The sequence below is a fragment of the Convolutriloba macropyga genome, chromosome 1, assembly GCF_964194025.1.
Source record: "Convolutriloba macropyga chromosome 1, txConMacr16.3, whole genome shotgun sequence".
Lineage (NCBI taxonomy): Eukaryota > Metazoa > Xenacoelomorpha > Acoela > Convolutidae > Convolutriloba > Convolutriloba macropyga.
The window spans coordinates 56,983,448-57,055,536 of NC_134468.1; the positions used below are offsets into that span (position 1 = coordinate 56,983,448).

The 72,089-nt window shown below is 34.8% G+C and overlaps 2 protein-coding genes across 4 annotated transcripts; one reads left to right on the forward strand and one right to left on the reverse strand.

Moving 5' to 3' along the window:
- Positions 1-369: 369 nt before the first annotated feature.
- LOC142349911 (coiled-coil domain-containing protein 130 homolog) lies at positions 370-1,696 on the forward strand. The gene has a single exon (XM_075401761.1). The coding sequence runs from the start codon at positions 555-557 to the stop codon at positions 1,650-1,652; it is 1,098 nt and encodes a 365-aa protein (XP_075257876.1). The 5' UTR covers positions 370-554; the 3' UTR covers positions 1,653-1,696.
- Positions 1,697-29,953: 28,257 nt separating this feature from the next.
- Positions 29,954-54,274, reverse strand: LOC142349920 (sulfotransferase 1A2-like). 3 transcript variants are annotated; one of them, XM_075401790.1, is made up of 2 exons: positions 53,739-54,274; positions 29,954-30,519 (listed from the first exon to the last, which is right to left on the reverse strand). In XM_075401790.1, exons 1-2 carry the CDS (start codon positions 54,224-54,226, stop codon positions 30,201-30,203), a joined length of 807 nt encoding a protein of 268 aa, XP_075257905.1. In that variant the 5' UTR covers positions 54,227-54,274; the 3' UTR covers positions 29,954-30,200. The 3 variants fall into 3 exon arrangements, with proteins under 3 accessions (XP_075257905.1, XP_075257897.1, XP_075257889.1); XM_075401782.1 differs by lacking the exon at positions 53,739-54,274 and adding an exon at positions 40,381-41,124; XM_075401774.1 differs by lacking the exon at positions 53,739-54,274 and adding an exon at positions 31,020-31,918.
- Positions 54,275-72,089: the final 17,815 nt, after the last annotated feature.

A 72,089-nucleotide genomic window follows, 5' to 3' on the forward strand; every position in this document is an offset into this window, starting at 1 on the left:
GTCAGGAACGAACTGTTAAAGGTCAAAGGAACGAACTCAAATGTGCAGTAAAGGTCCCTAATAAGGGGCTTCTGCGGAATGAATTTTAACAAGCTTTATTAATTTATCGCTGCATGTTTTTTACGTAGCTTTTTTGAGCGGCGTCGATTTTTTTTTCAATTTAGATCTGTATCTGTTTCTATCTCTATTATACGGCACGCAAATCTATTCTTTCGCAGCTATTCCGGCAATCTGCTGGCTATGTTTATGTTCTTCTGCCAATGAAAATGGTTTCACCGTGGTGGCTGAATAATTGAATTGAGTGGATGTATCTTATTATGGCTACTTAAAAAGACTTTAAAAATTATTCTAGGCTGTTCTGATTTATGACACTTTTTTTTTAAATCGGTATTTAACTAACGAGTATCTTTTATCCTGTTTCAACGTTACAAACAAATTTTCGAAGTTACAAACATGTTACATTTTATTCATAACGAAACTCGAGTTTTAGATTTTTGCTCTGAGCTGAGTTTTAGATAGTTTATGAATAAAGCCTGACAACCAATTAATTAACAATGGGAGAAAGGAAAGGCCAGCAGAAGTATTACCCTCCCGATTGGAGACCCGAACATGGGTCACTGGACAACTACTACGGAACCCACCCCTTACGGGATAGAGCCAGGAAACTGGACAGGGGAATCCTTATAATCAGGTTTGAAATGCCCTTTAACATTTGGTGCGATGGGTGTAACAACCACATTGGCATGGGTGTCCGCTACAATGCTGAGAAGACCAAAGTCGGCATGTATTATTCCACTCCTATTTACAAGTTCAGCATGAAGTGTGTTTACTGTCCGAGCATTATTCAAATACAAACGGATCCGAAGAATTGTGATTATACAGTGATGGATGGCGCTCGCAGGCAAAACAATCGCTGGAAAGCAGAAGATGCCGAGCAGATTGAAGCTGTAGAGTATAATGAAAAGCAGCGTTTGAGAAACGATGCAATGTTCAACCTTGATTACGGCCATAAAGACAAAACGAAAGCCGCTAAAGAGATTCCGACATTAGCGGAGATTTATCATATACAAAATGACAATTGGAGAGATTGCTACACTGCAAATTCATTATTGCGGAAGAAGTTTCGGGACGAAAAGAAGCAGATTGTAGCTGAGGAGAAGGCCGACGATAAAATCGTCGACAAACTGAACCTGAACTTTGACCTTGTACCCGAAACAGAGTCGGATCGTTTAGAAGCCAAGGAAACTGTACGAGTTCAAACCTTATCTAGAAATGGGAAGACTATAACCAGTAGCCGACGTTTAGGAGTTAAACTGTCTGCACAGTCATTAAAACTGAGAAACATCAAGAAATCGATGAATCTGTCAATATCCAAGAAAACCAAGTCAAAGCTCACTTCTGCATTTAAAAGCGCTTCCTTGTCTAGCTTAGTAACAAAAAAGTCGAACTTAACCAAAAGTAAGGTGGCAGATAATCATTCGAATTCCACTGTGGAGAACTTAAACCGCACCTTGCCAACTTCCGATCAGAGCTCAAGTGAGGCTAGCGACAATGGCGTGAAATTTCTTCAAAGAGACAAGCAAAGCCATTCGTGTTCTTCACTGATGTCTCTAGCTGGAAACTACTCAGACTCTGGTTCCGAGCCGGATTAGTTGATTTAGTTTTGATAGTTTCTATAGATTTTTGTTCTCTTTAATTGTTTTCAACTCAGGATATTCTAAGATACTGGGGAACGTGAAAGGTAATCTAAACTTGATTGGCAACGAGTATTGATCGCTTAGTAATTCTGGCCAGTGAAAACTTTTCTTTATTTATGAGATAAACTGGAAATCTAATATGTTTCGTATAAAGGAAAGGTGAATGAATAATATGCATTGCAAGTTGGACAAGAGGTACGGCCTTGAAAATTATTGTCTTACGTTTGAATTTTTGTAAAATTTTATGGGACGAGAAACGAGGTAGAGCAGCCCTTATAGGCGACTTGATAGTGTTTTCCGTTAAAATTATTTCCGATTTTGGTCATTTCCGAAGGCATAAGGCTCAGATTTTTACTGGCCGTGTCACAGCAGGGGATAAGAGACAACTAATCTCCTGAAGGTTTTACAACGTTTCCCGCCTTTTTGGAATTTGGCGCCGACTCGTTACCAGAAAAGATTTCGAAATTACATTTTGAGAAAAATAAGGAGGCTCGCTAATGTGCGATAGCACATCATGTTCCGACCACGCTGTGTCTCAATTGTCTACCAATTAAAGAAAAGATAGACTGCCTGTAAAAATTATTTAAAAGTTTGTTATTTAAATTTTGATAGTTTATTTTAAATTTCTTAAAAAATGACAGACATGAAATCAACTCTAATGCACTTTCTCAAGAAGAAGAAAACTAAGTTTTATCAAGCGAAAAACTAATTTTACAAAAACCCAAAAACAACACACCCGAATATAACTCGTTTCTTAAAATTATGGTGTAAAACAAAAGCAACCTCTCAGGAGATTTAAAAAACAAACCCCACGGCACAAGCAGACAGGATTGAGAATTAAGCAGATAGAACATCTTGTTAATGAGATGAATTGTCAGCAATAAAAATAATTGATAACTCATTTTTGTAAAGAAACAAATTTTAAATGTTGTCAATGTTAATTCAGTCATCAGCCAGAAATTGATGGGGACTTTTAGATTCAGATGTGCTCACTTTTTTACCTAAGAAACTTAAATAAATGAGGAGATTAAAGGGCAAGACAGCAAAAATAACAACAAAAACCCTTAGAACTCAAAAGTCACTTATATATTTTGAAAACTGTCAGCCATTAAAACTATTTGCCATTGGCGTTGGTCATTCATATGGTTTTTATGATTCCATGACTGCAGTCATTGAGATCTTTCATTACTCTGAATGTAAGAAATCTACGGAAGAGGACATTTAAAGCCAAAACTCAATTTTACTATTTGTTTTTAACTAAAAACAGAGTTTAGAATTATCAATACATTTAACTATTAAAGAGAAACATTATATAGTTTTATTAAATCTCAATAGAAAAATCAAAGAGAACTCTCAGTTTTGGGACTTATTACCAATATTATATAAGAATAAGAAAAAATGGACAAAATTTGCGAATTTGAATGGAATTATTAGACGAATTCAGACAACAGTAGCCATGCACCAGGAAGACAAACACCGAATTTGCTGGACTTAGTAGTTCATGTTTTATAATAAAACTTTGACCATTTCTTAAAAAGAAAACACGTGTATACAAAAAAGCGGTTAATAACAGCGAGATTAGTTTTCATTTCAATAGAATGAGAACAGGAACTTATGGAAGCACAGACATTACATCAAATCGAATTCAATTTCGCATTTTGTAAAAAAAACAATTTTATCAAGTTAAATAAAAACTGCGTTCGCCAAACAACAAATATGAGATCCAAAAATCAACAACTATCCAGTATTCAAACTGAAGTTCAAACAGTGAAATATCTCAAGTAACAACTTCATCATTTTTCAGCATTCTCTCATTATTTCTAATTATTCTCTGCGAGCTCAGTGTAGATGTATTTGTGATTGCACAGGTATAAAATTTTTCCTCTGGATCAAATAATAAATGCAAATGAGAATGCAAATTCAAATAGAGATCACACAAGCTGTTTATTGATAAGCTAAGTCACGAGATAATTCATGTTTGACTTTGTTATCAACTTCGTTATCAAATCAATTATACCCACATATGCGAAAATAATAAAAAATACGGACTAAAACTCCATTTTCTATATCAGAGAATTTGATGGGTACGCAAGTAAACTGGAAAATTTTATAGGTAAACTACAAAATTTAGCCGAAAAACCAAATGAATGAGAACCAAATATAGACGAAAAGCTTCAAATTTTGACGAAATAAAATGGCTTAACTTTAAATTTTATATTGTTTTAGCTATAAATTGAAAAGTAAATTTAGATTCAAGTAAGACTCATATGTGAGTCATGAAGACAAAAGTAAATGAGATTGAAGTGCGAGAAAACTGTCAGAATGCAAAACTCACCCTTTTTCGAAAACATTTAGTGCCAGACAATTCGGAAAGCTATAAAACCCAGCCAATCAAATTTGCTGAGATCACTAGAGACGAACCTAGTGATAAAAAAGCGACCTTCTTGAGATGTAACCTTATTGAAGGATCGCAAGAATGTCGAGTGCAAAGTAATCGTATTTGCAGATGACTTGATTGCGTTCTTTCTTAAACGGCACGTAATTAACGCTGATCGAGTAGTTGATCAAAATCATCGAGAAACAAATTAATTTTTTTAGTTAAGCGAACCCGTGGCGAGATCAAATGGTTATCTTGCGTGAGGATGTTGCAGGATTCTTTCATAAAATGGTTATGTAGCAGAGCGAATGCCCAGCTTGTTGCACGATTTTGAAAGATGATGGCTCTTGTGCAATTTTGTTTTGGTGTTCACCGGGAATTTTTGAGTCTTCTAGTGTTTCGTTTTCATGTTTTTTAAATCATTAAATTAAATAATTTGAAATAATCAAACTTTTACAGTTGATAATTTCAGTTTGCGTGCATATTTAACTTAGCTTAAATATTTTGGGAAGGATTTATTCTGGACTATAAAGAAATAGTTCCAAGGATTTTAAATAGTTTATGACTTCTGCGTGACTTCCGATACTCTGATTTATGAGGTCAACTACTCTCTAATTTGGGTGTGCTTAGTATCAGAAAATGAAATTATTAGAACATATTGCAGTTTCGATGCTCTATTTCATCAATCTGTTTTGCAAACAATTATTACTCGTTTATTAATAAATTGTCAGTCTGCTCAATATTTTGTGATGTCATTACTTCTTATGGTTATATTTTTCGGCAGACTAACCGCAACACCGCAAATTATTTAATTTTGCAAATTTTTGTAGCACATGTTCCGACCCCTCTTGAGGGGGGAGGAACTATATACTCAAATGGTTTTTTTTGTTCAGTCAATTTTCGCCGATCGATATATTCATCGTAGAGAGTTGAGACTGGTATCATCAGAAATCTCGTCCAGAGTAGAATATGGAATTAAAAAGATTTTTTAAGTCTTCGTTTTCTACAGGGAGTTATCGAGGTTTAAACTTCTGAGAAAAGCAGAGTGAATTGACGTTGTTTTTATTCACATTTTCCGAAAGTTTTGCCTAAATTTTCGTCAATTTTGCTAAAATTTGTTAAAATTTTTCAGAATAGTGTCGTTGATTTTATTTTTAAAGACAAAAAAGCATTGTTGATTATTCTGATTTAATATTTTTGGTCAAAAAGTCCGGATAAATATTTCAAAATTCAGCTTTTTTCATCAAAAACAGCACGGAATAAGCTACTTTAGTCCACTTTAATTAAATTTGCCGGCAGTACACCCCCAAACAACACTAATACAATCTTTGTAGACTCGGAAGGGGCTATTCCTACTTCAACTTTCGCTGAGAGTGCTCTGTAATTGAAACGTTGCCGTTTTTTGCTAACTTTACTCGTTGATTATCAAAATGCAGAGCTTATTTTTGAGTTTTCAACTAACAAATTATCTATATCTACAAAATTCGAAAAGTCAATCGTTCCTAACGGACAATAAGTTTTCGCAGGGCTAGTTTTGGGCCCATCTTGGACTGTTACAATCCAAAAAGAATTAGGATTGTAATGAGTCTGTCTTTTTTTTTAAAAAAATACTTTTTTTTTTAAAAATAAAGAACAGATCGTATCAAATCAAAACTCAGGAGTGATAGGTCTAATTGGCTTCATAAGCAGCTTCAAGCGAATTCATTTAGTTTTTTACTTGATCGTTTCGGCTTTTAAAAATAATTGATTTTTAAATAAATAATGGCTTAATAAACTTTTCCTCTTTTTTTCTTAATTTGGTCAACTTGAAGCTCAGTGTCAGCAAAGAAATAATGCTTCTTCTTTCTACTGATTTAAAATTTAGTCTCGATTGCGGTTTGAAGCCTGAAGTTTTTGTTTTCTGGCTTTGATCCTACTAGATTTCAGATTTTTTTGTTAGAATTTTGCCAGTGTTTCACGTTTTCTAGTCACATTATTATTATCACATTATTGACAGTTCTCATATCACATTAGGAGCGTTCAAAATAAAGCACAATTGAACATTTAAAAATCCTGAAAGATATAGATTGTCGGTTTAACAGCCTCGACAGAATATGAGAATAACGATATCAGAATAACGGCTCGACAGAATAACGGCCCGATATCAGAATATCGCCTCATTTATTCTTCCATGAAATTTCCTCTATAGTGATAGGTTTCACTGGCTTTTCGTGGAAGAATAGATGAGCCGATATTCTGATATTAGTAGATAGCTGATGGCTTTCATGATTTTGAAATCAATCGTTTTCCAAAACTAAAAAAAACTTTTTAACTTCGCAATTTTGTTCTTTTTATTTTTCTTTTTGTTACCTAATCTCGTTAATTACAGGTCAAATTTGACATTATGGGTGTCAAGGGAAGGTGTCAAAAGGGATTGATATCCCAAAATCTATTTTTTTAAAGAATGCGTTATGACCTCACTGACTTCGACACCGGTTTTTCACAAAAAAGTAAATTAATTTGATTGTTGTCATATTTGACTTTCTTTTTGTAGACGCAAGACATTTTCTGGATAATTGCAGGTCTCAAAGGCTTCCTTTGGATGAATAAATGACCCTATTTAAATATTTCATTTTGTAATTAGTGTCTTTCATGACTTTAGATATAATATTGTTTCAAAAAAAATCAAATTTATTACATACTTTTGCCCTTTTCTCTTTTTTGTCTACTTGTTACCTGGTCTCACTAATAAATTGCCACTTACTACATTATCGGTGTTTGAAGAAGTCGCAAGCGAATATATTTTGAGGGCCAAAATATGGCTTGACGTTTTTGACAGCATTTTCTGGCAAGTTTCAATTGAATTTTTGTTTGTTGTTTTTGTTGTTGTTCTTTTTAGCCGCTTAAGAAAATGAATAAGGACAGGTCCTAATGCCCTTCTATAGAAGCATTGGTAGTCGTAAAGCTCTGGGTTATTTTACTTGATTTCTAATGGTTTTCATTACTTTAGGTTAATTGTTTTGAAAAAATAAGCGAATTTACTTTACTGTTTTTGTTCTTTGTCTAATTGTTACCAAACTTTTTTATGGACTGGTCCATATCTTTTCGGGTGATTTATAAGTTATTTTGTTTATTTTTAGGTTTATCTGACGGTATGTTGACTTTGTTATTAAATTTTGTTTTTTAAAACGGACAAAGTTTTCGATGTAATTAATGTTTGTTGTTGTTTTTGTTGTTGTTGTTGTTGTTGTTGTTGTTGTTGTTGTTGTTGTTGTTGTTGTTGTTGTTGTTGTTATTGTTGTTGTTGTTTGATTTTGCTGTTCGTCTTGACTCGTTTTCTTAATATCGGCATATCACAGCAATCTAATGCTTCAGTTTTGACTCCACTGAGTTATTTGCTTTGGAGGCTATCTTATGCTTCATACACAATTTTTTGAAAAATACTTGGGCTTTTTTGGGATTCCCAAAAAATAATTGCCAAAATTGTGGATGGGCGGGGTCGGAACCTTATGTGCCATCGTTTGAGTTTTGTTTGTTAAAGAAATGCTCCTGGTGTGAAACTTGAGAAAAGTTTTTATAGTTACTCTGATAAATGTCGTGTTTGTAGAAAAGCTGTGGAAGAAATCAGCAAAGAGACGAAAAGAGCCAAGACGAGATACGAGTCAATGGGAGCAATGGCATGGTGAGGTTCTATTTAAATTAATCCTTGATCAATCCTTTAACAGAATCGTCTTCAGAATTATTTTGTATCATTTTAATTTTGGAAGTCACGGATTAGAGGTTTTAAATTTATCTTAAGACTCGGTTTTCTAATCAATTTTTTTTCGCGAAACACACATTGTGTTGATTGGATGCAATTGTGGGAAATGTGAAAGCTAAGCTGGAGCTCTATGTTATTACGCAGAGTTGTAAGGATAAAAATTTAAGTAACTTTTGTTAAAGTTGTGATTCATGTGTGTTAAATAATTAATTAATAAACTAATCAAGATCGACAAGTTTCATCTTCCAGGCAGAAGTGCCCCGTTCGACCGGTCAACAAAAGATTTTTGAGGAACCTTCTACCCTCAACGCCTGTGTCCTCATCCGTGAACTCTTCCCTCAAAAGCCCAACTGCCATGCCAGAGAACAGTAGACCCGAAGACACGTCTCTAAAGATCTCGGAAGGCTCCTCTAAAGGCAGGGTTACAAAAAAAGTTAAGAGAACGTGACAGTTTTCTCAGCTCGTCGGCGAATTTCAATGTGCTCTTAGATAATCCAAAAAATCTAAAACTTCAATGTACATCTGCAATCATGATATGCAAGAGATCTAATTATCAAGATTGGAAATGAGCGCGTTATAGTGTGTTTATACGTATTGGTGTTTGTAGTTTGTTGTTTGGTTTGTATTGTGAATTCATTTACTTTTTGGAAACAGTTTAATTGAACAGAAGAAATAGTCAAGAAAACTTGACAATTTTGCCGCTCTGGGAAATGAGAATTTTTGACATATTCCGACACAAAACCTCAAGTTTATCTTGAAATACCTTGAACCATGAATTGCGATGGTTAATGGGTTGTCCACTAGATGCTTTAGAACCAGTCACAGCACTATAACGTTCTGATGTGTTTCCTCAATCGGCTGCTCCTCGTGCTATAAATAACATTTACGATCACAGTACTATTGCTATTTTTAGTTGGGGGAAGATTTGAATTTACAATTAACTTGGTTAACATAACTATGGTCATCAACAGTTACTGCTTAATGATGCACATATCGCCAATTTAGCTGACTTTTCAAACCATACAACGGGCCTTTCTTGCAATTTGCGAATGGATTGTGGCAATTTATTGCGTAGAATTGGTGAATTAAGAATTGGTGATTAACGAAGCTATTTTTTTTAATGGAACCAATGTTAGGGGGACTATGCAGGTAAAACTACTGTGAACACCAACTGTAAGCTCTCGAACATGGGCATCTCTTAAAACGCGTTCTCACGTTCTTGTTCCTCAAGGCTTCATTTCTCTAGCCAAGTATACGTTGAACAAGTAGAGCTTCTTGTCAAGCTATTTCAAGCTTATCTTGTGCACAATTTACCCTAGGTTGTTCTCTCTCGACCTTCTAATAACAGAATTCTTGCGTCTGTGATTGTCTTTGGTACGTAGTGATTTGCCGGGCCAAAAATTTAATTCTGAAATTAGTATGGCATGGTGAACTCCCGAAGTAAGTCACTGCTTAGGATGCATCAATAACGAAAGGAAAATCAGGCTTAGCTACTATTTCATTCCAACCGTCCAAATTTTTTGGGGGCAAGGAAATGTTTGCTAGCCTGCCCTTTTCCTTGGTCAATTCTTTTTAATAGCCGCACAGCGATAGCTGAGGCTATTATTGGCCTTCTCTTGGTTTTTTTTACGACTCGAAGAGGAGTATTGGTTTTCTTAAGGTTTTTTTTTTTTTTTACCGGAAGTACTATTCGTTCAGACGATGTTTTGACCTAAAAGCGAAAGCGAGTAAAATTGCAGTGTGAACTAATTTTTTCTGAGCGAGAGAAGTTTTTTGATCATGCGCTGAGTTTAGTGAATGACTTTTTGACATTGAAAAGTAGTTTTTGACTGAATGGCCCATATAGATAACCGCTTTTAGCCGTTCTTTCGTCTAAGTGGCCTAGTTTTTTTGCTTGTAATTTGGTTTTTTGTATAAATAATTTTTAATCGATGCTATGTTGAAATGTAAACCCCGGAAATTGATAGCACAGTATTTTGCATAGCCTGAAATTGCGTTTCAAATGCGAAATTGGCACATATTTCTTGATTTTTTAGTTAATTTTTGGCTTTTTTTTCTTTTAATTTCTTCATTTTTGGATCTTTTTGCTGTTTTTTTGACAAAAATCAGTTAATATGGCAACTTCCTTTTGATAATTCATATACTCAATGCCTCTTTCTACCTCGATGTAATTTTGTTTCATAAAATTGTACATTTGCTAATCCGATTTTCGTAGTTTTTTGCCAATTTTTTTTTCAGTTTTTTGTTTGTATTTTGCTTTTAATTACTAGAAATAGTATTTTGGGAAACATGAGGGACTTTAATTTCGTTTCAATAAAATGCAATCATTTTGGTGTTAAGTTTTTGAAAAAACAGATAAATTTTTTTTCATAAATGCCTTATTAAATATTTTTTGACCACTTTTTTGCAAAAAGTTTCATTGTTTCGCATGTCTGAATTCTGCTTTTTCTTGTTTTATTCTCATGAGCAAGTTGGAGTTTTGTCTCGAATGACTCGTTGTCTTTTCTATGTCTTGAATGCTGATCAATGAAATGTACTCGTTTTTCTTGATTTTTTTAAATTTGATTTTTAACTTTCAAAAATCAAAATTGGTCTTTTTGTTACGGTGTTCCTAACATTGTGTCCATATTCTTCACATTCACGTTTGTATCATTCTAGTTTTGTCCTGGCACCTGTTTTTGTATTCGTTATATTGATTTTTTCAGTTGTTAAAAAATTGAATGAATTCAGCTTTTTCTTAGATCTTGGTTCCTTCGGTTTGCGATTGGTTCCTTCGGTTTGCAATCTTGGTTCCTTCGGTTTGCAATTATCTGAGGGCAATTGAAGGCCCTGTTAGCTTTGTCAGGCTATCAGTTTTTTGACCATCCTAAAAATTTCAGACTTTTTTAACGTTACCAAACGTTTTCAATAATAAAATTTTGTTGCATTTTCTTTCTCTTGGTGACAGTGGTTTAAATTTCACCGATTTTTAGATCAGACCCGGGGAGGTAATGAGTTAATGGTTTAACACAAAAGGTAATGCTTTCAGCTTTTTCTGAAGTTTTGGTGATTCGAGTCGCTTCCGGAATTCTTCCGGCTATGTTTTTTTATTTCGTCGTCATGATTTTTGTTACGACCATATGACGTCACAGCCACTTTTTGTTCATTCGTTCATGCAATTTCAACTGAATTGCATGTGTGACGTCATTTTTCGCTCTTAGTGGAGCGAGTTTTTTTGTTCATGCGCGTGATTAAATTTTTGGTCACACTTGACTTACCTCACTCTCAAAAATGACTTCCTCAATTTGAAATTGACTTTTATTTACTTTAATTCAAAGAGATAAGGTCAAATGGGTGTGTGTCACTCTAAATGAAGGTTATTTGAGATCAGCTAATAGAGGCAGCCAGAACTTATACAGATTTTTAATCAAAGTATAACAGATCAGCCTTCAATGAAAAGACAAAATTTTTTTTGGTCTGTCTTTTTTACTGTTTTTAGACTGCCGATCTACGAATCTACTGCGGCTATTTTCTGGCAATCTGCCAGCTATGTTTTCTTTTTGGATTTCCTTTTTCTGAAAGAAACCATGGTTAAGATTTATTTTAATTATATTTTGAATAAATTATATTTATTTTAAATTAATTTTAGCACTTTTCTAGTTGTCTGATATTTTTCAAATGTTTTAATTTTAATAAAATGATGATGCCGTTAGCTGGGTACATAAAAGAGGAACTTACTCAATCCATTTCCGTTTGTATGATTTTCTTTAAGAAAGCTGGTCTTGGAGGGGGTCTGCAAAGGTTTCGACCGCTTCGCGCGCCCACTAAAAATTGAGTTGACCAGATCCAAGGGTATAATCTCGTTTCATTTTCTAATCCCCAAACTTAAGAGATTAAATATAGTCTTTATTTCAAGGTGCGATTCTTCTACTTTTTCAGTTTAATGCTCAAGTTGTTTCGGCATTTTTAAGGAAAAGATTATAGCAACGTCATCAACCTGCTGGACATAACTATCACCAAAATAAGAAAGTATCAAAAATTGCGTTTGAATATGTTCAGTTTTTGAATTGAACAAGTCACATTCCTTAGATATTTCGGATAAATTTTGCATGAATAATTCATCTTTTTATCAACCGTTAAAAGTCTTAGACGTGAAAACGTTTGATAAAAGGGTTTTCTCAAATGTGTTTTTGCAAGATCGGCTCTTACGCTGCCAGCTTCATCTATACAAAGCAAAAGAGAAATGGCGCTTCTTTTAGGATAAATAGCTTCCATTTAAATTTGTTTCTCTTACTATTAACAAGAGACCTTTGGTTATCTACAGCTAACCATGCAGCAGTTGGAACTTGAGCAGTGTGTCGGCAAAGCTCTAGCGAGTGAACTGAGATGAACAATTTCTCAAGTTTTCTGACTGGTGGAATAATGAGTACAAATGCGCCTTGTTTAAATTATCAGAAAGATTTGATTTCTTGGTTTCTGAGTGGTTCCTGCAGGCATACACTTCAGAGGAAATCAGCGTAAATCTTTTAATTAATGAAAACGTTCGAAAAACTATCAAAAACCTAACTTAGCCTAAGATATTTTTGAAACAACAGATATTTCACAAAAAAAGTCGCAGCCGCAAGTGAGCAAAACCCGCTGGCTCAGCGAAAGTTTTCACACATAAATTTCTCCCTCTGTTACGAAATAAGGCAGGAAGAAAGAAACCACTCTCGTTTCTCCGCGCTTCGAATGTGGTCACCGGCACCACTTCAAACTTCACTCTTCCCCCGAAGTTCAGGTTTTGTCCTCTTTCTCAGCGCGACATATCGCCCGAAAGAAACAATCCACGCAGTAGCTGATTCGGCATTCATTCTGTAGATACAAAGTTTGTCTGTCTGCTGATGGTCGGTACGATAACACGGGTCAAAGAATTCAATAAATTGAATTTTAAATTAAAAATGCAACTGAAAATACGCAAAATTTAGCAAGTATTTACAGTAGTTATCTATGATAAAAAATATACAGAAAAAATTTAGATTAGGTAAATTTATTTTACCTGGTTGGCATGTGAATAGGTCTTAGTTCCGAGTACCGGAGTTGATTTTCAATTTTCATCAACATTTCATGAGAATCATGTATGGCTGAGATAAAATCGAGTTCATTAGTTGAAGGTCGGTGGTTGTTAGAATCAGGTTTCTGTTGGGATAATTAACTTCTGACATATGAATGATAGGTGAATAAGATAATGATAGCGCCAAGACTGAATTAGAATAGAGTTTAGTTTTGTGGCCATTACTTATTGACAAAGTTCTTCAGGTCAGTTCTTCTTTCGTTCTTTGAAACTTTATTTAATAAAGTTCCTAAGTTTCTAGAGGTTTGTTTGAAACCATCACATCCTCCATTTTTAAGCAAATTTGTAGTTATAGGTTCTCTAAATCTGTCGGGTTGTTTTCTGTTGTTGATGTCCTGTCTGACCATCTGTTCCAGCTTCTATGTGACCGTGTCTTGAAGAGGCAGAGGTATTTTTCTGGCTTTGCAGGACATTGGCTGTGAGCCTGGTATCAGCTTCGCATGAGCTTTGTAACCCTTCGCAGCAGGTAGATGTTCGGTTGTGATGTTGTTCACACCATACTTAAGTAGAAGGTCTCTACCACGTAGTCCAAACTCTTTATCGGGCTGCACAGTTTCTAGTTGTTTTTGTGTGCCTGCTTCCGCTGCACTCAACGTAACTAGTAAGTGATCCAAGAAGCGTTAAATGATGACCATCATAGGCTTCGAGATATCTTATTTTACCAACTAACTGAGGTTTACCAAGCTCTGTCCATTTTTTTTGATATAACTGCTATCTGCACCTCTCTGCACTGGCTACTTGCATTTTTACTTTGCAGTTATTTATTGAGATATATTCCCATGTCATAGAGATGCTAAAGACTTGTTCATAGATTAAAGTATTCCCATCTCCGATGCTGGAGATGCTTGCTCTAAGGAAATTTTTTCTTCGAAAGAGTTATTCTTTTTCTTGGACCTACGTGAATTCTGTTGGGGTTTGCTTCTACACATTTTTGAGAAGTGTCCCACCTTTTCACAGGTGTTGCATTTCTTACTTAGCGCTGGAGAGTGTCTACTAGAATGTGCTTACATCCACACTTAGTGCACATTTTGTTGCTCTTAGTAGCCCTAAATTTTTCATTTGGTTTTCGAAAGGTCTTTTTGAAGTTCAACCCAACTTTTTTCACAGTAAATGGCTTATTACCTGATGAAGATCTGGCAATAGCCATTGCTTAACTTCTGAACTGTAAGATCTCGGTCATTTCAGTAACCGACATTGCTGGTTTTGCTTTAATACCGTCTCGTAGTCTAATTTTTGCCTCAGGGTCCCTCGAACCTGAGATAAACTTTTTTTTACCAACTGCTCTTTGGGGCTGGCATATGTTTTGACTTTTTCGAAGTGCTTCTTCACTAGGACGTGCCAGGAAATCGTAATCTGACTCCCCTACACCCATGTATTATGGACAGAATATTTGCCGTTTCTGCCGTTACTACTCTCTTTAGGAGAAACTCAACTCTGAATCACCGATCTGATGTATTTATAAGGCGTATCAATTTCCTAGGACTCATTAGGCTCCTAAGTTCAATATTTGCATCTCGCCCGCACATACTAAGAGAGAAATTATCTGTAGGTCCTGTATAGTACCATCGGTGTTGATCTTGTCCTCTTTCTTCTCAGCGCGGCATTTCACCACAGACATAATCCACTCAGTAGCTGATTATGCATTCTGTAGATTCAAATTTTGCCTGCCTGAGAGTGGTCTGGACACCATTGTCGTGACTGACGACACGGGTCAAAGAATTCAATAAATTGTATTTAGTTTAAAAATGGAACTGAAAATATACAAAATTCAGCTCGTATTTATAGTAGTTATCTATGTGAAAATATACAGAAAAAATTTAGATTCTAGCTAAACATATTTACTTGATTGATACGTGAATGGATCTTATTTCCCAATCCCGGAGGTGATTTTCTATTTTCATCAACATTTTTGAGAATCATGTATGGCCTAGATATAATCGAGCTCATTAGTTGAAGGTCGGTGGTTGTTAGAATCAGGTTTCTGTTGGGATAATTTACTTCTGACATATGAATGATAGGTGAATAAGATAATGATAGCGCCAAGACTGAATTAGAATAGAGTTAAGTTTTGTGGCCATTACTTATTGACAAAGTTCTTCAGGTCAGTTCTTTCGTCCCTTGAAACTTTAATAAAACTTCTAAGTTTCTCGATGATTGGTTGAAACCATCGCATCCTCCATTTTTTAAGCAAATTTGTTGGTTTAGGTTCTCCAAATCTGTCGTTGTTTTCTGTTTCTTGTTGATGTCCTGTCTGACCATCTGTTCCAGCTTCTCTGTGACCCTGTCTTAAAGAGGCGGAGGTATTTTTCTGGCTTTGCAGGACATTGGCTGTGAACCTGGTATCAGCTTCGCATGAGCTTTGTAACCCTTCACAGCAGGTAGATGTTCGGTTGTAATGTTGTTCACACCATACTTAGGTAGAAAGTCTCTACCAAGTAGTCTCTACCTTCTAGTTGTTTTTGTGTGTGCCTGCTTCCGTTCCACTTATCATAACCAGTAAGTGATCCCAGAAGAGTTAAATGATGACCATCATAGGCTTCGAGATGTCTTATTTTACAATCGAACTGAGGTTTACCAATCTCACTCCTTATATTTGATGATATCACTGCTATCTGCACCTCTCTGCACTGTCTACCTGCATTTTTATTTTGCAGCATGTCACCATGCTAAAGACTTTTTCTTAGAATGGAACATTCTCATCTCGGATGCTGGAAATGCTTGCTCTGAAGAAGTTTTTTCTTCGAAAGAGTTATTCTGTTTTTTGTACTTGCCTGAATTCTGCTGGGGTTTGCGTCTACACATTTTTGAGAAGTTTCCCACATTTTTACTGATGTTGTATTTTTTACTTAGCGCTGGAGATTGTGTACTAGAATGTGGCTTGCATCCACACTTAGTGCAAATATTGTTGCTCTTATTAGCCGTAAATTTTTCACTGGTTTTCGAAATGTCTTTTTGAATTTCAGCCCAATTTCTTTCACAGTAAAAGATTTATCACCTGATGAAGATCTCGCAAAAGCCATTGCTTAAATTCTGAGCTGTAAGATCTCGGTCATTTCAGTAACCGACATTGCTGGTTTTTCTTTAATACCGTCTAGTAGTCTAAGTTTTGCCTCAGGGTCCCTCGAACCTTAGTTAAACTATATTTTTATCAACTCCTCTTCGGGGTGTCCGCTGTTTTGAGTTTTTTTTAAGTCACAATAGCGTGCTTCTTCTCTAGGACATGCCAGGAAATCGTAATCTGTCTCCCCTACACCATGTATTATGCACAGAATATTAGCCCTTTCTGCCGTTACTACTCTCTCTTTAGGAGAAACATAACTCTGAATCACCGATCTGATGTCTTTATTAGGAGTGTATCAACTTCCTAGGACTCATTAGGCTCCTAACTTTAATATTTGCATCTTGCTCGTACGTTCTAAGAAAGAGATTACCTGTAGGTCCTGTATAGTACCATCGGTGTTGAGCTTGTCCTGTTTCTTCTCGGCGCGCATTTCGCCACAGACATAATCTACTCAGTAGCTGATTATGCATTCTGTAGATTCAAATTCTGCCTGTCTGAGGGTGGTCTGGACGCCAATGTCGTGGTTGACAACTCGGGTCAAGGAGTTCAATAAATTGTATTTCAATTTAAAATTGGAACTGAAAATATACAAAATTCAGCTTGTATTTATAGTTATCTATGTGAAAATATGCAAAGAAAATTTAGATTAGCTAAACATATTTTACTTGATTGATACGTGAATGGATCTTATTTCCCAATCCCGGAGGTGATTTTTTACTTTCATCAACAATTTATGAGAATCATGTATGGCCTATGATTGATACGTGAATGGATCTTATTTCCCAATCCCGGAGGTGATTTTTTACTTTCATCAACAATTTATGAGAATCATATATGGCCTAGATACAATCGAGTTCATTAGTTGGAGGTCGGTGGTTGTTAGAATCAGGTTTCTGTTGGGATAGTTTACTTCTGACATATGAATGATAGGTGAGTAAGATGAGGATAGCGCCAAGACTGAATTAGAATAGAGTTTAGTTTTTTGGCCATTACTTATTGACAAATGTCGTCGGGTAAATTCTTTCGTTCTTTGAAACTTTATGTTCACTACTAAGTTAATATGTTTGTTTGAAACCATCACATAAAATGTAGCGGGCAGAATTTCGGAACAGACTCGAAGATACCTTTGCCAAAAAGCAGTTTGTCAAATTTCTAGTTTTTGATCACAGTGAGCATCAAAGAAGAGAGAAGACTATCTTAATTGATTAAAAAACTAAATTTAACTAAGAATTAATTTAAAAACATCAAATTGCAATAAATTTTTCAATTGGTACAAGTACAAATACAAAAGGAAAACAATATTTCAATTACTCGAGACAATATATTTGCCGACACGATTTTGGACTAGCCGAAAAAAGCACAGAGTATCTCTAATTTTGAAAAAAAAACAACAACTGGGAAATTTAAAAATTTAAAAATTGTTAGCCATTTTTTGTCAAATTTCAGGGAAATAAATTGCTTGGTACCAATAAACTTGACTTTGATTTGTAATAGAAACTGCCCATGAGCATTAAAACTGTATTCATTGACAAGTGGAAAGCAAAACAATACAATAATAGGCCAGAAATAGCTAAATTAGCCTTAATATTGGAGAATGTTGAAAAACAATCAAATTAGCATAATACTCCTTTTAATTGCCAAAAACCGTCGACACGCTATCGAAGCAACCTTAAAACTATGAGTTTAGTCTGAAATCACCTCATGGACAACATAGAAATTTTTTAAAAAAACGAAAAAAAAAACGTTTGAAAAAGCAAGTGAACAAAAAATTTTGCTCGATTAGCAAAATTTTTTTCACACCTACAATTTTCGCTATGTTTCAAAAGGAGGCATGAGCAAAAAACCGCCCTCTTTTTTCTCCGCTCTTCAATTTTGTTTATTGAAACTAGTTTTTCAGACTGTATTCTTCCCCCGAAGTTCAGGTTTTCTTTTCGCTTATTTCGAAGAAAAAGCTTATCTGATGTATTTATAAGGAGTATCAATTTCCTAGGACTCATTAGGCTCCTAAGTTCAATATTTGCATCTCGCGCGCACATACTAAGAGAGAAATTACCTGTAGGTCCTGTATAGTACCATCGGTGTTGATCTTGTCCTCTTTCTTCTCAGCGCGGCATTTCACCACAGACATAATCCACTCAGTAGCTGATTATGCATTCTGTAGATTCAAATTTTGTCTGCCTGAGAGTGGTCTGGACACCATTGTCGTGGCTGACGACACGGGTCAAAGAATTCAATAAATTGTATTTAGTTTAAAAATGGAACTGAAAATATACAAAATTCAGCTCGTATTTATAGTAGTTATCTATGTGAAAATATACAGAAAAAATTTAGATTCTAGCTAAACATATTTACTTGATTGATACGTGAATGGATCTTATTTCCCAATCCCGGAGGTGATTTTCTATTTTCATCAACATTTTTGAGAATCATCTATGGCCTAGATATAATCGAGCTCATTAGTTGAAGGTCGGTGGTTGTTAGAATCAGGTTTCTGTTGGGATAATTTACTTCTGACATATGAATGATAGGTGAATAAGATAATGATAGCGCCAAGACTGAATTAGAATAGAGTTAAGTTTTTGTGGCCATTACTTAATGACAAAGTTCTTCAGGTCAGTTCTTTCGTCCCTTGAAACTTTAATAAAACTTCTAAGTTTCTCGATGTTTGGTTGAAACCATCGCATCCTCCATTTTTTATGCAAATTTGTTGGTTTAGGTTCTCCAAATCTGTCGAGTTGTTTTCTGTTTCTTGTTGATGTCCTGTCTGACCATCTGTTCCAGCTTCTCTGTGACCCTGTCTTAAAGAGGCGGAGGTATTCTGGCTTTGCAGGACATTGGCTGTGAGCCTGGTATCAGCTTCGCATGAGCTTTGTAACCCTTCACAGCAGGTAGATGTTCGGTTGTAATGTTGTTCACACCATACTTAGGTAGAAAGTCTCTACCAAGTAGTCTCTACCTTCTAGTTGTTTTTGTGTGTGCCTGCTTCCTGTGTTTGCGTCTACACATTTTTGAGAAGTTTCCCACATTTTTACTGATGTTGTATTTTTTACTTAGCGCTGGAGATTGTGTACTAGAATGTGGCTTGCACCCACACTTAGTGCAAATATTGTTGCTCTTATTAGCCGTAAATTTTTCACTGGTTTTCGAAATGTCTTTTTGAATTTCAACCCAATTTCTTTCACAGTAAAAGATTTATCACCTGATGAAGATCTCGCAAAAGCCATTGCTTAAATTCTGAGCTGTAAGATCTCGGTCATTTCAGTAACCGACATTGCTGGTTTTTCTTTAATACCGTCTAGTAGTCTAAGTTTTGCCTCAGGGTCCCTCGAACCTTAGTTAAACTATATTTTTATCAACTCCTCTTCGGGGTGTCCGCTGTTTTGTTTTTTTAAGTCACAATAGCGTGCTTCTTCTCTAGGACATGCCAAGAAATTGTAATCTGTCTCCCCTACACCATGTATTATGCACAGAATATTAGCCCTTTCTGCCGTTACTACTCTCTCTTTAGGAGAAACATAACTCTGAATCACCCATCTGATGTCTTTATAAGGAGTGTATCAACTTCCTAGGACTCATTAGGCTCCTAACTTTAATATTTTTATCTTGCTCGCACGTTCTAAGAAAGAGATTACCTGTAGGTCCTGTATAGTACCATCGGTGTTGAGCTTGTCCTCTTTTTTCTCGGCGCGCATTTCGCCACAGACATAATCTACTCAGTAGCTGGTTATGCGTTCTGTAGATTCAAATTCTGCCTGTCTGAGGGTGGTCTGGACGCCAATGTCGTGGTTGACAACTCGGGTCAAGGAATTCAATAAATTGTATTTCAATTTAAAATTGGAACTGAAAATATACAAAATTCAGCTTGTATTTATAGTTATCTATGTGAAAATATGCAGAGAAAATTTAGATTAGCTAAACATATTTTACTTGATTGATACGTGAATGGATCTTATTTCCCAATCCCGGAGGTGATTTTTTACTTTCATCAACAATTTATGAGAATCATATATGGCCTAGATACAATCGAGTTCATTAGTTGAAGGTCGGTGGTTGTTAGAATCAGGTTTCTGTTGGGATAATTTACTTCTGACATATGAATGATAGGTGAATAAGATAAAGATAGCGCCAAGACTGAATTAGAATAGAGTTTAGTTTTTTGGCCATTACTTATTGACAAATGTCGTCGGGTAAATTCTTTCGTTCTTTGAAACTTTATGTTCACTACTAAGTTACTATGTTTCTTTGAAACCATCACATAAAATGTAGCGGGCAGAATTTTGGAAGTTTCGAAGATACCTTTGCCAAAAAGCAGTTTGTCAAATATCTAGTTTTTGATCACAGTGAGCATCAAAGAAGAGAGAAGACTATCTTAATTGATTAAAAAACTAAATTTAACTAAAAATTAATTTAAAAACATCAAATTGCAAAAAATTTTTCAATTGGTACAAGTACAAATACAAAAGGAAAACAATATTTCAATTACTCGAGACAATATATTTGCCGACACGATTTTGGACTAGCCGAAAAAAGCACAGAGTATCTCTAATTTTGAAAAAAAAACAACAACTGGGAAATTTAAAAATTTAAAAATTGTTAGCCATTTTTTGTCAAATTTCAGGGAAATAAATTGCTTGGTACCAATAAACTTGACTTTGATTTGTAATAGAAACTGCCCATGAGCATTAAAACTGTATTCATTGACAAGTGGAAAGCAAAACAATACAATAATAGGCCAGAAATAGCTAAATTAGCCTTAATATTGGAGAATGTTGAAAAACAATCAAATTAGCATAATACTCCTTTTAATTGCCAAAAACCGTCGACACGCTATCGAAGCAACCTTAAAACCATGAGTTTAGTCTGAAATCACCTCATAGACAACATAGAAATTTAAAAAAAACGAAAAAAATTAGCAAATTTTTTTTCACACCTACAATTCTCGCTATGTTTCAAAAAGAGGCATGAACAAAAAACCGCCCTCTTTTTTCTCCGCTCTTCAATTTTGTTTATTGAAACTAGTTTTCCAAACTTTATTCTTCCCCGAAGTTCATGTTTTCTTTTCGCTTATTTCGAAGAAAAAGCTTAGCCGGAAGAATTCCGGAAGAGACCCGAAAATACCTTTGTCAAAAAGCAGGCTGTCGAATTTCTAGTTTCTGATCACAGTGGGCACCAAACAAGAGAGAAGAATTAATTGAATAAAAAAATTAACTAAAAAGTAATTTAAACGAAAAAATTAAACTAAAATGCACGTATTGTCACGGGGCGGGGGGGGGGGAACGTCCCCCCGTGTTGAATCGCGCATAACGTTTTGTCACAAGTGGGGGGTTTAGAGTAAACATTTTTATATTTGGTCATTTTTGTGCAAAAAACATTCACAAAAACAATTCCATTATGCAAAAATTGTTTTGCATTGTGAATGACAACAATTGAAGGCCGGTAAATTGTGTAACACAGGGTGTCTGAGGGATAATGCATATGTGAACACGTAATATAGCGTAAACTTGGAAATTATAAAATTGATAAAATTTTTACGTGAGAGACCGATGTCCGACTGAACCTTACTGCGTAACTTGGCAAAATGGTATAATGACCAGGCTTTTCCCTAATAAATTTAAAGAACTAACTTCTCTTTATTTATGAAGGAAATTCTACTTTTTTCTTTACTTTAATAAACAATTCTCCTGTACTGTTTTCGTTCTATTAGATTCATATCACTAACAATAACTATAGCTGTATGTCTACACTGTTCGTCTATTTTTATCTAATCTGGATATATTTTGCTGACACCTGGTTGGTTGAAAGCTGGCTGATGATTAATTTTTATCTGGTGCTTGTGACAACAAATGTTTTTGATTTCTGTTTCGAAAAATTTGATTTCGTCGCTTGTGATTGGTTGGCCGAGTTTTAGGAATTATTGTGTCTATTTTATTTGCCAACATGTGTCTTTTATTACCATAAGCATTTCAGTGTGGTCGTGTCAGCTTCTCTGATTTGTCAGTCGAGTTTAGGCTTTGTTATCTTCTTGCACATGTTGGAACACGTGTTGTCTTATTTTCAAAGACAAGGTGTGGTCACAAGTTTGAGTTTGTGTTTAAAAAGAAAGTAACATGTGGTCTCAAGATTTGTTTGATATTTATCACGATATCGCTTGTTCAATGGACTGTGTGTAATGTTTAAAGTACATAAATTAAAATTATAGTGCGAGCAACAATTCAATTTCAATTGGAACAATATGCCTTAAACTAAGAAGAGAAAGAAATGTTAGGCTATATTACACGGAAAAGACACTAACAGGATAATTTCAACAATAGAAGAGCTCAGAAACAAGAGAAACAATGTCTTTAATTGAGATTTAGAATTTGATATATCAAAATCGCTTCTTTGGAGCCAAGCAACGGCTCACTGGTGGCGTCTCAAGACTGCTGCTGGCAATTATGGAAACTTCCGCTACCTCGGGAGTTAGGGAGTTGGCGTTGAGTCTGGTAGAGGTGAATTTGGCTGAGTTGTAATGTCTGGACCTTCGGGAATGGTTGGAATCCGCCAAAAACTATCGATAATTGCTAGGTCCCTCCAATAGCCCTCCTCATTTGCGTATAGAGGAATCTCTTTGATATCATAGTCATGACGAATTTTACTCACAATTTTATTTATCGTCTCAGGATTGAAGACAAATTCTCGTACGTAGCTTGTAACATGATCGATCGTTTACGGTGCTCTTTTCATCAGCGCCTTTTCAAATCTGAATGATTGGATGTAGTCAAAAACTACAATAGGTAGCGCCATGTGGTCAATTTTATTCCACTCTTTGTTCCGCAACTCTTGTTTAAAAATAACGACTTTGTCTCTTTCTAAGTTTCATATGCTATTGTTCTCAAATCGCGATTGGCCTCTTCTTTCAGAATTTTTGCCACCGGAGACATGTTCTTTGAAGACAATGTTGCAGTTATAGAATTCTTGTTGCAGTTTATCAAAGCGTGGAAACTTTTGGTAAGATTTTTATAATGAAAAGATGAAACGATTTGTTCTAAAATGAAAGAAATGGCTATCAATCTATATAAACTGTGCTTTATTAGTTTTTTCAACTTCGTGGCTGCGATTTGAAGTTAAGTTTCGGTCTTGAAAATAATTTACTTGTTAACAATGAAGAAGACAGAGAAGAAGAAATGAAGCAAGACTGTGAAAAGAGTTTGCAAACAATTTTAAGTTTCAGTTGTCGAACAAAAATTTGGATTTTGTGAGCAATCAAACAGTATGCAAGATTTGAAAATGATTATTTGTGTTGGATTGTTTTTCCTACTTGTTTAGGCGTGTTGCGTCTAAGAGTAGCTCGAAACCATAATTGTCACGTAGAGTTTAATATTTGAATATATTTGGTTTTTATCTTAGCCAATCAGAAAGCAACGTATTTTGAAATTTAACCTTATGACTAGTCAGCCGAAAAGAGAGTGACTACAGAAAGTATATAAATGCATCGTTCTTTGTCTTATCATAACAAACGAAAACAACATGCAGTTAGCATTGCGGTTGTTGGTTCTTAGTGGTTAAGATTATAAAATTCAAAGCTTGATGAATTAGTCTTTCAATATTATTAGAATGACAAAATCTTATTCCCGCCTTGTTTAAGTTTCTTTAAATGATAAATGGTTTAGACTGTTCAGAGAAAGCCATTGAAACTTTCGTTTGGTCGCAGTTTGGTAAGAAAATAAAGACTAATCATGCGTTTTGATCAACCAGTTGTTTGTAGAATACTTATCATTTTACACATCTTACCCTGAAAAATCAGTGAGAATAAATTTTTTCCTGACAGCAAGTGATTACTTTAGTTAGTTGGACTGCTTATATCATGATATTGCTCTAAGGTTGCGTCCGTATGGCATCGACAATTCGTCTTCCGACAAGTATCTAAAAGTATCAAATTTTTATGTTTGCAGGCTATTGTTACACAACGCAGGTGGTTTCATATACGAAATGTATAACCAAAGACCTGCTTATTCTTAACTGCTTCCGTGGAAAAGCAGCAACTGTTTTAGCTGGCATTTTTTTTCACTTAGATGAAGATTTTCCATCCATCAATTTTACACTTATTGGAATGCTGAGCAGCAAAACGATTGTGTCAGACTTTGAAGGATTTCTTCAAAGAAAAGAAAAATATATTGTTGAAGAATTTGGTGTTTGTACTGAGGACTACGTTGACTGCGTGTCATTTTTATCACCAACAAGTTATAGTGAGTTAACTACTCATTAAAAGCAATTTTCAGTTGGTTGAGTAGGAATTTGCACGGTATTGATTGGGACAGAGGTAACCATCTCTATTTTTGTCTCACACAAATATTTCAAACCGTTCGCTTGCGGAATACAGGTGCAATACTCTACGCTAAGGAGCAGCGAAATAATTTTTATGGTAAGAGTTGTTTGGATGCTCTGATATTGGTCTGGATCAAACTGAGTGTCCTTCGATATCTGTGAACTGTTTTACACAAAATTTTCAAAATCATTCAAAGGGCAAAAACAATTTCAACAATTATTCTGCTAAAGAAAAAAAAAGCCATTTTCTATTTCAACCGGTTAACCAGTGGGAGGAATCGACGAAAGTGGAGGCACCCATGTCACCGAGTTCAACAATTTGTGCCTTGATAACAGGGGACGGGAATCTGAGTCTTTCAATTTCCAAAGACAAAACAATAAATACCGGAAATCAGTTGTTGCTGAGAAAAATTAAAATGTCGCTGACTGCGGAAATTCGCCCATTCATTCGTTTACTATAATATATTGAATCTTTTCTTCCGTGGAGAAAGCAGAATGTCAAAACCTCGACCCAGAATCTGTCCTCCGAAAGTCCTAACTGATGTCGTAATACCCGGTTGGTAAAGAAATAGAAAAAAAAATCCTTCACTGCTAAAAGAGATTGAACAATTGGTGAAGGCAGAAAGAGCGAACAAAATTGTTGATAATGAAAAAAACGGGACCTCTGAGTGCTTTATAGTTTATATGAAAGACTTCCTAACTGATTTCAACTGCTATGAGTTGTTTTATGTAAACTTATATCCAATTTACTCTTTCACCAATTTTTTATTTTGGTTTTGAGATGCAGGGAGGAACCGTTTACCAAGTGGACGCTGTTGTAGAGAAAAATTTTTTTGAGAAAAAAGGTACTCGCAAATCTTCGCGGAAATTTTGTAACCAAACAACTTTGCCACGCTCAGAAGTTGCATTTTCTGTGCAAGTGTTTGTTATAATACTGCTTATATCACTTTGTAATGTTAAATTAACCATGTTGAAACCAAATTAAAAAAAACTTTAGTTTGGATATCCATATTGCCAAGTTTAGTTGGAAATATTTTAACAATTCCAAGACTATGAATAAAACTACATCTACGAAAGATAGGGTCTTCATGGCCGTTATAGGGACTTCAGGTTGTGGCAAAACTGAGTTAATTTTCAAATTGTTGAATTGAAACACATTTTACCCAAAATTTAACCACATTATATTTTTATACCAGGAAAAACAACAGAAATACATCAAACTGGAACAAAAACATGGAGTTATTTTCAAAAACTATGCCAATTTAGACTTTTTAAATAACCTTGAAAACTGTCTTTTGATAATTGACGTTTCGTGCAAAGAAATTTATAATTATAAAGAATTTGTTAAGTTGGCCACTGCAGGGCGTCACAGAAACATAATTGTTACTTACATAAAGCACAATCTTTATCAGCAGAGCAAGTGGTCTCGTACAATAGACTTGAACACAACACATCATTTTGTTCAAACCAGCCCGCGATATTCAACGCTAGTCAATTTTTTAGTCAACCAGTTAAACGTTGTTAAGTTTTTAAAACATTGCTATCAATTATTTGGGCGAACAAAAGAATCGTTTGGGCGTTTGCTTATTGATCTTGTTCCAAAAACTTTTGATTGTTTACGATACTGTTCAAATATTACCAAACCAGATCCAACAGTGTTCTATCTTCCATTTGATAAAGCAGAAACAACCCCTCTAAACAATGAAAGGGAAAATATTATCTAAACTGAAGCAAATGGCGCATTTGCAACCAAACAGTTAAGGAAATACGTGCGTAGTTATGATACTGGTGTTATACTGGTTTTTTGTGAATGTCTTCACAATGTTTTACTAGGTCATGTTTGAGTAAAAGTAAGAGACTTTGAAAAATACAGACACATTTTTGAACGTGTTCTCAAGAAAAAGTCATCAATGGATAAACGACGAGCGCATTTCCTAAGAAAAACTGTTTTGGAACTGATTCAACTCAATATTAAATTTTGTTTCATTCATTTGAGTTAAACCATCTCGACTGCGGTATAATTTATTTTGATTCTCAAAAATTAGTTATGAAAGGGCAACCATTATCCCAACAAATTTTGAGTGATCCCAGAGTTCAGCATACCGGTGCTCAATTTTCGTTTTTGAACCGTATGCGACCAAATGAAAACACTGACAAAGAGTACCAAGAAATTTTAGAAACAAGGGAAACAACTGATCTCACTGAGTTGTCAAAAAACATGCGAACAAAATTTTTCAAAACCTTAACGTGGTAGCGCTAGCAAAATTTACAAGGATGGAGAAGACCTGAAAGAGATGCCAAACAAAAAATGAAAAAGAAAACTATTTTGCCAAAAGGAATCAAGCACAAAGAAACCAGCCAATTACTTAGGGAGGAATCCTCAGACGCCTGAATTGATTTTGAAAATTCAAAGGAAGACAGAACTCAGGAGGAGAAAAACTGGGAGTCTTTCGACGTATGAGAAAAACTGCGTATGAGTTAAATTATACGAAAAGTCGAGCAGCATAAGGAAGTGTGAGAAACCTACAAAAAAAGCACAAATTTGAAACCAAATAAAGTGATAAAAATTCTGGAGGGCAAAAATGCCCACACAAAGCATAAGAAAAATAGTAGGAAAAAAATTTCTAACACTGAAAGTTAATGCGTACGATATAAACGAAATTTGGTCGCTAGACTTGGCTCGTGTGGATAAGTTAGCAGAAGAGAACAAAGATATAAAATACTTGTTGGTTGTCTGTCACGCTAACTACGTGTCAGAGCCTTGAAATCATTAACTCTAGAGTCAACAAAATTGGCGCCGAATAAAGTGACCAAGAAAGACGTTCATCAATTGCTATCATTAATTTTAATCATTTAATGCGTCAGCAACAATAGTTCGTCGACCAAAGTTTAACGTTGGGGACTTTGTGCGAAAATCAAAGACGGATCTTCCTACAATATTTTACGACATACACAGCAAATCCAACTACTTATAGTCTCATTGACGCATCTCAGGAGCCAGTCAAAGGCAATTTTTATGAATTGGAGTTGTTCAAATTAGAGACAATAGTAGTGAAATAACAAAACATTAATGATTTCACGGTTCTCTTAGTTTCATCAGCTTCTATGAAAATGTTTCCTCATAACATATTGTCCTCATTTAAAAATTCTTTCAATGAATAAATTAATTTAGAGGGGGATTGGCGAGTTGCAATAAGTGAAAGTACTTTCCCGGGAAAAATAAATCAACTGAAAAAAAACGATTTAAAGATATTTTCATCTGAAGGCCTTAAGTTCTTCGTGAAAAGCATTCTATTTGATGCTGTTTCTAGACAATACGGAGAAAGACGTATCATTAAGATTGGTTCTTAATGAAATTTTGATCATATTTTGAGAACAATTAAAACAGCTTTCGGATTACCTCATTTTGACTATCTTTTCAACAAAATCAATGGTGTTTGTTCCTCCTTTTTGGTAAAACGAAGGAACTACTTTTCCTGCTAACAAAATCTTAAACATACTAGGTTTCAACCGTATCCATGATGGGTCTGGTTATCATATGGGATGCCATATGTTGGACACTTTTGAAAATCTGACCATGGCAGATGACGAAGAAAAAACTTTCTTCAGTGATTATCCTTTCGACTTGTCTGCAGGGAAGCTACTGATTTTTTTTATTTACGTTAAAATAATTAAATATCAATACGTTGTCGAAACTAAAGCTCCTCTTTTTGGAGTCGTAATTTCAAAACAGCGACAGAAAAACGTTATTCCCTGCGAAATAGAGCCCACACACAGATTTGTTTTCAGCAACTGTTTCCATGAATACAAAATGTTATTATCAAAAAACTTCCAGTCAATTGAAATTCAATTGCGGACAAAAACTGGACAATTAGTTCCATTCACTGGAACAGGCAAAGTTTTATCGACTTTTTTTAAAAAAGACTAGATGGAAGCCTACTATCAACAGCAATCAGTTTCACCATACTTTTCTGGACACTATCGCCAACGAAGCAGTGGATTTGGGGCCATAGCAACAGGTATTGGCAGGGCCGCATTGCCGATTGCAAGAAATTTTCCTTGGCCTATAGCCAAAAAGATTGGACGTGAATTAATTGTTCAAGCAGCTCCTGAGCTAGTAAAGAGAGTTCCAAAGAAAAAGTCTCCAAAACAGCAATAAAATCGACTGTGCAAAAATATGCGTAAATTGAAAACCAACAGTGAAATTTAAGGCATTCGTAAGAAGAAGCCTTTGACGAGAAGTTGGTCAATTTTCTTTGCTAAAATTTAAAAAGATTACTAGTTTACTGCCCGCAGAGGCAACACACACCACAACTGATTTGTTTGAGAAACAGCTCCTGCTTATTACTTTTGACAAGGCTTTTACTCAAAAAGTCGGATCATCATATTCCCCGGATGGTCTAATGCTTGAGTTTGAAGTTTTGGGTGACAAGAACAATTTCAGATTTACAAAACTTTTTTGAAATTAAATGTAAAATCTCCCGAAACAATGACGGCAATTTGAGGACAGGCACTGACGCTGCAAACACAAACGCGCCATAATTAAGCAACATTGCACTACATTCTTTATTTTCAGAATGCACTGTATCTGCTAATGGTGTTAAAATTTCGAACGCAAACGGAAACTCTGCGCACAAAGCATTCATTGAAACAGAGTTTTCGTCAGAAAAAACCGCAAAAAACACATGGCTAGTTTGTCAGGGGTATTATTACGAGAACGAGAATAAAGTTTTTGGAAAAATACTTTATTGGAAAGCCGGAAGGTGAGGTTTTAACTTGTGATAAACACTTACTTAGTATTGTCACTTTGCGAATTTCATTTAGAAGGTGTACGAATGATTTTTGAGTCCAACAAACATTACAAAGTTAAAATAATTGGAGCCAATCTGTATGTTAGAAAAAAGACAGTACCGGATCATGTTTTGAGAAAACTCTGCAAATTTACCTGCAGTGTATCGCTATACAGAAGTATTGCCACGAAATTTTTTAGCTACAACTGGAATAAGTTGCGGCCATGAAGATATTTTTTTCGAAAAACCAGTACGCCGTTTGGTAATTGCAATGGCAACAAATCAAGCATACCTCAGAACTAATAGCACTAACCCTTTTCACTAACAGAAATTTAAATTGAGCCAAATTGTGGTTTATAGAAATGGTCAACCATTGTTGGAACTCCGGTCTCAACAATTTTCAGCCACCGCATTTACTTCAGGACTCTGGAAGCCTTGAATTTTCTTGACAAAGGTGCGCACGGCATAACTTTGGACAAATGTCCCGATCAGTTTGTTTTAGCTTTTGAGTTAACTTCAATGCAAGAGGCTTCTCATGTTTTCATTCATCCAGAACAATTTGACGCAGCATTGGCAGCCAATGTAGAAATGCTATTTCTGGGTGAAAGAAGCGCAACATTTTTTGTTAATTTTGAACGGAAGGTGACAAAAGAACTCAATTATCATCTACCCCACTGATGGATAGTGATGAAATACGTTATCTGTTGGGAAGATGTATTCATTTGAAATTTTTTAATGGTTTTTTTTCCTTGTCTTACCAAGCCATATATTAATTGAATTCATTTAGAGCAAAAGAAAAAAAGTAGTAATTGAAAATTTTTGCAAAGACAGCGTAATTATCCATCTTTCTAGCTTGAAACTCGGATTTCACAAGAAACGTAATTTATAAAATATTGGTGCAAGAACGGCATTTTTTTGTTCTTCAAAATAGACGATTAAAGGGATTGAAGTAATTATCATGCTGCAATAACGCTTGCTCAGCTTTGTTATCAGATGTAAAAACTGTTTGTCTGACTGCATACTGATGCGAAAAGCCATGTCAAGACGAACGTAAATATTCTTATCATTCAGTCACATAATTAATCGAGAATTCAGAGTAGTTTTACAGCAATTGAAGACAGTTGTCCCCTTCTGTAATTCTTAAATAAATTTCGCAACAATGTCATCGTCTCCGAAAGTCTCTCTAGTGAGTGCGTCAAATTTCTCCACATACTCTGGTGGGAATTCCGTTTTCCACCTATTAGCCTCCCCTTTGTTCACGACTCCCATGCCCTTGTAGTTCTTCTCTGTGTCCAGTCGCTCCCTCATTGACTCCACACTTGTCAGAGCCTGTAGTCTGTCAATTGTCTCTGACGTCATTGGAGACAGATTCAGAAAGGACTCCAGTCTTCTGATTTCCTTCGCAAAGTCCTCCTTCAGGTCCTCGTAGTGGATCATCAAGTTGGTGTCCGGGTTAGCCCTTAAACAATTTTAGTTAAAATTAGTCTGTGTAGATTGTGAAATATTCCTCGTAGTTGAAAGACCGAAATTGAATGCACTCCACAGCTGACCAGAGTGAGCACAGAGCGGATTTGGCATAGGAACACAGTAATGAACACAGCATTTTTGATATTTTCAGATATTGTTTCTAGTAACAAATATGATAAAGGACTGTATATTGGTACACCTGTATAGCTTGGCAAAGTTATTGAAAGCTCTCTTAAATCTCAGCTGCAGGACTTACAGTTTGAGTTTTAAATTAATTACAGTTTGTCTGCAATAAGGAGCTTTTAGTAGCTGGCTTATAGTTGAGTCAAAAATAGATAGCTCAAATAATGTGACATTTTCAGAATCTGGTGGAATAGAATTTTATTCAGCTGTTGTGACAGGACTGGACTGTCTTGAGGCGAATTGAGGATAGAACTGTCTTTGTGACTCTTTGGTTGATAGTTGCTCATTATCACAAAAGGCCTGGTTTACCTGCAAAAATCAAGCCAGGGTTTTGCCCACAACCACCAGCTACCATTTAGAACTTGACCTGCCAAACTTCTGTCCAGGAATTCTCCAAGTGTTGGACTGGCGAAATCCCTAATGAACGTATTTTTATGGTAAAACTCATGAAAACTCAACAACGCATCCTTTGGGCTTCTAAACACAACAACGTTCTTTCGCTTCAATGAGAATATCTCCTGTGGGGCTAAATTTGTCGGTTGGTGTGATTTGAGCAGCCTAGGCCTTCTGACCATCTGATTGGCCAAATCGCAGCCAGTTATTTCTCCTAATGTAATCTCCAAATATGCCGTTAGCTTATTCATCTCAAAGTTTTCATTGTTCTCCAAAACATCTAGTCCGTACAGCATGCCGATTAGAATATTTTGCACCCAAGTGGTTCCAGATCTAGGAAATGTGGAGACGTATATGTCATCGGAGAGTCCCTGAAAATTCTTAGTAGCTAGTACTGATTCTTTTGAGTAGGGTCCGTCGAACCAGACACCATCGTACACGAAGCTCTGTAGTTGCATAGTTATTCTCGCCTTCTCTGCTGATCGAAAGATGAGATGAGCTGGGATAGCAGTTGCTATTGTTAGAATAGTAGAGCAAAACTTGAGATGATCTTTAACCGATTTAAAGTTGAGTGCTGTGCTCAATTCTATAACTCAATTGAATGGTAGGTAAGATAATTGTAATACTTATTGAATGAAGTGTATAATACTTTCGATGAGCACTTGAAAATGCAGTGAAAGTTAGTTAGACAAGCGATATTGCAAAGAGAAGAAAGAAAATCAAGCTGATTATGATAATGTGAGTTGACTCAATAAAAAATTATCAATGAGTTAAAGAACGTGCTGAGTTTTGACCTCGCATAACCTTTAAAATTTAAAAACCCGGGCAAAAAATTGAACTCTGATTACCAAATTTAATTTTTTATCATGAGGAAAAACAGATAGATTTATTCAGGCAGACTGTTTGCCAATCCTACATTTTGGGCAACAGTATCTTCGTGCGTCTCTTTTGCAAATGAAACCATCGAAGATGCAAACGCCCCCTAAGATACTTGGAAGATTTCAAAACTGTTTCTCCCCCTTAAACAGTTTTCTTAGATAGAGACATTAAAATATATCGAGAGACAGTTAAACTGCTGAAGTTTCATGATAAGCATAGCTCGTACAACGCCTTAAAAAGTATTGAAACCAAAAAGACTTAAATATCATTTAATATTGCTACAAGACGCTTAATCAGTATATGGAAACAACAAATTTTCAACTCAATTTTTTATTTTCTCAAATCAAGCTCATATGGATTGGAAACCAAGTTCATAATTTTAGTAACTTACATTTTTGTTCCGACCCCACGTGTGGGGGGGAGGAACTATATACTCAAATGGGTTTTTTTGTTCAGTCAATTTTGGCCGATCGATATATTCATCGCAGAGAAATGTGAGTGGTATCATTAGAAAGCTGGTTTTTGATTTTCGTTTTTTTCGAAGAGTTATCGAGGATTGAAGTTTTGTGTGAACACGGGATATTTGTTCACTTTTAGTCTGATTTTTTTTCAAATTAAGACATTTTCTATAAAATAAGTTTTTTAAACTTAAATTTCCTGCCAAAAAATGAACCAATTTTGTGTTCCTAGTAGACTAAAGGCGATAAAAAAGACTAGTTCAGGTCTCATAGGGAGCTTCAATATCAAAAAAAAATTCGAAATCTATTTGAGAGCTTTTTTTTTTATAAAACTTTTCTACTTTTATTTGCTTTTTTCAATCACCTAGAGACAAGTCACTTTTCATATCGAGGTTCCGTTAATTAAAAACCTGCTTTACATTCAAATGAAGCCCAATGAGCAAAAAAATCGTTTTCAAGGAATTGCTCATGTTTTTTTAAATTCGACTCTGAGTTTTCGTCATTTTAAATGAAGCTTTGAATTTCTTTTTGAGGTTTTTCTAAATTTTTGGAGTCTTATAGCGTGGACTCATTGACTAACAGTGCAATATGTTCCGTAAAGAGATTTAAGCGAGCATATCTAGTGCTTTGAGTGGACAGCTAATGGCTGTTGAAACTTTAAAAGAAAATGTCGAAAAGTTTTTCGATCACTAACCAATCATAAACTTATTATCGTGAAAAGTAAGTTAGTCTATGTGATGACAGGATCCTTTTCTAGGCTACTGTAACCAAATTTGATCTATCTGGAGGTTTCATCTTCTAACTATTAGTAATGACTTCAATGACACAAGATTTCAAAAGGTTTTAAATTTTTTTTGGACATTTCCTTATCATTGGTTACTTTTGAAATCTTACAACATTATCCTAAAATTGACCAATCCGATTGGCTTAAAGGAGACGTTCAATGGATCCAAGATAATTTTTTAAGAGAAAAGCTTATGGTTTCAAATGGCTTAGACCTTTTCTTCTCGCACTTTTCTACTGAATTTTTGGTTGTTGCCTGTCTTTGTTGTTGTTTTCATAGTCATAAGACTTGTTGTGATGTCTTATTGATCACCTATGGATGACAAACATCCTTATTTTCCCGTTGAAGCATACTGGAGCGTACTTATTATCTTCCGTTGAAAATTATTGAATTTAATGGCTGTTAAGAATTTAAAAATAATTTTTCGAAAATGTTTTTGAACATTAACCAATCGTAAAGTTTTCGTGAAATGTTAGTCAGTCTCAATATTGACAGAATCCACTTGCTTTCTACTGAAACTAAAATAAATTCGTTGGCGGTTTTATCTTCTAACTAATGATTGTATGACTTCATTGACACAAGAATTCAAAATTTTTAAATTTTTTTTTGGATATTTGCTTGTTATTGGTTACTTTTGAACTTTTATCACATTATCCAAATATTATACCCATTATCCAAACATTATTCTAATCCCATTGGCTTGGAAAGGATATTCAATGGATAACAGATAAACTGTTCAGAGAAAAGCTAATGTTTTAAATGGCTTCGAAATTTTCTTCTCGCACTTTTCTACTGAGTTTTGGCTTCCGCCCGTTTTTATTGTTGTTTTCATTGTCTTAAGACTTATTGTGATCTCTTATTGATTATCTATGCATGACAAAAATTTTGTTCCTGCCATCGTGTTATTTCTTAGCGTAGTTTTGACCTACTTTAAAAAGCATTTGAGTTCAATGGCTGTTAATACTTTAAAAAAGTTTTTTCGAAAATTTCTTTGAACATTAACCGATCCTAAACTTTATTTCATGGACTGTTAGTCAGTCTTAGTTCTTACAGGTTTTCTTTTAATTTCTAGTGCCGTCAAGAATAATCTGGTTAGCGGTTTTATCTTCTATCTATTAGTTTTAAAACTTCAATGCCACTATTTTTCATATTTTTTTATTAAATTTTCGGGTACTTTTTCTTATTTTTGGATCCTTTTGAAATCTTATCACATTATCCTTATACTGATAGTTCTCAATCGTTTATCGTTTAGGGAAGACGTTCAACGGATCACATATAAAGTTTTCAGAGAAAAACCTATAATTTAAATTGCTTCAACACTTTCTTCTGGCACTTTTCTACTGAATTTTTGATTGTTGCCTGTCTTTGTTGTTGTTTTCATATTCTTAAGACTTATTGTGATCTCTTATTGATTATCTATGCATGACAAATTTTTTTTTCCTGCCATCGTGTTATTTCTTAGCGTAGTTTTTGACATACTTTAAAAAGCATTTGAGTCAATGGCTGTTAATACTTTAAAAAAGTTTTTTCGAAATTTTTTTTGAACATTAACCGATCCTAAATTTTTTTCGTGGACTGTTAGTCAGTCTTAGTCGTCAATAATTTGTTGTACGGCCTTATTGTCAAAAACCGAATGGCAAACAAACTTGTTGTCCCATGGAGGCATTGTTCAGTGTGTTTAGTGGATTCCGTTGAAAGCTAATGAAATTAGTGGCGTTTATACTTCGAGTTTTCTCAAAAATTTCGTCAATTTGTAACTTATTTTCATCAATGAGAGGTCACATCCATTTATTCCAAAAAAATAACATATGTACTGATATTATTTTTCACCGATGCTTTGTTGGACAATATGCGTTTTCACAAATGTTTTTTGAGTGGTCATTTTTTGCGCTTCTTCTCTTCTTTCAGAACAATCGCTTGGTAACGGATCCCAATGGTTTACAAATGTGGCCCAAATAAACTCATTTAATCTCCCAGTATAATTACTGCAGGCTGAATTAGTAAAAATAAGAATTGAATTAAAAATACATAATATTCAGATATTAGCTAAGGGTTTTAATGGTATCAACAGTTTGTTTTCGCAAATCGTTTCTAATTCTTTTAGGTTTTTCTTTAGTTCGCTTCTAAGGCTTAGACTACCTAAAAACAACGCCTTTTGGTTTTGTAGTAACTTTTTAGTAATTTATCATGGATTATTTAGTTAAAAGCTAATGATTTTTAAGACTTTTGAAATTTCTTGGTTTAAAAAATGTTGATTAAGTTTTGAATTTCGCCTCATTTATCGTTCTCTTTCTTGACTTGTACCATAGTCTCATTGAGAAAACTTTCCATCCGCTGTATAGTTAGGAAAAATTATATTTGAGTAGTTAAGCTTTTATCTGACTGCATTTTGACGTTGTTACTATGTGCTTTTAAATTTAGATGTTCAGTTTTTGCCGTGAAACTTTTGTTTTTGCTAATTTTTTGGTTGGTTTTTTATCTCTTAGTCTTTTTAAGGTCAGATCTCATTGGCGCTGTAATAAGGCATGGCATTATGTAATTCAATTAGTAGATAGGTTGTGTAACGATTGTTTTAAACTCAAACATCTGTTTTTGTTATTTCTTCATTTGGTTGACAATTAAGTCAAAAAATGCAGATGAGCTCGGGTCGGAACATCATGTGCGAACGCACATTAACGAGCCGCCTTGTCAGATTGATATTCAATTGTTGAGAAAATTGTGGAAAGGAAGTCCAAACAGGCTTTTAGGCTACGAAAAGAATTTAATGAGCGTTTGAAAAAAGACAAGCAGTTATTTATAGAAAACTCTAAAAGTTATTAATCTGTTATTAATGATGCCGAAAAACATTACCAGGCATAATCAAGAGCAAAAAATTCTACAAAAGATGGCAATCAATGCATGAAGACTGCAAAATAAGTGCTGATAAAATCATGAAAAGTTGCTGCTCTTTTCCTACAATTTGTCAATATGCAGTCATTGCATTCAAAAATTTCTAGCTGATTTTACTTCAACGAAAACATAATATTTAATGAAGTAATGCGATCGAAAAATGAATCCATTTCTTTCGATCACATAGCGCCATCGTTACTCAAAGCTTCAGCAGCCATCAACATTAACTCTTGGTTTAAAGAATTCTTGTGCGACGTCAGCAGAAAAACACAAATTTTGCAGGAAAGCTAACATTAGGAGCTACAGACCCATTGCAATGGTGACAGCTTCCCAAATGTATTCCAAAGAGTAGACTCTAAACAGTTTAAGCACATTTACAAAGCTTTTAGGGGAACATTATGGTTTCACATCAGGGTTTCCAACTGTTACTTTTTCGATATTGCGATCGTTTTTAACAGATTTTGGAGTCTGATTCAGTACCAGTATCCGTTTGTTTACTTTTTGCAACCCATTGACACGATCAATTGCACCTTATTTTTAAAAATTCACCACGTATAATTTCAACAAAAAATTTTTATGTGCTCAATACATTACAAATAGACAGCAGAAATAAAAATCCTCAACTGTTTTTTAATGTTTGCTCCAATTTGTCCCATTTTTTAACTTCCTGAATATCGTTTGAGTGTTTTTTGAATGCATGTGATACGCCAACGTTAGGAAAAGTCAATGAGTCAGTGGAACTCCTATGGGACGTACAAAGCGCAGTTCATTGACGGAAAAAAATTCTCAGTTCCAATGGGATAATTTTCTCGTGCACAATTTCTTATATAAAAACAACTGAACTTCCGGTGCTTGACTGGAACGCAAATGGTACTTTTATTAAACATAAAAGTACATTAGCAGACTTTAGATAATTTTTGTTTCGGAAAATTCTGGGGCTGCGATAAAATTGACGATAAAATTTAAGGATCCAAGAAGATGAACCCAATAAGAAGATTGATGCCGAGATCCACAAATTTGTCTAAAGAGCAAATTGGCAAAACCTGTTTTGACATAACTTCAACAGTTTTGGCACATGATCATTAGTTAGAAACGTTTAGAAAGGCCTCAAATGTTGTTCATGAAGTGAGTTCTTAGAAATAAAGAGAACACTGAATACATTGAAAAACGTTTAGTTCACCGTTTCTTACACGTAATAAATTCATTTAAGAATAAATAAAGTGCAACCTGATAACGCTAAACAAAATTATGTCAGGAGTAACTACTATGTTTGCCGCAGATCATCGGACAATATCACCGGGACCTTTTTCAGATAGATCAAATGGAAGGATATAGAACTGCAAAATTTATGCAATAACTGTGTTTGGAAGACCCCTCCTTTCATTAAGTAGCACAATACAATATTTTTGTGATCGGAATCGAACCATCAGCCTTGATATTAATCGTATTTACGCGTCACATTATTCAAAAGGGAAATTTGAGGTTAATTGGAATTCAAAGCCAGGAGAAGATTTAAGTACAGATTTTATCCCCCGGTACGGAATGTGTTCGAAGATGACTTCTTTTGTTGAGCAGTTTTTCTCTTTATAGGAGACTACCAAGATATTCGTAATCATCCTTGGTTAAATTCATTTTTACTCTTATTGTTTACTCACCACTTGGCAGAAATTCAGTCTTTCAAATCAAAAGGTCCATACATAATAGTTCACGTGCTTGTAACGCAATAAGCAAAAAATATTATGAGACAAGGGAAAAAAGAGCATGGCTCGTGATTGAACAAAAGAGAGGTTTAACAAAAATTGAGTTTGCCCTGATTTAGTTTTTTATTCATGGAGTAAAATGTTTTTCTTTTTAACAAAGTTTAAACATAAATTAATCACAATTAAAGTTTTGCTAGATGAACTTCAAGATGTTTAAAACTTTAAGGTCAGCTCTCAAAACTCCTCTCCCTTATTTAATGTTTTTTTTTTCAGATCGAGATTCTGTGTTTTGTCTCAACCTTACATCAGAGTTCTATTTTTAGCCTTTTTGGCTTTAGTTGTTTTGCTTTTTGGCAGAACATTAGTCAATCTGGTAATATATTTTGTAGTGCAGGATTTATTCATAATAAAATAGTTGTTGTCTGATGAAAGTTTTTCATCGTCTTAATTACTTTCTTTATAGAATAAATCCAGAAACTCTTTTTGGCAAACAAAAATGGCTTTTTAAACTACATCTTGATGTTCCACTAGTAGAGAAAAACAATTGCAAATCGGATCACAAAGTGCGTGAACATTATTTTGAAGTTGACTGATAATTATCTAAAAATAATCGGAGAATTAAAAAGTTTTTAATTATTGAGCTAGGGTCGACATATAAAGACTTCGGGTCGAACTTACTCGTATTATCGACCATGTAACTCCTTAGGGTAAAGTAATCCCCCCACACCCACCATCCCCAACCTGGGTTGCATAGCCAAAATGATTTTGGAACACTTAGGTGCACTTTCAATGGAATGCAGTAACAACCTTCTTTTTAGTAACAGCTATATGGAGCCATGAAGTTTAGGCACTGGCTTGAAAATTGACTACCCAAAACCTTGCTCTAAATTAGATTTACAAAATTTTGCGACTGCATGAATTAAAGCTAATCATTACGGGCGTTTACCATTACCAAACTTTTGAGTAAATTTAATTTACCAGATTCTACTTTTTCTTTTATTAATACATTCTGCGTGTGAAACATACTTACAAACTTCGCGGATAAAAAGGCGGTGCTCTATATGGAAATTGCAGTCAGTGTTTTTAACTTTTAAACTGTAAGTTGAGACGTGAAAACCGATTTTCACCGCAAAATATGTTTGACGGAAGCGCGTTCCGCGAAGAATTGTACGGCAGATTATTTGCAGTATAATCCCTCTTTTTTGTAATCTTAGAACATTAAATCGTAAAATTTCACGGCCAAAAGGATTAAAAGGATTAAAATGTTGTGAAATGTCCTTACAGCAGAACGTAACTACTTCACATTTATTTGATCCTATTTTTCATTTTAAGGCTTTCAATGCGTTGTGGATTGCCTTGTATAATTACTGAGAATTGTTTACCCGGGATGCTGTGATACGAAACACAAAATTTGAGGCAAATTTGATGCATCGTTTTTTGAAAGTTCCATGACAATATAGCCGCAAAAATATATATTCTAAACTATTTCCTATATAACTTAACCATATTACTGGTAGCATTGTAATTTTCTAAAGAAAACGTGTGTAATTTTTGAGTAAACTTGTGTGAATTCCTCTATGAAAATGGCCTATATGGAAATTGCAGTCAGTGTTTTCAACTTTTAAATTAAGTTGAGACGTGAAAACTGATTTTCACTGCAAAATATGTTTGACGGAAGCGCGTTCCGCGAAGAATTGTACGGCAGATTATTTTCAGTATAATCCCTCTTTTTTTGTAATCTTAGAACATTAAATCGTAAAATTTCACGGCCAAAAGGATTAAAAGGATTAAAATGTTGTGAAATGTCCTTACAGCAGAACGTAACTACTTCACATCTATTTGATCCTATTTTTCATTTTAAGGCTTTCAATGCGTTGTGGATTGCCTTGTATAATGACTGAAAATTGTTTACCCGGGATGCTGTGATACGAAACACAAAATTTGAGGCAAATTTGATGCATCGTTTTTTGAAAGTTCCCTGACAATATAGCCGCAAAAATATATATTCTAACCTATTTCCTATATAACTTAACCATATTACTGGTAGCATTGTAATTTTTTAAAGAAAACTTGTGTAATTTTTGAGTAAATTTGTGTGACTTCCTCTATGAAAATGGCCTATATGGAAATTGCAGTCAGTGTTTTCAACTTTTAAACTAAGTTGAGACGTGAAAACTGATTTTCACTGCAAAATATGTTTTACGGAAGCGCGTTCCGCGAAGAATTGTACGGCAGATTATTTGCAGTATAATCCCTCTTTTTTTGTAATCTTAGAACATTAAATCGTAAAATTTCACGGCAAAAAGGATTGAAAGGATTAAAATCTTGTGAAATGTCCTTACAGCAGAAGGTAACTACTTCACATTTATTTGATCCTATTTTTCATTTTAAGGCTTTTAATTGCTTTGTGGCAACCACTTTGGCAAAATTTAAGCATTCAACGGAAATCGGCACCTGAAGGCGCAAGCCACTTTTTCTGTAAGTTATTTTTCGGTACTGGTAGACGCTCGTATTGATGTCTTTTTGTTTTGAACAGGTTTCCTTTGCTCATTGGTTTGAAATCTCACCGGCAATAGTCCACCCAATCCTTAGTCCACTTCCACCAACTACCACTTAACACGTCACCAATCATGCTTCTATCCAAGAAATCACTCAACTCTGCGCTTGCTTGGTCTCTCAGCCACATATTGTTATGATAAAACTCGTGATAACTTAACAGAACAGCCTTGGGGTTCCTTAGCACTACGATGTTCCTCCTTTTCATTGAGAAAATTTCACAAGGAGCTAAATTTGTGGGTTGATGCGTTTTTAGCAACCTTGGTCTTCGTGTCATCTCATTGGCCAATTCGCATCCACTCTTATTGCCGAATGCGGCCTCCAAATATGGAGATAATTTGCCCATCTCAAATTCTTGAGTGTTTTCTAGAATGTCAATTCCGTATACCGCACCAATGAGAATGTTTTGAACCCAGTGGGTTCCCGATCTAGCGTATGTGGAGATGAATACGTCATCAGGTAGACTTTGAAAGTTTTTTGTTGCCTCTATTGTTTTGTGTGTATAAGCTGGACCATCGAAGCGGATCCCTTCGTACGTAAATGTAGGCATTATCAAATAATTGTGAATTATTGTAGTAAATTTTGTCTAGAATAATATGTTTTATTTTTCAATGCTTGAATCTCAGAAACTGCAGAATAGACCATAGTTAAGTGAAAAGAAGTACAAGGTCAAAGAACTTAAAATCAGGCGAGCAGTTTGATTTGCGTTAATTATTGTTTAATTTTATACACGAACTATTCTCGATAATCTTTGTTGTAACGTGCGAGAGCTTTCTTTCAGGCATAACATGCTGGCTGAGCAAAATTATTACTTCTATCTTAATATTTGTAGCATTCGGAGTTGTAATGTGGTTTTTATCACCTTACAAAAACTGACTAGAAATTAAAACCCAACAATTGCTTTCAAAGGAAGTTTCACTTTGAGGAAAAGTCCCACATTTTCCAATGAAACCCAAGAAATGAACTCTGATTACTAATTTCTGTTCAGAAAAAAACGCGAAAAAAGCTTAAGGATTCAAGCAAAAACTTACCTCTGATTAAATTTTTATAGATTTTACATATTGGTATAGCTATAGTTTGTTCAGCAATAAAATTACAAGCAATTGTTGTTTCCGCGCTGCAGAAACTGCTTTGTTGTCGCTCTTTTGGGAAAAGAAAAACTGATTATTAATTTATGTTCAATTTTGGGGTTGAAAATCAATTTTTTGTAGCCCAGAAAAAAACTTACAGGAAGTGATCTGCTATGGTCTGATAAATTTAGAAAACCTATATTCATAGTACTGTTGGATACTAAGACCAACAACCTTTAAAAGAACATTGCTATGTGTAACGGCTGCTCTCTCAGTTATAATAAGAAAAGCTTGACACCACCCAGTCAGTCCGATCCGTTCCAAATATGTCTGGATATTTTGCTTTTGCAGTTCGATTTTGTAACTATATCCGCTCAGTTGAATTTTTGATCAAATAACAGATACGGGACGCAGTAACAAATAATTTAGTGCTCAATAAGTTACAAGGCAAGACACATTACCAACTGAGAGAATATTTAAAATACAGGACAGACTAACGCGTTATTTACTTCTCACAACAGTTTATGTTTGCAATAGTTTTGCTGAGTTATAAGAGGAAAGCCATTGTCCGTGGCAGCAGCTGTTGAGTGCTTGTTGTTTTGCTGTTTTAAATGTCTGCCGATATCAATCTTTTTGGTTGTAATTGTTGTGAGAAGGTTTTTAAGACTGTTCTAATTCAAATCATATGAAAAACTGAGTTAAAGAAAAAGACTATGATTTAAAAAAGGAAAGAATCCTCTCCACTTTATTTCATGCAGTTATTTTTATTGTTTCGATTTTTGGATCTTTTCTGTTTGTGCCCCCAGCTGAGCGTGCGCATATTATTTGCAATTCCCCGACGCACATGCGCTATTTAACATAAAGATTTACTATTTAATGGCACGTGATCTGTAATTGTGGGTGCATAACGTGCTGGGGGGCACAAACGGAAAAACATCCAGAATTTATTATGAAACGTTTTTTATTTTGTTGTAAGCAAAATATTTTTGCAGATTTTCTGGAATTGCTGCCCATTTTTCATGTAGATATACTGTAGTTTCGAAAGGTTTTTTCGTGCGTTTTTTTAACCAGTTGCCTATCTTATTATATAGCTACAGACTAAATAAAGGTTCCGACCCAGCTTACTGCGCGAGGAAGTATTTACTCAAATGCGTTTTTTTTGTTCAATAAATTTTGGCCGATCGATATATTCTTCGTAGTCGATATGGAATTGAAAAAAAATTTTCCAATTTTCGTTTTTCAGGGAGGTAACGAAGTTAAAAGATTTGTGATTAATAGACGGTTTTCGGTTGTTTTTATTCACATTTTCCCGAGTTTTTGAATTTTTAAGTTTAGTTTTTAAGTTTTAATTTTTTTGAGTTTTCAAATTTTTGTCAATTTTGCGAATAAATGTTAGAATTGTTTTGAAAAAAGTGTTGTTGAAAAAGTGTCTAATCAAAAAACAATGTTGATGAATTTTTTAAGTCTAATTCTTGCTCAATTGTTTGCAAATTGATTAAAAAATCAGCCTTTTTTAATCGAAAATTGAAATAAATAAGCTGCTTTAGTCAATTTGCTTAAATTTCCATGAAGCGAACCTCTGAAAATTGCTGACACTTTTTTCTACAACTCAAGAGTGTGCTAATTTATCTCTCAGATGCCTTTGAAAGTTTTCTGGAATTGAATTTTTGCCAGTTTTTAGCTAATATATCTCAATAATTATAGAAATAGCATCATTTTTGTTGATATTTGAACTTTTTGCCAAGTCATCTGTATCGATTAAGCCGGGACTCTGTGCATGTTCCTAATAAGCGAATACTGATAACAAGGTTAGTTTTGGTCTTATCGTGGAATTCCGAAGGCTTGGTTTGAAATCAGTGGCTATCTTTTTTTTGCTAAAAAAATTATCGGTCTTTGTTATGTTCATTACAGAACAGAACAGTTCATATTCACTATTTCTTGATCGAATTGGTTTGTAAACAATCGCCTTTCATGAACAATTTTTTAAAATTTTTTGTTGAAAAATTTTTGTTGCTATGACTCTTAAGCTTTTTTCATTTCAAAATAAACAAGGGATTAGAGAGCTTTGCCACTATTTTTTTAATTTGTTTTTTGCTCAACTTGCAGCTTAATTTCGGAAAAAGCAGGATGTATCTTCTGCCTTATTGAATTTTCATCTCTTTAGCGGCTGTACGCTTTATGAAAATGTTTTCTGGCTTCAAAACTACTCAGTTCACAAAAACTTTTTGGTTTCATCACTTTATTTAAATAATGATAGGGCAATTATCACTTTTTCGTTTTCTGAAATAAGGTACGAGTAAATTCATAGTTTTTAAGAAATATATTTTGCTTTTAACGGCTTCGACGCCATTTTCTTGATGCAATTTTCTTTCAGGATTTTGAAGCAATTTATTTCAGTTTTGTCTTTAACTCCCTTTTTTTTGCAGTCGTATGAGAATTTCTCAACAATAAGAGGTTTCAAAGGTCTAGACTCTTGTTACTCTGCGAAATATGAGTTTATTTTCTGTTTTTTTTTAGCTGATGGGTTTCGTGAATTTAAAGATAACTCGTAACTAGTCTCTTTGATCAAAGGTCGCATGTCAAAATTTTGCCTCCAAAGGAGGCAATTGGAGACATCTGTTTTTTAAGTGAAATGATTATAGTTTTAATGGCTTGGAGAACAGTTATTCGCAAAGAAAAAAATGAGTTTGTCTGTTTTTGAATTTCTTTTCTCAAACATATGAAAAATTCTGCTTTGTGGCAGGCCTCAATGGCTTCCGTGGGGGGTTAAACAAACAAGTTTGTATATTTCAATTTACGCTGGTAGATTTTCATGACTCTGAAGTTGTTTGTTTTAGAGAAAAGATATATATATATATATATATATATATATATATATATAATATATATGTATTATAGTTTTGAATCTTTTGTTTTTTTTTGTCTTTTTGTTACCCAGTTTTAATAAATACAAATCCGATTTTGGCAATGCGGAAGGGCGCTTTTGAATAAGGCTGTTTTCTGTTACTAATTTATGTATTTAAAGGCTTCGACGCGGGTTTCTGCCTGAAAAAGAATTTAAAAAATTGTCTGTTTTAGTTTCTTTTTGTGGACGGCTAAAATATTTTGATCGGTGACAGATCTCAAATGTTTCCGTTGCAGGAATGAAGAATTTTTTAGATAATCGAAATTGATAGCTGATGTGAAACCAAATGAATGATTTTATTGAATTCAATATGGCCTTAATGGCTTCGAAACTCATTTTTAGGAAAAAAATTCATTTTCTTGTTTGTCTTTATTTGAGGTTCTTTTTGAAAACGTATAACAATTTATGATCACATGTGGTCTCAATGGTTTCGTGTAGGGGAAAAAATAAGCCTATTTTCTTTACTTCAATGATGATTTAATCATTTTCATTGTCTTCAAACTAATTGTTTTCGAAAAATGCAAAACGCTGTTAATAACTTTGCTCTTTTCCTGTATAATTGTTGCCTAGTCTCAATAAGGGGCGGGGGTCACATATCAGTCTATTGGCGTTCCAAAAACAAGCAACCAAGCATATTTCATTGTTAGGGAATCGATCATGATTTTAACGGCTTCGACACCGTTTTCTTGCGAGACTGACTTGAATAAAAAATCTTAATTATGACATGTCACATTGTTCTATCTTATGGAGTTATAATTGATCGTTTTAAAAATTTATTTATTGATTTAAGTTCATATCTATGTGAGTAAAATTTTGGACCAATTGCTTTAAAAAATTGAGGGTAATTTTATGTCAACAGTTATTGTTGTTTTTTGTCTGTTTGTTACTGAGTCTCCTTAAAGGCTTTTGGTTCCAATTCTTATCCAGTGAGAAATAGTAAACGAAATACTTTCATGGCTTTCATGACTGAAAAAAAATTTTTCAAGAAGTGTGAACGATTTTTAAAATTTTTTCATCTTCTATTCTTTTTGCCTATCTCTTACCATAGTCTCAAATTTTTGCCTCCAAGGGAGACGCAATTGAAGATATCTGTTTTTTAAGTGAAATAATTATTGTTTTAATAGGTTCGACAACGGTTATTCTGAAAAAATTAAATTGTATTTTGATTTTTGTCTGCATTTGAAGTTTTTTCTCAGATTTATGAGAAATTCTGCTTTTTGGCAGGCCTCATGGCCTCTGTTTATAAATAAATAAACATTTTTTTATATTTCAATTTACAGCTGATATTTTTTCATGACTTTAAAATTATTTGTTTTTGAATAAAGGAATATAATTTTTAGTTTTGAATCTTTTGTTTTTTTTAATCTTTTTGTTACACAGTTTTAATAAATACAAGTCCGGTTTTGGCAATGAGGAAGGGCGCGTTTGAATAAGGCTATCTTCTCATTACTAATTTATGTATTTAAAGGCTATGACATCGTTTTCTGCCAGAAAAATATTTAGAAAAATCTGTCTGTTTGTGTTTCTTTTTGTAGGCGTCTAAAATATTTTGGTTAATGACAGATCCCAATAACTTCCTTTGAGGAATGAAGGCCTACTTAAAATATCTGAATTGATAGCTGATGTGAAACCAAATGAATAATTTAGTTGAATTCAATGTCTTTAATGGCTTCGAAACTGCTTTTTCGGAAAAAAATAAAGATTTTTTTGTCTTTATTTGACATTCTTTTATGAACGTAGGACATTTTAGGATCACATGAGGTCTCAATGGTTTCGTGTAGGGGAAAAATAAACGTATTATCTTTACTTCAACGTCTAGCAAGTCATTTTCAATACCTGTAAACTAATTGTTTTCAAAAAATGCAAAATTCTGTTAATAACTTTGCCTTTTTCCTGTCCAATTAATACCTAGTCTCGATAACGGGGGGTCACGTATCACTTTTTTGGCGTTCCAAAAACAAGCAACCAAGCATCTTTCATTCTTAGGGAATCGATCATGGTTTTAACGGCTCCGACACCGTTTTCTTGCAAAATTGACTTGGATGAAAAATCTTAATTATGACTAGTCACAAGTTTCTATCTTATGGAGTTATAAACGATCGTATTAAAAAATTAAATTATGATTGAATTTTAAATCTATGCGGAGAAAACTTTGGATCAATTGCTTTAAAAAAATATGAGGCAAATTTTTTTGTAAGCTGTTTTTGTTGTTTTGTGTCTACTGGTTACTGCGTCTCCGTAAAGACTTTTGCTTCCAATTTTGATCCATTAAAAATAGTGAACGAAATAATTTAATGGGTTTCATGACATTAAATATAACTTTTTCAAGAAGTGTGAACTATTTTTAAATTTCTTTCATCTTCTGTTCTTTTTGCCTCTCTCTTACCTAGTCTCATTGATCACTGGTCGCTTGTAAAATTTTTGCTTCCAAAGGAAACAATTTGAGATATTTGTTTTTTAATTGAAATAATTATGGTTTTAATAGCTTCGACAATGGTTAGTCTCAAAGCAAAAATTAAATTTATTTTGAGCTTTTCTGTATTTTTGAGTTTAATTTTTCAAATTTATGAGAAATTCTGCTTTGTGGCAGGCCACAATGGCTTCCGTGGGGGATTAAACAAACAAGTTTATAATTTTTAGTTTATAGCTTCGAAATTATTTGTTATTGAATAAAGATATATATTTTTTAGTTCTGAATCTTTTGTATTCTTTTGATTTTTGTTACCCTGTTTTAATAAATATAGGCAAATTTTGGCAGTGAAAAGAGACCCGTTTGAATCAGGCTATTTTTTTAATTCTAAACTATGTGTTTAGGGGTTCGACACGGTTTCTTGCTCCGATTTTTCTGTTTTATAAAAGTTGTCCGTTTAAGCTTCTTTTTGAAAACATACAAAAAACTTTGTTTAGTGACAGATTTCAAAGGCTTCCGTTGGAGGAAGGAAGAAGTTTTATTAATAAATTGAATTGATAGCCGCTGTGAACAAAAATGAATGATTTAATTGAATTCAATAAGGTTTCATTGTCTTCGAGACTCTTTTTTTGGAAAAAGTTAGGTATTTTTTGTTCGTCTTTATTTGACGTTCTTTTTGCCTTTGTAGGACTTTTTATGAGCACATAAGGTCTCAAAAGTTTCGTGTAGGGGAACAATTGAACTTTATTTCTTTACTTCAATATTTATCTAATCATTTTCATTACCTTTAAACTAATTATTTTTAAAAAAAGGCAAAACGCTGTTAATAATTTTGCTCTTTTCATTTCTACTTGTTACCTAGTCTCATTAACGGGTGGTCACATATAATTTTATTGGCGTTCCAAAAACGAGCAACCAAGCATCTTTCATTCTTAGTGAAACGATCAGGGTTTTAATGGCTTGGACGACGTTTTTTCGCGAAGTTGACTTGAATGTAAAATCTTAATAATGACAGGTCACAATGTCCTATCTTATGGAGTTATAAATTATTGTATTACAAAATTATTTAATGATTTATGTTCATATCTATATGGGTAAAATTTTGGATCAATTGCTTTAAAAAAATAACAGGGTAATTTTTATGATAGCCGCTTTTGTTTTTTTTGTCTACTTTAACGAGTCTCCTTATGGACTTTTGGTTCCGATTGTTTTCTAGTGAAGAACAATGAACTAGATAATTTGTTTAGCTTAGGTTTTTTTTGCTGCTATTTAGACTTTGTTATTAAGTTTTTCTACAGATAGACATCAATTTTTGGGTGTTATTAATGTTTGCTGTTCTTAATTAGTTTTATTAAGTGTCTTGTTTCATATTATTTTTAATGGAAATTCTCCTCGGCCTTCTAAAGCGGAAGTTTTTAAGTCAACTTAGTGAGTTGATTCGGACGCAGTTTTTTTTATTCATACACCAATTTTGGTCAAAAATACATTAATTTTCAAAACTTTTTCTGTTCCATTCTCATTTTATTGGCGTTCCAAAAACGAGCAACCAAGCATCATTCATTCTTAGGGAATCGATCTTGGCTTTAACGGCTTCGACACCGTTTTCTCGCAAAATTGACTTGAATGAAAAATGTTAATTATGACAGGTCACAATGTTCTATCTTAGAAAGTTATAAACGATCGTATTAAAAAATTAAATAATGATTTAATTTCATATCTATGCGGGTAAAACTTTGGATCAATTGCTTTAAAAAATAAGAGGCTAATGTTTTTGTAAGCTGTTTTTGTTGTTTTTTGTCTGTTTGTTACTGAGTCTCCCTAAAGGCTTTTAGTTCCAATTCTTATCCAGTGAAAAAAATTGAACGAAATAATTTTTATGGGTTGATGACATTAAACATAACTTTTTCAAGAAGTGTGAACTATTTTTAATATTCTTTCATCTTCCGTTCTTTTTGCCTATCTCTTACCTAGTCTCATTGATCACTGGTCGGTTGTCAAATTTTTGCTTCCAAAGGAGACAATTGGATATATCTGTTTTTTAATTGAAATAATTATGGTTTTAAAAGCTTCGACAACGGTTAGTCTCAAAGCAAAAAATGAAATTTTTTTGAGTTTTTCTGTATTTGAATTTATTTTTTCTGATAGATTTTCATAACTTTGAAATTATTTGTTTTTGAATAAAGATATATATATATATATATATATATATATATATATATATATTAGTTTTGAATCTTTTGTTTTCTTTTGATTTTTATTACCCAGTTTTGATAAATATAGGTCACATTTTGGCAATGAAGAGAGACGCGTTTGAATCAGGCTATTTTTTTATTACTAAACTATGTGTTTAGGGGCTCGACACGGTTTCTTGCTTCGATTTTTCTTTTGTTTTTTTAGAATTTGTGCGTTTAAGCTTCTTTTTGTAAACATATAAAGAATTTTGTATAGTGACAGATTTCAAAGGCTTCCGTTGGAGGAAGGAAGTATTTTTTAAATAAATTGAATTGATAGCTGCTGTGAACTTAAATGAATGATTTAATTGAATTCAATATGGTTTTGATGTCTTCGAGACTCTTTTTCTTGGAAAAAAATAGTTATTTTTTTGTTTGTCTTTATTTGACGTTCTTTTTGCCATTGTAGGACATTTTATGAGCACATAAGGTCTCAAAAGAATTTTTTAACTAATCACGCAACTCATTGTGAGATCGGTTAAGCATTGAAAATAAAGTGGAAAACAAAATGTGATTGATGTTTGTTACATTAAATCAGTTTAACATGCCTACTACCCTTTTGAGAGAACCACGCAAATTTAGTGTTGGAAAATTGTGACTGTAGAGGAAGATTAGGTATTTTTTCCTTTTTCACATGCGACTGAAAAAATCATGAACTACCCTTATGGACAAACGTTTTTAGCCTCCCTACAGAGCACGTCACAGCGAAGTATACATTCATCGAAAAATGATATAGGTCGCCAATTTGTTACTTTCAAAAACTGAAGATCTTGAGGATCGTTCGCTATGATTTAGACCCATAGCACCTCTGATCAGATCATTTTGTAAAGATTTAAACCTGCTTTTTGCTGCTATCCAAATTTCCTCAAATCAATTTATTTCAGACAAAGACATCTTGAATTAAGTCAATATGAATTAACTCAAAATACTGTGCAATGTGTTTGTGGTCAAAACCATCTCTGATCAGAATAAGTTCCAGACTATGCCTCTGACCAGATCATATTTTAGTACATGTTCAAGGTTCTTGACTCTCATTTGATGCATGCAGTTCTGGTATCGAGTTTTCAGCATGAGTTAACTATTCGAAGGTTTCCAACTATTAAAAAAATACTTCGTTGACTACAAAAGCATAAATCTTTTGAGTTGGCGTCATCCTGTAAAAATACTTGAAAAACCAACTTCATTTTTGCGTGGCATTTGTTCCCACCATTGTCCAGTTTTTGGCCTTCTATTAGATTTTGGAGCAATTGATAATCATACCAAGTTCTAGACTTCGCCATTTAGTTGGACAATTCTCCAGATGCTGGCCTCTTGTCGGACCCTTGTGCGTCTTTTTTTCTGAATATTTGGTCGTCTAGCTAGGAACGAAGCTCTGAAGATATTATGGTACAGCAACGTGTTTAATATTTACTACTGAAATTCGATCTTACTATGCCCTGCTCCAGAAAATGACAAGTTTAAACCTTGGAAATTATTGTTATATTAGGTTTCTAACGTGGGCAATCTTTGGTATATTCAGTATGAAACATAGGAAATAATTCTTATATTCAGTTTCAAAGCAGATGAAATCGAAAGAAAACAACCAACAAGGAGGCTCGGTAATGTGTGTTTGCACTTAATGTTCCAACCCTGCTCAAACACGTCTTCAACTTAATTATCCATCAAATGCAGCAGATAGAAAGTTTTCAAAAAATCACAAAATTGTTCGAAAATAATTGGTAGATCCATTTATAAAAACCGGTTAAGCTCAAACAAATATACAGCGAAAATAAAAACTCGCTAGCGGCCCGATGATACATGCCATTAAATGGAGTCGAAGGCAAGACAAGCAGCAAAATCAAATAAAATGCAACCAGCATTACTCAAGACAAAAACCTAATATCTATTTTCTTAAAAAAAGCTTTATCAAAAAGTCAAAACAGCATCCGAAAAGGCTAAACTAAATGACTTGCATTTCACTAGAAAAAATTTTGGACACGCCTTTATTGAAAATATTTAAAAAGCAGACCAAAAACAAAAAGGGCAAATTTGAAAAAATACACTTATATGCTTTGAAAACTATTGAGTTCAAAGTCATGAAAACCATTAGTTGTCGACTGAACTCTTTGAACGGGTTTATTTAAACCTTTTTTCACAAAACCTCAGAGACCTGTCCTTATCCAGATTGTCTAATGACTACGTAAAGAACAAATACAGTCAAAAACCAAAAAGTCGATAAACTGTGTCGAAGCCTATAAAGTCATAATCTACTCTTTAAATGCGTTGAGTAGAATTATTTCAGCCTTCCTTTAACGCCCTTAATGTGACGTCTTACTTGTCATTAAGATGAAAGTCGCACACGACAGCACAAGAAAAAACTGAAGAAACGAAAAATCTCCAAAATTAAAAAAAATATATTCTAAAACACGTTGTATCCACGCCAAAAACCAAGATTTAATGCTAAAACAGCAATGAAGGCCAACCTTCAATTCACGTGGAAGAGAATGAGTCTTCTTTTGCTGCCGAGATTCCGCTGAAAGGTGGCAGAAAAGAGATTAAAGTGGCGAATCTCGAACGAAAATTTACCTTCTTTGGAGAACAAAAAAACCTTTTTTTTTTTAAAAAAAACTATAAGTCATAAGGTGCCAAAATGGTCACTTGTAAATTCTTAATTAAATAACTGTAGTTTGTTCAGAAAATCAAGTGGACACGTTATTTATCTGATTAAGTCAGGAGACTACAAAATAAACTTCCCAAACAATTGAAAAGCAAACGGTGTTGAAGCGAGGAAAAACATAGGTTTCCTCTTTAAATTATCATGTATGTTCATTAGCCTTTGTCTGGACGTCAATTTGAGCTGTAAATTTTTGAGTTTTGATTTGAAATCATTTTGGTCTTTAACTAACAAAAGAAAACCAAAAAGGCGAAAAAATTGTAGTGGAACAGCGCCCGGTTGTAATTCGATTTTAATTTGAGTTATTAAATTCCAAAATAGACTAAAATTAGTCTAGCTATTACTGTTGCTCCATTAAAAAGAATTTTTTTTCAAATACTACCAAACTTGTTCTTTTGACTAAAAAAGTAAATATCAAAAATATAAGATGATTTTTGGATGATTACGGAGATATACTATCGAAGACCCTTAAGCATCAATTAAAAGCATCGTATGCTTTCTTTGTTAGCTTTTATTATGCCGAATTAGACATTTGACGAATTGGAGTCCCTGCTGGCAAAACTCAAAAGTTCTTTAGTAGTTTTTCAAAAAAACTTCATCGGAGCCATAAGAACAATCGTATCATTGGTTCTCGTTTTAACATAAAGACACACACACACACACAAACACACACACACACATACAGAGAGAGAGAGAGAGAAGAGAGAGAGAGAGAGAGAGAGAGAGAGAGAGAGAGAGAGAGGATGAGAAAGAGATAGAGAGAAAATTTTTTAGACTTTTTTGTTTTAATTTAAATCAGATTTACATGCCATTAAGATAAAAAAAAATGCAAATTTTTTATCGAAAAAAAGACTGAAAGTAAACTCCGAATCCTTTTTCTTTGCGAAAATCAACAAGGAGACCAAAGCTGACCATGTTATTTGCACGGTTGTTGAAAAACGCAGTTTTTCCTAAACACCATACTAATTTTTGGCAAACTAAAATCTTAATGAATGAAGAAAAAATGATGCATCTCTTTCTAATTACCGATTTGAAATAGCGAAAGAGCGCTCAAATGATAGGTCTGGGACACTTTCTTAGGAAGCTCCGGAATACTTTCCCTAGCTAAAAATTATTCTTCTCTGATTAAACGAGGGAGTGTGTAAGATTTTTTTATGTCTCTATTACGGGTCAAACTGGACAAAAAAGTACGAATAAGCATATTTGATGCCGTTTTTCTTGAAAAATGGTAATTTTTCAAATTTATAGCAGAAACTTCAATTTGAAACAAGTTGTCAACCCTCTTTTATCTTTATAGGTAAAACCAATGAGAATATTGTTAACAATATAACCATAATTTTAGTAAGAAAATGATCAAAATGTACGAAAAACGTGAACAATACAACTGAGGTTAGGTATGCTAAAATTTTAATCCTCCGTTACTCCTTCGAAGGAACGAATTTCAAAAGAACCTTATTCTTAAATTTTATATTCGAGAAGCTTTCCGATGATATCACTCACAGTTTTGTACAATGACTATATCGATCGGTGAAAATTGACTGAACAGAAAAAACTCAATTGAGAATATATTTCCTCCCCCAATAATATGGGTCGGAATAATAAACCTTGTCTCTGTTTTCTTATAATCTCGTAAAAATTCCGTAAAATTGAATCAATGAATTGAATGTCCATCAAAGTTTAACTTATTTGTTGCATTTTTAGTTTTGAGGCAAACAATAAACTCATATTTGCTCAACTACTTTTGTCAATGAATTGCAAAAACAAATCAAATACTTTTCCACAATCAATGAAAATGTTTTGTTTTCCAGCGAGAAGTAGGTTTTAATTTTCTTCCATTAGAGTGATAATTCCATTAGAGTCACCTTGTTGACTAAAATGTAACAACTTTTTCGTATCCCAAATGTTTGTCTGAAAAAAAAATATTTTTCACGTTTCAAATCAAGCAAACCGTGAATTCCTACGTTCAAAAATTTATCTTTTTTGTGGATTTGTTTTGTTCTAAATTAGGGTAATACTGGTCCAGGCGTTGAACTGATCATGAAAAAAGCAACATAGAGTTTTGGCGGATTTGAAAAGTTTTGGAGGATTATTCGATCCTACCTGCCGTACAGAATCCAGTGTTTGTGCCAGTCCCACCAGTTTCCATAATTTAAGCGGCCCTTTAAGAACCTGTCTAAGAAATGTTCCAGGTTTGGGCTTTGATGTTTTCTCAGATTAGGACCCAATTGATACAGTTTGTAGTAACTAAGGGCCGCGTCTTTTGGGTCTCGGAAGACAAGAACATTTTTTCGCCCTCTGGAGAATATTTCAGTGGGTGCTATATGAACCGGTAAATGATGTTTCAGTAATCGTTGTCTTTTCGATGACCTATCAGCTAATTCACATCCTGTAACTCCATTCAAAACAAGCTCCAAGTAAGGGGAGAGGAGATTAATGTCAAAAGTTTGAGCATCGGTCAACACATCAACACCATATACAAGACCAATGAGGATGTTTTGAGTCCAGTTCGAACCAGATCTAGGATAAGCTGTTACATAGATATCATCCGGTCTACGCTGGAAGTTTTTGGTAGCTAGGACAGATTGCATTGTATATCCACCCTCAAACAGAATTCCTTCGACTGAAAACGGCTCAAATATCACCTGCATGCTTGGAGTTTGAGAAATCAAAGAATTAATTGTAAGTTAGAGGCAACAATTCTTCACTGTCTAGAAAAGAGCCACAAAATCAGAAACGCAATCGTGGCCAACTTATATATAAGTTGTTGGGTTATGGACTTTCGCAAGCGGAATAAAAAGCGTTTTTAACTAAGTAAAAGAATTAATTTCTCAAAAATGAGAGAATAACAAAATGATATTTTACAGTAGAATTTAGAGATTTACAGGAGAGATCTGATTATAAGATCAAGATGGTGATTTGAATTTGGGGATGAAAAAGGACTCAAAAATCAGCTGTATATATACCCATTATCAGTGTGAAAAAGTCAAGATACAAAACTAATCTTAGCACCGTGATTTATAGTGGGGGTCGCAAGGGTTACCCAATATGGTTTGCTTCTGCAAATCAGTCGCAAAGGGAACCATAAATGGAATGCATTTGCACTTTTCTAAGAATTCATTCACACTTCCGGAGATATCATCATCATTTAATACGTGCTGGGAAGATTTTACATCAATTAATCTAACTCTAATAATAGTTATCTAGATTCACCAATTTGAACCGAATATTGATTCTCAGCACCATTTCTTGACGATTCATTTATATAATTTCTTTGATCAAAATCAAATTGCTTGTCTTTCTAATCTGGTAAGTCAAACTTTCTTTCTAATTCTCACTAAGTTTAAGACTATAGTTTGATCGAAATTCTAACACCCCCACTCAGACTTGAGCTGATTGCGTAGAGTCTGTTCCCATCAAAACTGCTCTGAATGTTTCCACTTTCGAAACGGGTAAGGACTTTGTGAAGATGTCCGCTGCCATTTTGTCTGTAGGAACGTAATGAATTGAAATAGTCCCATCCTCTGTTTTGTCCCGGATGAAGTGAAACTTTGTTTCGATGTGCTTGCTTCTTTTGTGCATGACTGGGTTTTGGCAGAGTCTGATACAACTTTGGTTGTCTTCTCCAATTGCTATTGGACGTTTCTGTTGGATGCCAAAATCCTCTAGAAGTTGTTTCAGGTAGAGTGCTTCCTGAACTGCTGCTGCCATGCCCTGATGTTCTGCTTCTGATGAAGAAAGAGCAACTGTGGCCTGCTTCTTGACACCCCAGCTGAGTGCTGCGCCACGTCCGTTGAGCTTGAAGTAATAGCCCGTTGTTGATTTTCTGTCGTTCACGTCTCCAGACCAGTCTGCATCACTTTCCCCCACTAAATCATAACTAGCCTCTTTTGTGTAAGTAAGTTTTAAATCTTTTGAACCTTGAAGATATCGCAGAAGTCGTTTTCCGCACATCCAGTGTTGATTGGTAGGTGCATTCATGTGTCTGGACAGAATGTTGACTGTGAACATGATGTCTGGCCTCGTCTGTTTGGCCAGATACAGAAGTGATCCAACCAAGCTTCTGTAGATCCTCTGGTCCACTTCTTCGTCTCCGTTCTGTGCTGTCTGAAGTTTCAAATTCAAATCAGCTGGAGTTCTTGAGGGTTTGCATTGATCCATTTGAAACCGCTCAAGCATTGTTTCTATGTAGCGTTCTTGGTCGACTGTGACTTTGCCCTCTTCTCGTCTGATTCTTAGACCCAGAAACCAGTGTAGTCTCCCTCTGTCTTCCATGTGAAAGGTTGCTTCTAGTGCCTTCTTGACATCAGAGACCACTGTCATACTTCTTGATGCTACTATGATGTCGTCAACCCAGACCAAGATGAAGGTGTGATCCTCTGCTTCTGATCTTGCGAACAAGCAGTGATCGTTCCTGCTTCTGGTGAACCCCTGTCTCAGTAGGAAGTTTGCCAGCTCTTTGTACCAGTTGTTAGCAGCCTGTTTCAAACCATAAATTGATTTATTTAGTCGACATACTAACTTCTCCCCATCTGATCCGCGTTTTACAAACTCCTGTGGCTGTTCCAGATACACTTCTTCCTCGATTGGTGAGTGCAGGAAAGCAGTCTTGACATCAAATTGGTGCATCACATGGCCCTGCTTCGCTGATAGTTGAAGTAGAATCCTGAATGTCTCTGGCTTGCAGGTAGGCGCAATAGTCTCAAAGTAGTCCAGTCCTTCCACTTGTTTGAAGCCTTTCGCCACATAGCGCGCTTTGTATTTGTCCACTTGACCACTGGGTCCCAATTTCACTTTGTAAACCCATTTGCCCGGTATGACGTCCCTGTCTGTGGGTGGTCTCACTAGGTTCCAAGTCTCGTTGTCTTGGAGTGCCTTGACCTCGTCCTTCATTGCCCGGTGCCACTGGTCCCAATCGTCACCTTGCTTGGCTTCGTAGACTGTTTTGGGTTCCACATAGTCGCCCTCAGTCACAGCAAGATGGGTCCTGACTTCTCCAAAAAATTGCTGAACATTCCTTGCTCGTGTCCCTCGTCTGGGCTCCGCTCTGTCCGCGTGTTCCAGTGCATCTTCATTGAAGCCAACTGTCTCTAACTGTGAGAAGTCTTCTGTGTCACTGTCTTCCAGTGAATCTGAGTCTCTGTGACTCCCTCTTGTTGCAGTAGATTCTTCATCTAGTGCTGTTTCTCCAACATCCGAGGCCTCTTGTCTCAGTGTTGTTTCTTGAGTATTCACGCTCCCTGCGTCATGCCACTCCTCCTTTATTGCAGTAGATGTGTCCTGTCTGTCTCTGTTGTCATCATCTTGATGACCATCATCTGGGTGCCAGATTCCCAGTTCCGACCCATCATCTAGTAGGTCCGCCGTTTCTTTGTTGTCAGGGATTGAGCCCACTTCAGACTCCTTGATGATCACATCTCGAACTGCCATCACCTTGCGTGTGTTGGGTATGTACACCAGGTATCCGTTTTCTCCTTCAGTGTAACCCACAAACTTTCCTTCCAGTGCCTTGGGTTCAAGTTTGCTGACTTCTCTGTCCCTCTTCCTCATGAAGACTGTGCAACCAAAAATAGATAATTTACTAATTGAAAGTTTAGGTTTTATACCTCTCATCAGCTCTGCTGGGCATTTTTCTTCTCCTCGTCTCATAACCAAGTTTCTGATCCTTGCTGCGTGAAGAATTGCTGCTCCCCACATCATCTTGGGAAGTCCTGAGTCAATGAGCAAACATCTTGCCATCTCCAGCAGTGTCCTGTTGCACCTCTCAGCTAAACCATTCTGTTGTGGCGTCTCTGGTATGGTCTTTTCCTGTAGAATGCCTGCATCCAAGCAGTACGTCTCGAAATGCTCTGAGAGAAACTCCTTCGCATTGTCTTGCCTCAGCTTCTTGGGCGTCCCCACACTGAGAACAAATTTCTTCAGGCTGGCCAGTGCTTCACTCTTTGCCTTAAGCAAGTCCACAAACACAAACTTCGTGTACTGGTCTGCAAACACAATGCAGAACCGGAACCCTGACAGTGACTCTACTCTGAAAGGTCCCATCACGTCTGTGAACACCCTCTCCAGCTTCTCTTCTGCTTGGGTCTCTGCCACTCTTGGTACTGGAGTCTTTGTGATCTTGGCCAATGCACACACATTGCATACATCATCGAGTTCCCCCACTGTCTCTGGTGCATTCCTGACCACATCCGCTTGATTCAAATGACCCAATCGTCTGTGCCACTTCCTTGCACTGTCAAGTTTCACGCTGTTGGAACTCATTTTGAATTCTAGAACGCTGCAGGGTAAGTAAAACAAATTATTTTCTTGTGTTAGTTTTACCCGAGTTCCCTTCTGGAGTTTCATGCAGCTGTTTCCTCTCTCGAAAGTGAAGCTATGTCCCCACTCCGTGCATCTTGAGACTGATAGGAGGTTTGAAGAATAGTCCGGCACGCACAGAACATTTTTGAGTTCGCATTGGAATTCCCCTTTGTTTGAGGGTATGCTGATCCTCACACAGCCTCTGTCCACCACTCTGGAAGCCTCTCCGTTGGGATTTCTGACCACTGATTGAATGGGCACAAAGTCCAGAAACGCATCGATGTTCGTCACTATGTGATCTGTACAACCACTGTCCACTAGCAGGCCTGCTGTCTTCCACTGGGTAAGAGCTGCCCAGCATTCCTCGTCTGGTGTAGCCAATGTTGGACCCATTGCCACTGACTCATGTTTGCCTCCATCTCTTTGTCTCTTGCATGCCCTGTCTAGGTGACGCTTCTCACCACACTTGCTGCATTGTGCTGTCTCCTTCTTCCTGCAGTCCTTGGCAAAGTGTCCAGGGATCCCACACACAAAGCAGTTTCCTTTCTTGGGTCCCTTCTTGAAGTCACGCTTCACTGCCAGTGCCACTGAACCACTTTGTCCCTTGTGTCTCTGCACCGTGCTCTCATGAAAGTTCTGCAGCCTTTTCCTCAACTCTGTGAAGTTCGTTGCCGGGTTGAAGCTTTCCTTTATTACAAAACTTTCATACCTCATTGGCAGACCATTGAGGACCAAGTCGTTGAAGAGGGTCTCTGAGACTGCTTCCCCTGCTTCTTGTAGCCTTGTGAGCAACTCTTGTCCTCTGATGAAGAAGCTGTCCAAATCCTCAGAATCCTCGAGCTGCAGTCGAGCAAGCTGTGCCACTAAAGTCACCACTGTCGGCGTCTCCACACTGTGAAATCTCTCTTGCAAAAGCTTCCAAGCCTTTGCTCCATCTCCAATGCCGTCATCTCCCACACAGTCATGTCTCATCAGCATGAGGGTTGTTGCATCTAGAGTCAGTGCCAGATGGCACCACACATTGTTCCGTTTCTCCTTGATGTCTGCAACTTCCTTCCCATATGCATCCTTCAGCACCTTGTGGTTCTTCTTTTCATCATTGGTTGCCCCATTGGCCAGTGGCGCAGGCTCATTGGGTTGCTCCTCTGTCCCCAGTAGTGATTTGTAGAGTCCCTTCGTCTGCATCATCGCCACAAATCTTGTGCTCCAGATTGGAAAGTCCTGTGCCTTTCCTGTGTAGGTCAGCAACTTCACTGTCTGTTGATCCATTGAAGTTTGAGCAGGCAAAACAGTTGTGAAAGGAAAAGGTACTAAGCAGAAAAGGATTATGACTGTCAACAACAAATTGGTTTTGTTTTGGAAATCAATTTTATGACTTAGAAAATTGCTGGGCCCATAACCTGTTGGGTTATGGACTTTCGCAAGCGGAATAAAAAGCGTTTTTAACTAAGTAAAAGAATTAATTTCTCAAAAATGAGAGAATAACAAAATGATATTTTACAGTAGAATTTAGAGATTTACAGGAGAGATCTGATTATAAGATCAAGATGGTGATTTGAATTTGGGGATGAAAAAGGACTCAAAAATCAGCTGTATATATACCCATTATCAGTGTGAAAAAGTCAAGATACAAAACTAATCTTAGCACCGTGATTTGTAGTGGGGGTCGCAAGGGTTACCCAATATGGTTTGCTTCTGCAAATCAGTCGCAAAGGGAACCATAAATGGAATGCATTTGCACTTTTCTAAGAATTCATTCACACTTCCGGAGATATCATCATCATTTAATACGTGCTGGGAAGATTTTACATCAATTAATCTAACTCTAATAATAGTTATCTAGATTCACCAATTTGAACCGAATATTGATTCTCAGCACCATTTCTTGACGATTCATTTATATAATTTCTTTGATCAAAATCAAATTGCTTGTCTTTCTAATCTGGTAAGTCAAACTTTCTTTCTAATTCTCACTAAGTTTAAGACTATAGTTTGATCGAAATTCTAACATAAGTTAACGCAAAAATCTTGTAAGATCTTATGAAAACTGCAATGTTGATTGATTATAGGTAATAGCTATCGCAATGGCAATACTGTTGAGCGGCGGAAAACAAAAATATGTTATTCGAAAAGAACTGAAAATATAATGAATGATGATTGCGAAAACCTTTAGAACGGGCAAGAGCCTTAATTAATACTTCTTCTAACAATTTGAGGAACAAAAAAGTACTTTATCTGATGGACAGAGTATTATTGTTTACTGTTTCGATTTTGAAATAAGGATTTTTACAAAGATTTATCAGCACTTTTTATCAGCTTGATCGCAATGGTGCGTGAACAAAAGTGATTTCGTATGTGATTTTCACTGCTCGGTATATTTGCTTATCCTAAGTCTTATCTGTCCTAAATGTTATCTCTCTTAAATTCACAGATTATTTAGGTTATTTTGAATTTGCTTAACTTAGTTAATTAGAGTTTGCTTATATTAAATTGTTCATTCATGCAACTCCCAGTTTAAACGTTATCTCATCTAAGTTAATCTAGCTTTGACAGTAGAAATTTCACGCCGTTTCAGAAACTCAACCTCATTTTTGCGCTGAATTTTTAGGTTTCGGTTTCTGAATAAAATGTTTTGCCCCCAAGATTTTAATCGATTTGCTTGTTCTTCAGGTCATTTGAGTTTGTATGAGTAACAGATATAGATTAGACAAATGATCGATCACAAATCACATTTAGCCCAAAATTCAGAAGTCTTGTAGCAATTAAAAATACACCTTACAAACGAGTTCTAATCAGAATTCTGAACAAAATGAGCAGTCTTTTCAAGGTCGACATAATTTGTGAGCAAGCTTAGTTCCCTGAGTTTTCTTTACTTCAAGCGTTTTACGTGCATGAATTGTAAATGAAATGAAACAGCTTTGCACAATCATAGGAATTGCTTCCCCTTCAAAATTTTCCCTTAAAAATTATAAAAGAATTGCACTGACCGTCAAAAAATGTCAGAGAATAGATCTTGTACAATTATCTGCTTAAGCTTAAATTTCAAGCCTCTTGAATCAATTTAGTTTTTCTATATATAATTTTGGACAATCATCACTATATAAAATTTTGAGCGTCAAACGTAGAAAATAGAATTAAAACGGTTTTTCTTCAAATGTTGTATAATTTGAGGAGTTATCGAGTTTTAAATTTTTTTGTGAACCTTTGATATTTCAGCAATTTTCTTCATATTTATAATTTTTGGTCATTTTAGTTAATTTTTCCGCAATTGTGGAAACTTTTTTTAATATTTGCCCTTAGCCTTCCAAAAGTATCGATTTAGTCGCTCTCTTCTTTTACACAATCCAAAAAAATTAGATTGAATTGGTGCGCTGTCTTTTTTGTCGAAAGTGTAAATACAATTTTCCTTGGTTTTGAGCCTTAGAAAAGGAATGAAATGTCAAAGATTACTGCGCATTAATTTACAGTGGAGACCTTGAGCTCGCTTTGGTTGAACTTGAAGTGCATGATGTGCTGAAACCGACGGAAGGGCCTAATTTCCAGGTAAACACATCTTTCGTTGAGCTTTTTGCGTCAAAAAATTGCTCAATTTTTTCTCTTTTTTTATTTTTTTAAACAAATTCTTGTTATATGGGCCCTGAATTAGCATTGCGGAAAAATCATTAAGGAATAACACATGGCTGAGTTTTGACAAATAATATATCAGGTATTTCCATTGATAATGCCAGCTTCAACAGAAAATTTTTTAGTTTCACAACTTTTGTCTTTAATTGAGCGCCTTGATTTCTTTGAGTCAAGAAGTTTTCGTGAAAAATTTTCTCCACTTTTGGGTTGAATTTAAATACATATATTTGGTTTTCAGGATGAAAATTTTCAGTACTCTTTCTGCAAATTATGGCTAATTTTTAAAACTTTTGGAACGTCAATTGTTATTTGCGCTCCTCTGTGTTTTTTGTAAATTTTCTAGTTTGCAGTCTAGTTGTTTTGAAAATCTAATGGAGACAGATTTTTTTCAAGTATCAGGAAATGTGACAAATTTTGCAATTTTTTCTCATTCTTTTTATGTTTTCCCGATTCTGCTTTATAACTTTCAGTAGTTTTGAGCTCAAATTGCCCTTAGCGCTATTTTTCAGATGGAGGTTTTTATTATCCACATTTTTTGACATCGCAATTTTTGTTATAAAGACATTGACACCAAGAAATTTTAGCAAAAATTTATTATTTTGTTTTTAATAATAATCCAACAATATATATACTTTTTCCTTGACTGTCATAGCTTTTTTCGTTCACCAAAAAAATTTTTAATGGTATATTTTTTTTTGAAATCTTACAATTATCATAAAAATCTTGGAAGTCACCACCTCTGCCAAAAATTGGCTATGATTTTGAGTACTATTAATTAATTTCCTCTACATTTGTTGAACTGTTTTCGTCTTTATAACACCTTTCTGTTGGTCAAGCCGGTGACTAATTATTTTCTCATTCAGATCATTGTAATGTATTTCTGGTTTAAAGTGTCGTGTTTTCTGCAATTCAAAACTGTTAAAATGTATTGGTGCATTGTTCTTTTTCGAGATATCTTTACTCAATTAATTGCACTTACCAAAGAGTAATTAGTTTTTCATTCATTTCATTTAAATGTATTACAATTTTTCCATGTTGTTTTTTTACAATTATACAGACAGTTTTATTGGTGCACTTTTTTTTGCAATTTTTTTCGACTTTTGTTGACAATGAGAATTGAAAGTAGACTGGCAAGTACAATTTAGCTTGAGTGCTAGCAGACACCAAAACTATGTGTTTCAAGGCGTGACAATTTTTCAAACTGTTTTGAAAAGTTTGAGAAATTAGTGTTTAAACAGACTTTTTTTGAAACCAAATATGATTTATTGGAAGCTTTCCGATTATTTTTTTGGTGTCTCTCCTGATTTTCGTTATCAATGTTTTTGAGATGTCAAAAAAATATACAACTGATTTAAAGATGTAGTTTGCGCATTAATCAAACATCAGTTACTGGTTTGCTTTACTTAGACACTGGTTGTTTTGATAAATATCAAGGATTTTTTTGTTTTAGCCAATTTTTGAAATCATGATTTCCTTTGTTTCCGTCGAATCAATGCTGTTTAAAAAATGAATTTTTGCTTTTTTAAAGGCTGTAAAAGAAGCTACCTAATGTTTCCAATTAATATTTAATATCAAATGGTTTTAACCACTTTGTTAAAAATGGTGTTCAAAATTTTGCGTGATTTTTTTTTGAATCTTTTCGTTTCATTTAAATTATTTTGTTTCCCTGTCTTCTGGGCTAATTATTAGCAACCCTGGTTTAAGCGTGCGACCCTAGACCGTTCTGATCAGACCATTCCCCAGACTTTGCCCTCTTATCAGACCGTAGTGCGACCCAAGAAATTGTGCGACCATAGTGCGATCCAAATGATCTCTGATCAGACCATCGTGCGACCCAAATATTTCGTGCGACTCTGTTGCGACCCAAAATTTGGTGCTAATTTTGTGCAACCAACGCTCCCTCTAATCAGACCATTCCTGAATACATGTTATAATTCGTTGTTATTTGTTTAAATTATTCAAGTCAAACCTATATACTACTCAACTTAAATTTCAATAATTTAGTTTATCTTAATAAGGTTAGGACAAAACATATTGATAAAAATATAAACAGTAAGTCATTTTGAAGTGCCTGCGACGTTTCTTTCGAGTCATCAAAAACAGTGATAGAAAACTGCAGTCAAATAAATATGGTCAGTTAATTCTCTGTGGTCAGATTTTGGAGCAACTTATGTTCAGACTTGGTCTCTGACCAGACCGTAGTGCGACCATTGTCCAGACTTTCGTGCGACCTATGATCAGACGATAGTGCGACTTTGCCCTCTGATCAGACCGCAGTGCGACAATTGTCCAGACCATCGTGCGACTCGAGTGTTTCCCAAGACCATGTATTTTGGATCGCATCACGCCACTAGTGTGCGACCCAAATGGTCTGATCAGAGCAGTCTAGGGTCGCGCACCTAAACCTGGGAACACTCAACCAGATCTCTTATTTAGCATGTTAGTTGGTTACTGACTTCAGTTCAAATCAAAAGTCTTCACAATATTCTATTACTTTCACTTTTTTTTGAATTCAGGCTCTTTGTTTTGCTTCTACCAGTGTTGTGAAATAAAGATATTTGAATTCACTGACGTTAAGGCCTTTTTTAATGGGGTCTGTTTCAAAGCAAATAAGCACTTTGTTTAGTTTTAGACGATAGTCTGCTTCTGCTTCATTTGATAGACAATGCTGTCTCAAATGTGGATATATAGGATTGGAACATTTTGAGCTAAGAGTTTTGCGAGATTTATTGTCAGTTCAAGTGCGCCTTGCAGCTGCATGTTTTTCTCCATTCTTTGTAACAAACAAAAAATCTCTGCAGTTACCACCAACTATGTTTTGAAGCTTCAGGTTTGACAGCTCAATCCCAGGCTACCCATCAATTTTCGCAAAATTTGTTCTTGTCATATTTAAACATTATCATGAGTGAGTTTTTCGTTGTAATTAATTATTTGAATTTGAATTAATTCTTAAAGGCTTCAACTGTTGTAATAAGAACATTGTGTAATCTATGGAAAAATACATTTCGTTACAAAATTCCTCTAACTGAGTTGCTTCTGTTTGTATAAAGTTGCCTAAAGGCCTGAAAGTTAATAATTCTTTTGTTATTTTTCAGCGAACCAATATATCATAATCAGCCAGTATTTTAAGAAAAAGCGAAATAGAGAAAAAAATCACACACTTCCTTTTGTATGTTTTTCTCAAAAATCAAAGCGGCTTATTTTAGCAAAAACGACCTGCTGCATGGAAAAACATAATGCACGAATAAGTTCCAATATTTTTGCAAAAATCTAAAAAAATTTAAGATTGTCGAGGGTATGATTGCTTAGCTGACCGAGAGAGGATTTAAAAGTAATCCAAAAAATCAAAAAAAGCCAGTGGAGCTTTGAAACACAATTCAAAGAATCGAATTAACCTAAGAACTAATGTACCTGACGAGCAGACCAATTGGACAATGCCAGTAAACAGAGAAGTACGGTTTCACAAGTTTCGAGAAAAACAAAGCTAATAGCATTCAAAGTAGGTTTACCAGGAGGATTAGCGTGTTGAACACCAAAGTGTTCGTTCAAAAAGAGATCTAAAACAGAAAAAAATGTTGATGTTTTGCGAGCGCGTCTGGAGTTGATGTTTTAAAAACGAAAAACTGTGGGCAAGAAGAGGATGGTTTGTTCAAAGCTACGGGAAATCTTACGGAAATCCTGTTGAAAAATAGAAGAGCTCAAAAAAAGAAAAAAATTTAAAATCCATGAAAAAATGCAATTGTTTTTAAATAATGTCAACAAAATTTTCAATATTAACGTATTCAAACGCAATTCTGTCTCGGGAAACTATACATTAACCCATTTTCAAACTCAAGAGACGTTATTCTGGCCCCTGAAAATTGAAAGCCTGGAAAATCATTTTTTTCACTATCATTTTGTGTGTTTAAGTTGGTGTTACTAAACCAAGTAGCTCAAAAAACGAGCCTCATAAGAAACAAACGTCAATTTAACAACAAGCTAACAAAGACTCAAAACCTAAGAGACTGGACGAACGAGTGACTGGTACAGCTGTTCTAACGCCAAGGTCGGATTTGTATACTTCAGGCTCGGTTCGTGTCCTACCTTTTGCAATTTGCATCATAAGATCTTGGACCCCAGGTTGAGAACTCCACATATCCAGTAGGGGAGTCCAATATTGGTTATAAATACACAGTCCAGCTCCTAATTAAAGTCGTGGCAAAGTCTTTCCATGGGTCCAGATGAGGTCTTTTCTTAACAAATTAATGTCAAACATTGTCTTTTAATAGGTGGAGCATGTTCTTTTCATGAGTCGAGGATCGCACTTGGTGGGGTTAATAACAGTTAACTTTTTTATAATTAGTTTAGTTTATGATCTAATCAGCATTACCTTATATGTAAATTCTAACGCTGGAAAAAAGAAAACATGTTTTAATCGATTTTTCTGTCTCTATTATGTGTTGTGCATAATTAGGTTCAAGCTTTAGCATTGCAATTAAAAATTTCCTGACTCGGACACTTTTTTGATTTAACGCCATTTGCAGTATTTCTGTCAGAAGGATTATTTGGTTAAACTGTACTTCTCATTTTAGATAAAAGTTCAATTTCAGCAGGCATGATTATTGAATTTAATTCTTTTAAATGGCTTTCAGGTCTCAAGATCTTTACTAAAAGTTTCAATAGTTCCTTCAAATGAAGCAATTTCAATGTTAGAATATGGAATTTTTCTCTTAAAATTTTAATTGAATCATGCTTTTTCAATCCAAACACAATTCTCACCATTTGCTTCAACGGTAATACAAAAGGATCCAATGCAGTTTTACAAGCAGTGCCGTACATTAAAATATCATATTGAATAATTGGCTGTACAAAACTTTTGGTTCAAAATTCATTTAACTGAGTTGCTTCTGTTTGTATAAAGTTGCTAAAGGCCTGAAAGTTAATGATTCTTTTCTTGTTTGTTCGCGAACCAATATATCAAAATCATCCAGTATTTTTTTTAAAAAAAGCGAAATATAGAGAAGAAAAACACATACTTCCTTTGTATATTTTTCTCAAAAAACAAAGCGGCTCATTTTAGCAAAAACGACTTGCTGCATGGAAAAACATAATGGACAAATAAGTTCCAAAATTTTTGCAAAAAATCTAAAAAAATTTAAGATTGTCGAGGGTATGATTGCCAAGCTGACCCAGCGAAGATTCAAAAGTAATCCAAAAAAACAAAAAAAAGCAAGTGGAGCTTTGAAACACAATTTAAAGAATTGAATCAACCTAAAAACTAATGTACCTGACGAGCAGACCAAATGGACAATGCCAGTAAACAGAAAAGAACGGTTGCACAAGTTTCGAGAAAAACAAAGGTGATAGCATTCAAGGTAGGTTTACTAGGAGGATTAGCGTGTTGAACACCAAAGTGTTCGTTCAAAAAATGATCTAAAACAGAAAAAAATGCTAATGTTTTGCGAGCGCGTCTGGTGTTGATATTTTCAAAATGAAAAACTGTGGGCAAGAAGAGGATGGCTTGTTCAAAGCTACGGGAAATATTACCGAAATCCTGTTGAAAAATAGAAAAGCTCAAAAAAGAAAAAAAATTCAAAAAAAATGAAAAAATGCAATTGTTTTTTAATAATGTCAACAAAATTTGCAATATTAATATATTCAATCACTATTCAGTCTCGGGAAACTATACATTAACCCATTTTCAAACTCAAGAGACGTTATTCTGGCCCCTGAAAATTGAAAGCCTGGAAAATCATTTTTTTCACTATCATTTTGTGTGTTTAAGTTGATGTTACTAAACCAAGTAGCTCAAAAAACGAGCCTCATAAGAAACAAACGTCGATTTAACAACAACCTAACAAAGAATCAAAACTTAATATCACTGAAAAATTTGAGACGTAAAACCCGGGGACTGCGTTATAAGCAAGAGCCATTTTCATTGCAAATGAAATTTTTTTGAGTCCAGCATAAAAATTTTAGTTCGATGTTGAGTTGACTATCATATTTGGGTCGGGCTAGAGGTCAGCATCAAAAATTGCGGTCGAGGCAAAGTCTAACTGAACAGTTAGGTCCAGCTAAATTCCGCTTGAACGACAAGGTCCAACGAAGCATAAAATTTTTTTAACAATTAACAAAAAACGAGACAGTATGACGAAAAAATATTGGTAAGCTAGTAGAAAAACGAATGCAAGTCAGCATTACCTTGTTTGTAAATTCTAACGCTGGAAAAAAGAAAACATTTTTTAATCGATTTTTCGGTCTCTGTTATGTGTTGTGCATAATTAGGTTCAAGCTTTAGCATTGCAATTAAAAATTTCCTGACTAGGACACTTTTTGATTTATCGGCATTTGCTGTGTTTTTGTCAGAAGGTTTATTTGGTGTAGCCGTTTTTCTCATTTTAGATAAAAGTTCAATTCCAGCAGGCGTGATCATTGAATTTAATTCTTTTAAATGGCTTTCAGGTCTCAAGATCTTTACTAAAAGTTTCAATATCAAGATTTCCTTCAAATGAAGCAATTTCACTGTTAGAATATGGAGTTTTTCTCTTAAATTTTTTGTTGAGTCATGCTTTTTCAATCCAAACACAATTCTCATTATCTGCGTCAACGGTAATACAAGTGGATCCAAGCAGTGTCGTATATTAAAACAACATACTGAAAAATTGGCTGTACATAACTTTTGGAACAAAAGAGTAATGGTTTGCAAGTCTGTAGCTTCCTCAGTCGGTAAAAACTGTTCATTTTGTTGATAAAGTATTAAACGTGTTCAGTCAATTTTAACTCTCTGTCAAAAACTATGCCGAGATTTTTACTACTCCTTTTCGTTTAAAAGTTTTGTTGTATAACAAACTTCTGGATAAAAAGAGAGCAATCAAGGCTTTTGTTGAAAAAAAGAACTTCAAAAGCTTTGTTGCAATTGATGGACAATTTTTTGTTGTTCAACCACACAACAACGTCATTAACAACATTCTGGAAGTCAATTTGGTCAGTAGATTGGTTTTGAATAAGTACAGTATAGTCAGCAAAAATTATTAAAACTAGTTGACTTGAAGCTCTTGTTATTTCGTTTACGTAAAGAACAAAAAGCAGGGACCCAGTACTGAGCTTTGTGGTACTCCGAAGTGACTTTTGGCTCAGAGATCTTCCCCTTCGTTTTAACTCTCTGACGTCTTGATAATAAATGTGACGTTAGGAACTCATGTATTGGCCCGCTTAAACCTAAGCTATGAAGAATGTCAAGAAGTTGATTTTTATCCATCACATCGAAAGTTTTTTAGGTCTAAGATCACTGCCTTTTTAACAGTTGTCTTCTTGTCCTAAAATTACTGAATTTTTGAAGTCACATTAAGCAAGGCATCTGCTGTTAATAATTGCTCTCTAAAGCCGTTTTGATTGTTTGACAGAATGCTGTTTTTTCCAAAAAGCTAAAAATTGGTCATATAGACTGTTCTCGAGTTTTTGACTGACCACTGGCTGCAGCGAATTAGGTCTAAATTAACTGGACTTTTTCTGTATCACCACATTTAAAAATTGCAACAACCGTGGCATGTTTTAGACACTAAGAAAAAATGCGCTTCTCAATACAGTCATTAAAAAATACAGTTAGCGAATGAGATAGAGAAGAGAGTAGTTTTTTTGGAAGTGTATTGCTTAAACAAAACTCACCTTTTGAATTTCTATTGGTAATGGAATTTATGATTCTGCCCAATATTGTTTTGTTAGGGTAACTTAGAACCATTGAGAATTCTGATCTATTCGTGTTTATGTTTAGAACTTCATGACCGCAAAAAGATGCAGGCTGTGCTCTCAAACATTCAAAAAACTCACTAAAACGTTCAACACAAAATTTAACATCATTTGTTGTAGCTTTATTTTTTCCTTCTATGTCTCTTGTGCTGCTCGCAAAAAAACTTTTCTTGTACTGCTCAGAAGAAATTTTTGCATTCAGTTGAGCGTCAAAATTAACCTTCTCCTGATAGAAAAGGCGTTTTCTTTTTCAATTAACTTTTGCAGTCTGTTCCTGATTTGGTTGTATTTAGGTTTTTGTTATCAGTCTTTTTTCGCAGAAGGTATTGATTAAGAGAATTTTTAATTGCAGCCAAACTTTTAAATAATTGTCAAACCCATTTATCACTTTTTTAGTGATGAAGAATTTTTGTTGTAATGATGTCGTTAACTGGTCCGTTAACTAATGAGTTGAACTGTAAGAAATTACATTTAAAATTGTTTTTATGTAACTTTTCAATAAGTTTGTTCAACACGTGACTAAATTTGCATTCCATTGTTGATGAGGAAAACGAGTCATCAAGGTTTTTCCATGGTTTGATTCGAAATGCTGATTCAACTTCTCTGTCAAATTTATCGTCCGTTTTCAAGTCATATAGAATCGTATAACGGTCGTTGATAGTTGTTTTCAGAATTGAATTTTTGACCACATGCCTGCAATGGGCGGCCTCGATGCAACTCTTACTTTCTGAAATTTCCCTGGTGTAGCCAAGTTACTTGCAAAAGAACAAGTCAAACGTCTCAAATTCTTTTTAGAGCCCTTTCTCTGTTATTGAGTTTGATATTGTCAACCTTGAGTTCGCTATGAGTTTGAGATCACCACGGAGAATATGGCAATCTTCGTGTTTCATTTGGATAAGGTCTAAATAGTGATATATATTTGCAGAAAACTTTTTAATTTAGGTATTCGGTTTTAAGTAACTAGTTGAGATTAATACGTTAATATCATTCAACTGAAAACGAACCGTCAACGATTGACAATGACTGTTATTAGGCTTGGAAATAAGATGCCATCTTATATTTTTACAAAAACTGACACACCCCCTCCCTTTGTTTTTCCAGTACTTGTTATCATTTTTTTGATAACCGGGTAACTGGATTCATTATCTCCATCGCCAGCTGGCCATGTTTCCGTAAGACAAATTACAAATGGTTTAATGGCTAAACCATTTTTTAGTGAAATATGTAGGTCAAGGTTTTTCTAATTGATCTAATATTTTGCAAAACAAGAAAACCTTTGCTCATGATCTTGATAAAATTAATTTTTGATGATGAAAATCTATTTACGAAAAACAATATAGAGCTCTAATTTTTGGTTTGGATTAAAGTCAATGGATTTATTACTTTACCCTGCAACTACTCGAAAGTTTTGTGAATTTTGGAACTAACGAACTGTTAGAATAAACAGAACTGGAACAGAAAACTGACGATTGAAAATACAAAAAAATTAAAAAAAAATGTTGAGAATTTAAAAAAAAGGGCATATTTGTTTCCACTTGCTCCAAAAACTCTGAAAATCGCATGCTTTATGGAAAGAAAGTTTCTGTTACTTTATTGCAACGCAGAAAACTGTTACTGTCCTGTGGATATCGCATGGAGAGAAAGAAAAATCCGTGAAGAAAAAATCTGAAGTTTTTGAAAAATTATGGAAAAGTTTGTCAAAATAAAAGATCGATATAATATTAAAAATGATATGGTAATCAGAGCTGCGAATATTGCATGCTCGATTATCCAATATAACTCAAGAAACTGCAACTGAGCTTAACATGAGAGTGAGGATTTAAATAAAGTGTCTTATTGCCCTCAGTATGCTCGCAAATGGTGGCGGTTTATGACCAAATCCACTTACAAACATATAAAAACTGTTACAAGGTTTCACAACTGAAAACGTTTTTTATGAGCTATAGCAATATAAAGTTGAAATAACAGGTATGATATGGTTCGTTATGAGTCTTTATTGTCATGTTTACTTCAAAATTTTCATATTTTTCGCATCTGCGCCGATTTGTTACAGCTAGCCGTAAGGCTATCAGATTCGTTATCATCATGCTTAGCAAACTTCCTTTTGTTACCACCGAAAGACTTTTTGACAGCTTGAAGAGCAACGGTCTCTAATTCTTGAATATTTTTCACCGTCACGTATGATGTAGAGTTATTGCTCTTGCTGACAAAAACGGAGACACTGCAGTTTATATTGTTGCTTCCGCTTTGATCTGAGCTCCAGGTTTGGGAAGACGTTCATTTATAAGGTTTGTTTTGCCGTTTACATGATTTTTCTGTTGCTTCAATTTGCGCCGACTGCTATACAACCAGTCTCTGTCTTTGAAATGTATAAACTTCACAATCACTGACGCAAAATTTCCCGAGCCACCAGTTCTAGGCAGAAAATGGCTTGCTTTAATTCAATTTCCATTGAGGTCCACACCACAAATAGTCCTAAAAAAGTTTCAATGTGTTGCTTATTACGTATTGGCCTTTGGAGGGACCGAATGAGGGATTACACACAACTACTCAATCTCTGCTTGTGTAGAGCTCTTGAGCGCGAAATCTCTCATTCATTTCTTTTTGTTTGCTTTGTAGTTTTGTTTTTGCAAAACAAATTTTTCATTCAAACCTGATATTTTGGTTTCAAGTTCATCAATTTGTTGTTGAAAACTAGCACTAACGGTATTTGAGTTGTTATCGTTCATATTGTTCATGTAACTTTTTTTCTGCATGGTAAATGTTAAAAAATATGCAAAGACTTTATTATTTATATGAAGAAGA

Excerpts from the sequence above, each read along its gene's own strand:
- LOC142349920 (XM_075401774.1), bottom strand. The coding sequence starts at position 31,561 with ATGCAACTACAGAGCTTCGTGTACGATGGTGTCTGGTTCGACGGACCC. Across the intron at positions 30,520-31,019 it reads CCCTGGCTTGATTTTTGCAG|GGCTAACCCGGACACCAACT; the intron begins GTAAACCAGGCC and ends AAATTGTTTAAG.
- LOC142349911 (XM_075401761.1), top strand. The coding sequence starts at position 555 with ATGGGAGAAAGGAAAGGCCAGCAGAAGTATTACCCTCCCGATTGGAGA.